This window comes from Dasypus novemcinctus, chromosome 24, assembly GCF_030445035.2.
Source record: "Dasypus novemcinctus isolate mDasNov1 chromosome 24, mDasNov1.1.hap2, whole genome shotgun sequence".
Taxonomy (NCBI): Eukaryota; Metazoa; Chordata; class Mammalia; order Cingulata; family Dasypodidae; genus Dasypus; species Dasypus novemcinctus.
Window position 1 is genome coordinate 9,535,384 of NC_080696.1, and position 72,089 is coordinate 9,607,472.

Consider the following 72,089-nt stretch of genomic DNA (forward strand, 5'->3'; position numbering starts at 1 on the left):
GACAAATGCCTACTTGATCCCTCTTCTCAGATGCCTTATAACATATCAAGCTTAGTGTGCCCTCACTAACCATCTCCTCAACTTTAAGACTCAGCTAAATGTGACCTCCTCAGAGAGACCTTCTCAGGACACCCTAGCTAGCATGGCCTTCTCTAGTTTCTATTTAATCATTCTGTTCACTGTCTTCTAGTACTTACTGTAAGTTGCCCTTTATGTATTCATTTATTATACTTGTTGTCTAACAGATTCCACTCACCTGTGAGCTCCTGATGTGAACTGATCTCATGTATCTTATTCTTTGCTGTCCCCTCAGTCTCTAGCATAAATCCTGGCATTTAGTGGTAGTCAATAAATACTTATGAAAAAAATGAATGAATGTCAGAATGAATGAATGAAGCAGGCACTGTGTTCTGGGGGATTGGCAGTTGCAGTTCAACTAAGGTTTCCCAGGAGATACAGTGTGATTTTGGAATAAATTCTCAGAATACAGGCTGAGAACCTTATTAGAGGAAACAGTTGGAGGGAGAGGTGAGGCATCATGGCAGTAGGAAAAGGATTGTTGGAAAATCCTTGTTACTCTTGATGCTTCATTTTAAAGAATTGAGATTCATATAATCTCAGCTAGAAAAGAGAAGAATTGTACCTAGTGTGACTCATACCTTGAGTGATCATGTAGTTTACTGTCCAAACTGAGAACTTTTTGAGAGTGAAAGGGGTATGATTAATTATGAGAGCAAGGCAGCAGGCGTTTCTCAAGGATTGTCCATGTCCTGTGGGACACAGTCTCTTGATCACTTAGCTCTCTGTGCTTGTTTGGAGACACAAATGATACTGTGCAAAAGAAAAATGCAGAACAAATGAAGAATGGAGAATATGTATTTCTCCTTTGCCCCATTTCCTATGCTATCTGCTTCACTCTTTGACTCAATGAAGAAAAGCATGCTTGAAATATATATCTCCATTTCTGCATAAAAGTTTGATATACAGTGAAGGTATTTATATATTTCAACACTCTTGTGAAAAATGTTAAAAACAATCCCCAAATTTAGAAACTCTAGTTCTTGGCAGAAAAATAATTCATCTTAATTTTGAGGAAGGTTCTTTTTTAAAAATATATTTTTATTAGAGGAGATGTGAACTTACAAAACAAATCATGCATGTGTGTGGAATTCCCATACAACACCCTTTCACCAACACACTACACTGTTGTGGAACATTTGTTACAGATTATGAGATAGTATCATCAGACTATTACCGCTAACTATGGTCTATAGCATACATTTGGTATATATTTTTCCATACCCCCCTATTATTAACACAGTATGTTTTTGGCATTGATGCAAGAATATTACAGTATTGCTGCTAACTATAATCCATAGGGTAAATTAATTGTAATTTTCCCATGCTTCTCTACATTTTTACCACCTTGCAATAGTGATGTACATTTGTCCTAGTTCATAGAAAGACATTTTTGTATTGGTACTATTAACTGCAATTCTCATCCACCTCAGGGTTCACTATGTTATTCAGTCCCTAGATTATTCTCTAACTTTCTTTCTATTGACATTTACATTCCTAGATTATCCTTTACAACCACAATTCCATTTATAAACCAGCTGCATTAGTTCTACTCACTATAATGTGTTACCATCAACTTATCCATTTCCAAACTTTTACAGTCAGTTAATTAAAACTTCTACCTACATTAAAAATCAATACCCCTTCTTGAGGAAGTTTCTTGAAAAGACAATACTACTGAATATCATTGTTAAATATAAGTCTAAGGAAAAGTATGGGAAAGTATGTGGCAGGAATGAGCAGGGCATTCAAGGAGGACTGAAATTAGTTAATGAGCACCAAAACACTCATTTTTAATGCTTGTTATTCATACTTAATTTTAAATCTAAAATTTTATTTCATGTACAATTTGGCCTAGATGCTTCCTGCAGAATTAGTTGGGTAGATAAAGTGTTTCCTTGCATAGGGAAAGGCGTAAGATTTTACTAGAGACTAAAATAAATGACCATACCATAAATGAATGACTGGATGGATGGATGGATGAATAAATAAATAAATCCATCATTCCCAGTTCTTTTCCATCAAGTCTCTTTGTCTACTTTGATTTTTAAAAACTTCTCTGCAACTACACACTGCTTCCCTTTTTTTCATTAAAAAAATACTTTATGTCCTACCTTCTCCCTTGTGGTGGGCCTTCGCTGCTGTTTTCCTTTCCAGAATCTCTTCTGGCAAAAGCATTCCTATGTTATTGGAAGACTTCTCTTCCTCCCCAATCAGGCTATGTGGTATGGGTAGCGATCACTCCAGCCCTGCACCCCAGGGTGTTCTTGTGTCCCACCCAGGCTAATCAGGGATGGGCATGGTCCACATCTATCCAATCACAGCTAACCCAGGGCTTTTTGCTGAAGCAGCCTGGAAGAAGGTGAAGGATCTGCTGACTTGGCTTAGTGGGTAAGAAACAGGTTGGGAGCTCTGCAGAACCTCCTTGGTATCTTGGGCTATGGTAGTGGGGTCTGTTATTGAAAGAAGTCAACCTAGAAAGGCCATGATTCCAAGCTGTTCTGAGGAGATTATTTAAGTTTCTAGATTTACTAGTTTCCGAAACCAGTTATTGGCTATTGAGTCAATAAATCTTTTTTTCTTATATCAGTTGAACTGGGTTTGCTGTCAATTTTACAAAGGGTTTGGACTAATAAATCTCCCCCAGCAACCCCGCCAGTGTTTTTATTTGAGAGAAGGGTGTAAACTGGAATCACAGCAGCATTTCCTACTCTAGCTTTCTTTGCTCCTACTATTACTACTAATTTTCTTGGTATTTTCCTTGGTATTTTCATGCCAAGAAAATGTCTGATGAATCTCCCAATGTGATCTTGTCCACATTCTGAGCCTAGAAGAGCGTGCCAGTTAGAGCTGAGGTTATTAGGTAGCAATTGTTAGGGCTATGGGTTAAATTGCGTCAGTGAAGTTGCTCCTCATGACCGTACATTGCTGAATTCTGTCTCCAGGGAGAGGAAATGTTTCCGTCACTCTCCCTCTTCCTGAGGAAGCGTGTCTCCAGCCTTGCAAAGTCATCATGCCTGAAAAAAATCACCACCAGGCTGTGATAACAGAACGGACCCCTCCCATGTTGCTAATTATGCCGCCCCGCTTCAAGCCGCTCACCTCTGCGGCCTCCTCGGCCCCCGGCTTACATGAGTGATGGGCTTTTCCTGGAACAAACAGTGTGTGCTATAAATGCAGACAATCATAAAACCTCATAAAAAAGGGGAAGAGAAAAGAGAGGTTTTCTTTTTACGTTCTATTATTTATAACATGCTAGCTTGTATTATTTTTATGTTTTGTCTTTTTGGTCTGACTCACTTTCAGGAAGTGAGATAGCATGGAAATCTAAATTAAGACTACCTGGAGTTGAGTCCTGGTTTATCTATATATGATTTTGGGCAAGTAACTTAAGCATGTTCTGCTCTGCTCCCTTATTTGTTAAATATATATTATATATATATATATATATATATTCATTAACTATATATATATTAGTAGTACATATCTCATGGTATTGTCAATTAAATTATGCAACATGAAATATTTAGGACAGTGCCTTGCATGCAGTAAGGACTCAATTAATGGCAGCTGCTGTTTAGTGGCTGGGCAGTTTCTCTCTGTCCTCCTCCTTTCCCACCTCCTAGGCCAGACTGGTCATCTTTGCTAACTAGAATAGGCAACTCCTTACAAAGTGTGATTTGAGGTGCCTGAGAAAGGTGTTCCCTGTACTAACATATTGACCCCATTGTCTATAATCTCACCTAGGAAGGTGGAAGGTGACTGGGGTTTAATGTTGAAGGCCCCTACTGGAAATAAGAGCTCCAGTACTTAGACAAATAATTTTGAATTATTTCCCAATTCCTAACAGAGATCAGATTCGGGGGTGGGAGGTGTGTGTGGGGGTGAGGCATAGCATGAGGCCATGGAAGTACAAAGGCCAGGGCCTTTCCATGCTGGTTCTCTCTCTAGGTTCAGAGCCTTGGGAGAGAAGAGTGTGGGATGATAAGAGATGGAGAGGACCACTTGGCCCACCAGGCCACCAGAAACCACAGGTGAGTAGCAGATGCCAGTGGGGCTCCAAGGCTGAGGCACAAGCTGGAAGGCAGGAAGTCACACTGGATGTTCTGGGAGTCAGTTAGAGGAGCAGAGATGGACCTAATGAAGGAATTGAATACAGGGGACTGGACACACAATGGATGGTAGGATTGAGATGCTAAGCAGAGGCTGGTGAAGAAATGCAAGATTAAGAACAGCAGGGAGTCACTTCTACCCCTTGGGCTTCCAGCCCACTTCCAGAAGGAGGTGGGGTCCCTGAGGCTGAGAGCTCAGGCCTTCTAGCAAAAGCTGAAACCAGAGTGGAGCTGTGGGGAAGGCACAGTTGCTGCCTGAGACACTGCCTGTGACTGAGAAGGAGAAGGGGAAATAGCCTCACCTCTCCCTCACTCCCATCCTCTGACCTCCTGCCAGGGTCTCCCATGGGTGCACCTGACTAGAATCCAGCTGGCAAGGGAGCCTGGGAAGCAGAGCCTGGGGAGCTGGTCTCCACTGACACAGAACAGTTCAGGAGATGGAGCTGAGAGTGAACAGAGAACACGTATGATGGGCCCAGGACTGAGAGGACAAAGGAAGATCTCTGTCCTCTGGTTGAATAAGATGACTGGGGAATATAAGCCATCAGTAAGTGTTCTTTAGGTTTGTTATCCTTACAAGGGATTTTAGTTTGGTTTTTAGGTCTGGGCTTAGAGGTATAATATTATATCCCTCTGTTTTTCTCAAAGGGCAGCCTGTGGATTCTTTACCTTAGAAACCACTGTAACAGTACTAGTTCAACAGGCTGATTCTGAATCTCATCCCAGACCTCTTGAATCCATTTCCCTTCTAGTGAGGCTGGCCGGTTCACCTTATTCTCTCTGCATTCTTACCGAGGCTTGTGTTTATAAAGACTTTTGAATTTAAAATGAAGACAATCACTCCTTGAACAAGTTTCCCTTTGCCTTTTTTCCCCTTCCTGGATGATGAGTGATGTTCTCCTTAGGAAGTTCTTGTCTACCGGCCTGTTCAATATCTGCCTGAAGGTTCTGTCCAGAACTTGGACTGCTGATGAGAAACGTCTCTTGTCCAAAGATTGATGGTTTAACTCAAGAGAAGGGCAACACATTCTCAAGCATCTTAACAAATCTCCCATCCCAGGAACAGGGTTGCATAATTTAAGAAGTTAGAAATAGAAACCAGTGGAATTCCTTGGTGCAAGAGGTCAGTAAGATAGACGCTCCAGCTGGGCTGCCGAGCGCACTGCTCCCGGCCTCAGAAAGCTTTTTCAGACATTTGAAGCTAATTGCTCTATATTTCCTGCAGTTTTGTTGGAAGTGGTGTGGTTTCCAAAGCTCTACCTGGTGGTGTGTTGATGCATGGATAATGAGCCCAGGCTTGAGGCATAGATACTTGCATTAAGCATTCCTTTGAGCATGAGCCAAGACCTATGTCTTCTTGGACCCTACCTTCCATCTTTAAAATTGGAATAACCACGGTGCTTCCCTTATAGAGTAGTTGGAAGAATCACCTATATTCATTCAGCAGGAATTTACTGAAGTCCTTCCCATATACTAGGTGTCACGTTAGAAATCCAAAGACAGCATTCCTGCCTTTGAAGTGATTGCAGTTTCTAAAAGGAAAATCTGCATGTGAAAGCAGCGTGTGCACATTGCAATTCACTGTGAGTTGAAAGTTATTATTTCAAATGCTAGGTGCAATCTGTGAGCTTTCTCGAGTGGTCATACCTGCAGTTGAGGTAAGTAAGTGATGCTTATGGACGCTGACAGATTGGAAGTATCAGCTTCTTAAACCCAGGACCCCCAGAGGGGAGTAAACCATGCCTGGGCTGCTATTGTCAGGTCTAAATCCTCACTGAGGGGAGGAAGAAGATTAAGGAAGTGAGAGGAGGAAGGTTACAAGAAAGGAAAATGAAAAAGATTGGACTGAATTGCAGAGAAAAGCAGAATACAATTCTAACATCTGATGCCTCAATTCTCAAGGTACCTCCCTACCAAATTATTCCTTCCCTCCGAAACACTTTATGGAGTATTTACAACCAAGAAAAATGTTATAAATGTGAACAAAAAATCTATTTTCAAGGAAAAGACCTGTTGCATGTTTTGGGATTTATTTTCTCTTCCTTAAAAATAATTGATGACGTTTTTGCTTCCTTTATTTTGTTGTGTTTTTCTTCTGAAGTTAATAATGGTAATCTTTCTTTTATTCTAACTTGGGTTGACATGTTGTATGACCTTTAAACAATTCTAACACTTTACCTAATGCTTGCTTTATTTTGACGCAGTAATTTTCACACTATAGCTGTATTAGAATCACCTGGAGGGCTTGGTGAACCTACATGAACCCTGCTCCCAGGGCTTCTGATTCAGTAGGCCTATGGGGTAGGGCCGACAGCTCCCAGCTTTAACAAGCTCCCGCATGGGGCTAACCTCCGCATGATGTCAGTTTCACCTCTATAGAGAGGACATGGAACACCATGGAGCAGGAGTTCTTAACCTTTTTGTTCCACGGACCCCTTTGCCAGTCAGGTGAAACCATGGACCCCTTACTAATCCACGTTCTACTGTGTATTACTTAATAACTATATCACACTTGCACCAGCATGTCCCCACAAGAATAATGTTTTGAATTTCAGTTCAAGCTCATGGGACCCCTTGTTAAGTAACCCTGCCATAGAGTAACTCCCAGGCCTGCTTGATCAGGGTTAAGATGGCATTTTGTCGTACGGGAAATATTCTAGGATTGTAATTGCACCATACCACATGATTCTTTTTCAGGGAAGAGTCAACCTGAGAACTCTGCTCTTCCCACTAAGACCAGAGGGTATAAATCTCTACAACTGCCAAATAGAGAATGTGGACATACATTTGAGAGAGAGAGAGTGAAAGCTGCAGAGGCCATAGAAGAATGCTATTGCTGTGTCTGTGATGACAGTCCTGATACTTCATGCTAGTGGCTGGCAATTTGCTGCAGATCCAGACAAAAAAAAACTTTAAATTGTAGCATCGATTGCATATAAAATAGTAGTAGTGAGAGTTATGGATATTCAGTTAATGATTGTGTGTGTGTGTGTGTGTATGTATGTAAAGCATGAATTTGAAAGGTGTGGGTAGATATTTCTCTGCAATCAGTATGAAAAAATGGGATACAAGGAACTGATCATTCTAGTGGGAAGATGTGGGATATATGAAATAAATGAATCAAAAGGCAATAAGTAAAGAAAAGAGTATCCAAACTATCTCAGAACAGAGACATTTGTCTTAGGTATGACTGACTTTAGATTTCAGGACATTGAGATATTGGATAGTAACATTCAATTGTGATTAATGTTATTTTACCACTTTATATTACAATTAATTTCCAATTTCCTCAAGCCTTACTTGTCTGTGGGTAGGAATGTGATAACAACTAAATTTCACTCTTATTGTGTCAGTTATCTATGGCCACACTAATGCTGTTTAACAATCAAAAATAAACATTTGGTTAGCTTAGGAGTTTGTGGGGTTCAGCTGGTCTGGGTTGGGCTAGGCAGCTACTGGCTGGGCTTGTTCATGTGTCAGTGGTCATGTTTGGGTTGGCACGGTTACTCTGCTGATCTTGACTGGGTTTGCTCACGTGTCTGGGACTTGGTTCATTTACGATGGTCCTGGCTGAGTTAATTAGAGTAACTTGGCTCTAACCTCAAAACTCAGTGGCTTACAACAATGAGCATTTATTTAATTCACAGAGCTGTGCATCAGTTGGGTAGATCTTCTGCTCTTGACTGATGTATTAGTTATCTATTGCGTAACAAATGATTCAAGCTTAGCAGCTAAAAACAAATTGCTTTTATTATTTCACAGTCTTTGTGGGTCAGGAATCTGGGTTCAGCTTAGTGGGTTTCCACTTCAGTGTCCCACCAGATTATAGTCATAGTTTCACTTGAGCTGCCTTCTCATCTGGAGGTTTGAGTGAGGAATGATCCACTTCTAGTTTATTCAGGCTGTAGGCAGAGTTCAGTTCCTTGCTGCTGTAGAATTGAGTCCCTTGGTTTCTATCCCACAGTTTTGGTTGGTTTATTTTTGCCTTTATTTTCTTTTGTTTTTGCTACATAGTCCTCTCCACAGGCCTCTGCACATTCTACAACTTGGCTGCTTGTTTCTTCATAGCTAGCAAGACAGGAGTGACTAGCAAGATGGAGGAGTATCATATAATACAATCACTGAGTAACACATAATCACTGAGTGACATGCCATTACCTTTGCCATGTTCTTTTCTTCATGTTAGACAGATAATGTGCCTATGTCATAACAAGGTTTGAGGGAGGCACATCTCACACAAATGTGTGAACACCCATTCATGATGCTTATGAACCACAAAAGGATCAGCCATGTTCTGGTTAGAAGTAGTCCCACACTCAAGGGGAAGTACTTATACAAAGCTACGAACACCAGGAAGTGGGAATCATGGAAGGTCGCTTTAGGATCTGTCTGCCTCAGCTGGGCTCCCTCACATGTCTTGAGATCAGTTGACTGTCAACAGATCTAAAATGGTTTGGTCTGGGATAATTAGGCAACTTGACTCCTCTCCACATGTTTCTCTCTGGAAAGCTAACCCTGGCATGTTACATGGCAAAAGCAGAGATGAAAGATTGGGAATGAAAATGCATGGCTGCACCCTATTGGCTAACATTCTATTGACCAAGCTAACTCACATGCCCAGGCCAGGGTTCAGAGTGGGAAGGCGCTATGAGGGTACATGGGGAAGTCTGTGGATGGAGGTGGAGGAGGGATGAAGAACTGGGTCCATGAGCACCACACTTACCCTAATATGCATAAGTCAAGGATTCAGCCCTGTGCAAATCATGGTCTTCCTCTGGCCCACATTTTGGAGAAACCAAGGGTCCAAGTTGGTGTCTTGCAAATGTTCGCCTGGTGGCACCCTCTTCTCAGGCACCTCCTCTAAGCTGCCTGTTGTCTGCAAACCAGGCGGATGGACCTCTTGCCATCACCCTTCATGAAAACATAATTATCTGAGCAGATGTGTTGTCTTCAGGGCTCCCAAAGCTAAAGAACCTTCTGTTTTCTACCAGAAGGGGGGAGAATACTGTTCTTGTTCACCGATTGTCTTATCCTTGTGTTACAGAATCATAGATAAAATCAGTTTCTGCTCTCAGCCCCTCCCTTATCAGGGGCTGGGCGAAAGTCAGTGTCCTCTCCACCCACCCCTCTACATATTCAGACAGCTCTGGAACTAACCACCCCTTTGTTCTCTCCTGATGTAAGGAATGCTCCAGGACTTGTTACAAGTCAGTGCCTCTCAACATTGGCTGCACATTAGAACCACCTGGATTGCTTTGAAAAATTCTGATGCTCAGACTACCTAAGTACAATCTCTGGGAGTTCCTTCCAGACGCTGGCATTTTTAAAGCCCTACAGATGACTCTGGTGCATTGTCAAGATTGAGAGCCTCTATTACAGATGGACATGTTGACCAACGCGTCCCAAGGGACAACAGCACTTAAGATTCTGGAGCTCAGAATGGACAGAAAAGTTTATTTACATTTGAATGTGGTAAAAAGCCTTGTCTCCTTTAAAGGATTTTTCATTGAAAAGTTTCACTCTGTCTCTATATGCAGCGGGGGCACATTTGCTTTGAAATATCCTCTCGTCTAGCACCCTGGGACCACTGATGAGAAAAACAAAAGCCCAGAGACATTCTTCACTTGCCCAAGATCATACGACGAGTTAGAGCAAAGCAAGGACAGGGCCCCAAATCTTCTGTCTCTTCTCCTCATCTATATCAACATATTTTCAAAATATGGGAGGAACATTTAAAAAAAAACAAAAAACTATCCACACTTTCTGTTGCTGACCACACTTAGAAGAAGGTCCTTTAGAAGTTCATGGAAAATTCCAGAAGAATCAATTAAGTGGAGTTTTCTAGAGTGAAACTCCAAAGAGGTTGCTTTCTGTACTTGGCCACAAAACAGATCATTCTGAAGATTAAGCACCAAGTTTTAAAGATTACACTGAAGTGCCTCAGTGTGCTATTTATTATGGAAAACTTTGGTTGTTTTATTCTAATTTAGACACACAGATGTCTTTGAGGCATAAGGCAATAAATCGGTGGTATTTAAAATCTTCATGTTTATTGAATGTTTTTAAAAGTAGTTTCTTCAAATGATCTACAAATAAACATTTAATAATTATGTTTAAAATTTCTATGTCTTGAAGAATGAAAAATTTGGGTGTGTGCTTTATACTCCTTGCTCCTTGTGCTATGTGGAACATAGGAGAGTAAATCATGAAACTGTGGTTCTTAAACTGTAATGTGCATCAGAGTCATCTAGAGGGCTTGTGAAAATAAAGACTCCTGGCCCATCCTTCAAGGACTCTAAATCAATGGATCTAGAGAATGAAATATAAGAATTTGCATTTCTTGACCTTGGGAAATTCACTTGACATCTCTAATTCTCAGTTTCTCCTTCGGTAACTTGGCAATAACAATTATATCTACCTTGTAGGATTAATGTTAGGTAAATGCAAAGAAAGTGATTAGTACAACCCATAGCACATAGATTTCAAAATGCAAGCTATTGTTATTGAAAGATTTTGGGAATAAGCCACAAGGTTATAATCAATTTCATCGTCTTGCCATTTACATAATATAAGTTCATGCCTGGAGTTTTGAATTGAGAACAATGGTATACATTCAGTAGACTCACTCTTAAAATAAGATTCCGCTACATTTGTTGTTCCACAAAGCTGAAAACCAGAATCCTCAAGATTCTCCCCAAGAATTTTGTCTAAGTGATAAAACTGTGACCGATGTGATTTTATCCCAGGGTTTTATGTCAGACAAAAGCTGTTGTTTTCCAGGAAATGTTTTATTTTCCGTCCTTCTGTTGGCAAGGCCAGTGATGCCCTGAATAGTGTAGTTTCTCCAAATGTGGTTGTGCGGTCAGAGCTGTGGTGTGCAAAAATGGCACCTTCCAACCCATGTCTGCTGGGTACCTCACTTCTGAGTCATGCATTTACTGTCAAAGCCCCGCTGACACTTGTGACCACTTGAGGTAGTCGATCAGGCAGAGGGGACATCTCCATTTCATCCATGTCCACCACCAACATAAGCGAACAAATATGCTCTGCTTGTCTTTCCATGTATGAGGAATAAATCAGCAGGAATCGACATTTAAATTCCCAGATGTCCAGCTGTGTTGAGATCAAATAAAAATTCTTGTGCATCTATGGATCATCTTTCACAATAAAACATAAGACACATTGATTTTTATATAATCTAAAGCTTTCTTTTTTTAAAAAAAGAAAATTGGCAGGGTACAACATCAATAGACAAAAATCCCAAGCAATGAGCAATCTGAGGAAGAAATCAAAATAACCAGGAATAAATTTTTTAGTATGGAACTTGTGAATTTACAAAATAATCATGACTAGAACACAGGATCCATGTACACTAGTGCACCATCAACACCTTGCCTTGGTGTGAAACATGTGTTACTATTGTAACCATTGTGCTATTTTTTTTTAACAGTAGTTATCTTGGTTATAATTGACGAAAAATTAAAAAAATAATTCTTTCATCAAAAAAATATGACACATTGCTTTGCTCTCTGAACAAAAATCACTGACAATTGGCTTCAGAAAAAAGATGATACATCTGAATGAGAAAGAAAGTGAAGAAAAACATTTTAATATATTTGATTGAGTACGCTGAAGAAGCAGTGATTGGATAGCTGCATGGGCTGAGATTTCTACATTTGATGGGGCTTAAGAACATGGATGTAACTGATGTTTCCCAAAGTTAAGGCAGTGGTTTTGCTGTTGTTGTTTTAAAATGTGGCTAATGACATACTTGTTGTTTACAACCAGTGCTTAAAAAAAAAACAAAACTAAATAGAACAGAAAATAGATTCATCACATGTGGTGAGGGTAATTATTTATATGTATTTGTATGTACATGTATATACTGAATACATATATGTGAATAGATATAGATTTGGACATAAAGACACAGACATAGATATATAGTGGATTGAAAAATAAACCCATTTCTTCAATGGGTCATGGTCAAAAAATGTTTGGAAAAAACTGCTTTAGTTATTTTCTGAGAGATGTAATGGGGGTAATGATTCAGAGCTAAATAACTTTGAATCCGATGGTGAGATTCCTTTTTGATCCTTTTTCTAACTCTTTCAGTCCTCTGCTTAGGCCGAGAATCTCCATTTGGTGCTAACATATCTTTACCCCTCTAACTTGCGAGTCTTCCTCTTAATGGCAGAGAAGAAGCCATGCCTTCGGCATAAAAGTTTCAGTTTCTGGCACGTGCTGCTGATCTGTTGTTCTATTCTACTGGAGCTTCTCATGTAGGTTGTTTCCACTTTCCTACTTCCACTTTGTTCCAGAAGGATCCATAGTTTCCTTTTAAGTGATTTTATTTAAGTAAAAAAATGACATGAACAGAATATGGAACGGTACAGAGATGGCCAACAACGTGCAGGGGGTACAGGGACAGCTGGGGAGGTAGTGGGGGCGCATTCAGCCCTGGCCTTCTGTGTGGTCTGCCTGATGTCCCGTTCCCAGCACGATGGGAGCCCTTGCCATGGAGCAGATCAGACTGATAGCCCTCCACAAAGGTGTGCTTCCTCACAAAGGTGCAGCACACGCAGGCAGGCCTGTCTCGGCAAGTCCCCTGTGCCACCTCGCACTGTGATGCCTTGTCAATGTGCCGACATTCTCACAATCCATTGTCTTAGACTGCCACACCATCCTGATTATACTGCTTTTTTTCAGCAGGAAGAAACCACCAACTGGCTGGGAAAACCGAACGGGATGCTCACGCCACTCCCAGCGGGGCTGGAGAGCTGAGCTCGCGTGCCCAGGCCCGGCAGCCCCGGGAAGCGATGGTTGAATCGCCCGGCCAGGCCTCTATGGAAAATTGTTTGGGGCCTTTGTGGGCAGGGAAACTTGAGAAAACCCAGTGTGATCTGAGGACCAGAGTATAACTGGCCTGCTCTCATTTCTCCGGTGGAAGAGCCTGGAAATGAAACAGAGGCAGCAAATGTTAAAGCGGGCATCAGGTCTCTTTCCTGGTGCGATAATGCTCCTTCGATTGCAAGGGTAAGTAGGCCAGAAGGGTAAGTTGAGAGTTGCCTTTGTCCTCTACTAGAATTTTCTGTATCAACACAATTTTTTCTTTCCTTCAATTGTCTTGAAATAGTCCCTCTTGGCCAGGTGTGGGAACCAGAAGAGGGGCGAGGGCCATCTGCATCCTTGGGGAACACACCACTTGGCCTGGGACCCAGAGGTGACCCTGCCCCTTTTCCAGCTGACAGGAGTTGTTCTCTTGGCTGCATGGGACAGTGTCGGCCCCTCGGGAGCCAGGACTCAACCTCCACCCAAACCGGGATGAGTTTTCCTTCCCCTTCCTGCCGGGATCCCTCCCACTTGGGAGGGGATGTGCTGACCCAGGTGGAAGACAGCTCTGAGAAAGGAGCTGGCAGACGTTGAGGCAAAGGCCCGACCGGCAGCCCCATGCCTCCATCCCAACCCTACCCCGCGTGGCAGCTTTGGCTCCTCTTGTTGCCAATTTCAGAGCAGATGAACGGGCGGCAGAATGCACTGCCCAGGCAATGTGTGCCTTTGGCAAGTTGCTCCAGGGCTGGGGGTGGGGTGGAGGGTGCAAGGGGCTCCTGAGCTGCAATTTAAAAATAGCCAGACCAGGCCTCCTCTGCTCCCTGACCCTGCCCATCTCCTCACGGGGGTGGGGGGCAGCTTTTGAGCCAGAACCCTCTCCCCTGGCCCCGTACGCCTGGCCTCCATCCTCCCTCTTCTACCCCATGTGTGATGCCAGTTCATTGGAGTGGGAAGAATTTTCTGAGCTGGGCTAAGCGAAATGCAGGAAATCACTCTTGAAAAACTTCTTTATGCTCGGTGCCATTATTACCTTACTATGAGGGACAACCAAGGGGTATGGCGATAGAAGTAGAAGCCTGGGCCAGCAAGGATGTCCAAGGGCCCAGAGGGGACAGAGACAGCCCCGGTCATCCATGGAGGTCAATGGCCCAGCAGAGTGGAGAACCTCACTTCTTTGGCTCACGTTGGTGGGATGTTAGATCACACCCTGTGATGAGGGTTTTGTCATGTCCCAATGACGGTCATGGTGGGGAGAGGGCCAACCAAACTACTCCCTCCCACCCCCCAAATCTTTATGCTCTGTGTACCTACATGACCAGGATTATGTGGTGACCAAATGAGCTTCCTTAGATTGAAATTTGGGCAAGTTGTTTCCTAATTTTGTGCTGATCACACTCTGCTATAGCTGAACTCAAACGAAGGGTAATTCCGTTCACACCGAAGATATCTACATTCAGTTTTGGTTTCCAGAATGGGTAGGTGGAGCCTCTTTCTTATCTGCCTGCCTGTCAAAACGTTTACCTGGCTTGAGGCTACATAGAACAGAATGGAGTAATTATAATTTTCTATCACTCAAGCCTCTATGCTACATACATTTAGGTCAGGGGTTCTCCAAGTGCAGTCCCTAGACCAGCAGTATCTGTGCCATTGAGAAACTTGTGAGAAATGCCCTTTGCAGGGCTCCAATTGGGAACGTTTGAACCAGAAACACTGGGGCTGCAGACCAGGACCTGTGGGTGAGCAAGTCCTCCAGGTGATTCTACTGCAGGTTCACATAAAAAGCCTCTAATTTAGGTAATTCAGAAAGTCCAACTCCCCTTCCTTATTTTGGACTTGATGATAAAACTACTGAGATCCTCTGATCAGGTGGCATGGGTAATTTTTCTGAAGCTCCCAACTTATGGGATGTCCTTAATATAGAAATTAGGATTAAAGAGATGTATGGTCAACCTTATGGAATTATGCCTATTCTTGAAGAATTACCTTAAAATAAATGGTTGTTGAATTACATTCCCCTCACTAATGTTCATTATAAAATTGGAGAATTATTTCTCGCTGGGGAAAAGAACTGATCCCAGGATATCAGAAATTTACAATTTAGAATTCAGAAAAATTTCTTTAAAATCTCTCTAAGAGGAAAAGGGATTATTTTCTGGCAACAGCATTGCAGAAACTCTTGATATAAGTGGAATGTAGATGCAAATCATTTCATGTTTCTTTATTTTTAAGATTTATTTATTTATTTCTCATCCCCCTTCTCTCCCTCCCTCCAGTTGTCGGCTCTCTGTGTCCACTTGCTGAGCATTCTTCTGTGTCTGCTTGTCTTCTCTTTAGGTGGCACTGAGAAACGATCCTGGGACCTTCTGGAGTGGGAGAGAGGTGCTTAATCTCTTGTGCCACCTCAGTTCCCTGGTCTGCTGCATCTCTTATCATCTCTCCTCTGTGTCTTTTTTTGTTGTGTATCTTGCTGCTCCAGCTCTCTGCTTGGGCCAGCTTGCTGAGTGGGTCAGTAGGTCCTGTAGAGGCCAGTACTCCTGCACGGGCCTGCACTCCATGTGGGCCATCACTCCATGTTGGCCAGCTCTCCACTCAGGCTAGCTTGCTGTGTGGGCCAGCTCGCCTTCACCAGGAGGCCCTGGGAATGGAACCTTGGACCTCCCATATGGTAGATGGGAGCCAAATCACTTGAGCCACATCTGCTTCCCATTTCATGTTTCTTGATATAAGTCAAGTACAGATGCAAATCATTTCACTGGTTATAAATGACAACTAAGATTATAGAGCACATTGGTATGAGTAAAATTCTCTTTGCTCTTTTTCAAGGTTTCTCCCAGAAATAGCATGATTTTTCTCTTTGCTCAGGAACCACTCCTCACTATTTCATAGCTATCTCTTAGAAATGAATAGGTAGATTTGAATTTAAAAAGGACAAGATTGGGTAGCATTATCAACTAGATTTTTAAAAGAATTTGCATAAAATCTACCAGTACTTGTCCCAGTGGAAGTTACAGAGGTTCTGCATGGTTGTAGGTGGTGTGTGGCTAACTTTTAATTTCAAATGAAATGTTCAGGAGTGGAAGAAATCTGGAAGACAAGAAGTTGAAGAAAGCAAGACCCAAGAATAAAATGCACTATAGCTTTGTAGACCAAATGAGATATCCTTCTGAAATCAGTTGTGCCCTTGCTAACCTCCCTGGAGGAGAACATGAGAAAATGAAGTTTGGGTAGTCTTGAAACTCCAATTTTCCTCTCTCAACCCTCCCACTTTAAAAAGTTTACTTTCATTAGGAGTAAATGCTTCCATACAGTTTAGTTTTTTTATAAAAATCCCCTTTTAACTACATTCAAATATATAACTCAGTGCTGTTAATTATGTTTACAATGTTGTGTTTTGTGAAAAAAATTTAAAAAAATTTTTTTAAAGAACTTTCTTGATGCATAAAGTTCATGTACATCTACCTTTTCTACATTAAGAAAAGAAATGACCAAAATAAGCGAGTTGCTTTTAAAAAATGGTCCCTTAATAGAATAAGGCCCATGGATAAGACCTCTTGGAACCTTTTGATTTTCCTCATTGTTTCATTTGCCAATTGGACTTTAGGAACTGAGATTGCTGCACTTGGGTTTCCTGTGTTGGGAGTCCAAAAAGGGCTTAATAAATTTGCTGTCTCCTGATGTGCCAATTCATGAATAGAACTTGATGCTTTTTTTTTTTTTTTTTAAATCTCCTGTGTTACCATAGGAGATTTGCCAGTTATCTGGAATTTGTACTTTCAGGCCTGAAAGAAGCCTTAGCTCTCAAATTGTGCAACCCTGCGATTTTACAGATGAGGATACTAAAGCCTAGAGATGATAATCAAAAGTTACACAGGACACATGGAAAAAAGTCCAGGAGTAGAAAATTGGATCCCAAATCTCCATCTGGGTCTGTTCCCATATGGCCACTGCTATATTCGGTAGTTGACTACCAAATACCAAATAAAGCAATGTGCCATTTTCAGTTTCTGGTCTATTTACTTAAACTTCTCTGTTCAAATCATGGAATGCTGCTCTTAAGAACCAAGCACTTGAACGCATGAATTTCTCATTTTCTGAGTGTGTAGCTTATTCATTTGACAGTGACTGGCTGTGAGCAAACCCCTAGCTGAGAAGACATTTTTATATTACTGAAGAAATAACTTTTCCTTTGGTCTAGAATTATTTACTTTTCCTTTATTATATTAAAATGTTATTATGTCTATTTTCAAACACACTCTTAAAAGAAGAGAATATTCTATTGGCTACCTGTTACCTACCCCGAACTGGACAATTACTGAGGCTTTGCCCCACCTCTTTCACCTAGGTTCTTCTCCTCTATTTTACTCTAAATTATTTTGAAGCTGATTACAGACATCCCTAAAGAGTTATGGATGTTCTGCCACACAAACCTAATGCTATTATCACACCTAATAATTATAAGGTCACAAAATATGCAATCAGTATTATAATTTCCCTTATTGACTCAAATTATTTTTAGAGCTGCCTTTATCCATTATTTCCTAATTATGCGTGGCTGTAGGTTCGGGATCCTAGCAAACATTGCAAACTTCATATACTTCCATAGAGGAAAGAAGAAGTAGTAAACTTACTTAGCAAGAAGGGTTTTCCCAAATTCTCACAGCTCTAATCTGGATAGCATTCAGTGTGACAGGCTTCTCACTGGGTTCCCACAGCTGGTTAGTGTTTTGAATTCCAGCCCCATGAACTCATATCAGGCTGCATGGGCTAATGCTCAGTGCCCAGCCTAGAGCTGATATCTCTGATGACAGAGTAATGGAGCAAACGCGGACATTGTCTGCCTCTTTCTAAATGCACTGTCATCTGTGTTATTCTCCATCTCTCTAGGGAATGAGTGACTCTGTGACTCTAATGTCTCTTGGAAGCGTTTAAGTCATCATGGAAGCAAAAATAATGCCAGTCAAGCATATTTTGTTGAAAGACCAATAAAATAACCTGTTACATTTTGGACAAGCCTCTGGACCCTCGGAGTCAACCAAGGCTTGTTTAGTTGCCACATCTCTTCAGATTCAAGTTTCTGTCTCGAAGATGAGCTATAAGAAAGATATATGAAGATAAAATAGAGAGGGATAGAAAATACAAAGATGTATATCACAACTTGAGATATAGTTTGTGTAGGGGCTGAGCTTTGATTATGGCATGCCTATTCAGCTCGTAACTGATGACTTTTCTTAGAGAAAAATGCTGTCTTCTTCTTTAGGTAAAAGGTGAATTTCTTCAATAAGAAGCTTGTAGAAGAATCCAGTCTCCTCGATGTGGAAAACATTACAAACCCTTTCCAATAGAGGAGCTTGGGTATTATTTTAGGCCCAAGGGTATTATTTTGCGGGCCCTGATCGTTCCCCTACTCCAGTTGTCTACAAGATGACAGTCACATTTGAAAGATGTCTGAAATTCGAATAGTTTTCCTTGTTTTCCTTAATCTAAATGTTTTGTCTCCTGCCCATTCACATTGATTTGTAAGTTAGGGTTAATGAGAATAGGTTTTGGAAAGGGATGGGGTGAGAGGGTGTGGATACTGGACTGCTTTTATTTAGAAGTGGCGGTTATATTGGGAGAGCAATCAGGTGTTTGTTCTATTGGAGCTTTACATTCTATTGGGGGGAGATAACCATAAACCGATGAACATATAGACAAAGTAATCTCAAATCTTGGAAAGCTGCTACCAGTACAATACCCACAGTGCCTGTTGGCAGCTACTTAAAGGAGTGTAGGGGTGGTGGTGCTACTTTATACAAGGTGTGACATTGGAACAGGAAGCTGAATGGCTAAAGAGCCAGGCAGAAGAGGGGCCCAGGCAGAGGGGACAGAGGGCAAAGTGCTCACAGAGGAACTAAGCCGGGCTGTCCAGCCTTTGTGGCCTGAGCATGTGGACTGGGGCCAAAGGGCCTTGGAGATGATGGCAGAGTTGGGGCTTTGTGCCTGGATGGTATTTCAACAGCAGATGTGACGGCCTTTACGGGTGGGGTTCTCAGACTTTTGTGGCACCAGAATCCCCTGAAGGGTTTGTTACAGCTCAGACGGCTTGGTCCACCCCAGCGGTTTCTGATTCAGCAGGTCTGGGGTGGGGCCTGAAATTCTGCATTTCCATCGATTTCCCAGATGTCTATACCACTGGGTCAGGGAGAGCACCTGAGAACCAACGCAGTAAAGAGCAGCTCTAGGCCTGTGTGTGGTCCTTGGCAGTTGCCCCAGAGAAGAGATTTCCAAGTGGAGCAGTTAAGATGGCAGGTGTTTTGAAGTGATGATGAATTATTTATCTTTCCCAGAATGCTCTGCTTTTCCTCATCTTTAGAAGGAGCCTGAGCATTGTTTAATATCCACCCCTCCAAGGTGCCCAGGACCAGTCAAGAGAATTTCCAAATGCTACACTTTCACCTTAACAAGTTGCTCCTTCCAGGTTCCCAGATGCCCTGTTCTTGTGGGGGCAGTGGGCTGTGGCAGCCTCAGTGAAGGTCACAGTCAGGAACTGCTTTTCAAATTTCCCAGCTGAAAGGGGTCCTACCTTCCCCTGCACCCCATCCTCCTCTCAATCTGGGGCTCCCTGAAAATGCACTTCATTTTCCCAGACATTTATACCAGAGTAATCAAGTCAGGAGACCAGCGCCACCTCTGATCTCCAGTGAGGAAGCTTTCAGACCTTTAGGAAACACGGGCGAGCAAATGTTTACTGACCATGTAATTAATACGATGCCTTGCCCTGTCTGTCGGCCCTTAGCACCATATTTCCTGTTCAGGCAGTGGAAAGCAAAAATATTAGTTGTTGTTTGACCAAAGGAACAAGTGTCTTCCAAATGAACACATGATCTACTAGCAGCCCTGCTGAGTCTTCCCATGGGAACAGGCATTTTACTTTGTTTTACAGCTAATTTCTTTCTTACAGCAGGTTCCCAGACACATCACATGCCTTGCATTGGAGGCTGAAGTCAAGATTTATAGTCCAGGCCCATGTAATTCAATGTCAAACAACTCTGATAACATAAGGGCTGGAAGTCAACAATTTTCTCATGGGTTCTCATAAAAAAGTCATTTTAGCCAAATTGAGTTTGAATAGCGGTGTGTCTCTGTGATTTGATGGATGCTCCCTACCCGTGAACCCCCAGGAAGAAGCTGGCTCCTTTCCTTTGCTACTGTAGCAACATATATGAAAATGGACTAAGTGATTCCTGGTTGGTATTATTGTCGGATGACGTGTTGGTGGATCTTGTTGCTTTATTCTCTGTGGACTTCAGGGGGAGAAAAAGAAGCCCAAACACCTTCTTTTTCTGATGGTGCAATAGACCTACCTTCTCTGCCTTCTCAACTTTTCCCCCTGACCTATGATTTGCTCAGCATCTCTTTGTGACCCAGCCATCATGAAGGTCTGTTTCCCTAAAGCAAAACTACCAGTTGTGCCAAGAGTAAGTTGGAAAGGAGTGTGTTGTTTTTGGTTCTTGTGTGTTGGCTCATGTGTTCACAGGGTCTTGGAGATGGAAGAACCTTGGGGATCATTTAAAACAAGCTCCTGCTTTACAATGGATGAGGAAGGAAAGTGAAGTGACCTCTGCAAGAGTGCGATGGCCAGCTAAGAGCAAGATCAAGGGCCTAGTGATCTTCTTGCACACTCAATACCTTCAAGTTTTCACTACCTGTAGGGATGAAGTCAGCAGCAGGGCCTTGCTTCCAGCAGACCAATGCTTTCTAGGTTGTGATATAATTGACTACTTGATAGAAGGCAGGTGGTTTCCACAAAGCTGGTGGTCTACCAAGAACTCCTGAAATTCTTGGGGAAAGATCTGTATTGTGCTGGGGCTAGTTATTTGTGGAGGAAAACAGCTTTGGGCTTTCTGGAGAGAAAGGAAAAACAAGGAAGGAACTGGGGTTTGTATCATGACATCCAGGAGCTCTTTACTTGCATAGTGAGTTGATTCTCTTCTCAAGATATCCAGGTTAGGAAAAAAGCAATGCAAAATTAATAAACCACAAAGCAATTCTAAGACATGCCTTTAAGTCCTAGAGATCTGGATTAAAAAAAACAAACCAACCTGGGGTATAAAGCAAACCAAAATGTAATAGACATACTCATTCTGTGGAGAAATTAAATCCTAGAGGCCTTGGGATTCAGAACAGAGCAAAGGGCAGGCAGTGCTCAGGTCCGGGAAGCAATGCATTGATAACCTCATTGTGACAGACAGAATAGGTGACGGTGGCACTAATGATGATAAACGAGGGCCCTGATGGTCAAAACAGGGCCTGGGGTAGGGCTGAGGGAACCAGCTGGCCTCTCAAAAAGTCATGCAAACCTAACCTGGGCAAGGATGGAAGACTTATTCTCAGGTGGGCATCCCTTTCATGTGGGGTATCTTGGCGTGTGGCAGCACTACGAGTGTGGTCCAAGGAGGACAGCATCACCTGAACCTAACTAGAAATGCAAATTCAGACCTATTGAGCCTGAATCTCTTGGGGGTACAGCCCAGAAACCTGCTTACCAAGCCCTCTGTGTGATTTCTACTTCTAACGTTTGAGAAGCACAGTACGAAGAATTGTGTGATGAAGACACGAGCACAGCCTTGCATTTTTAGGGGTATAAAGAGAACTTGTTGCTTGAGTGTTAAAGTCTATTTTTTTCCTTAGATACTTGGTTATTGGGGTAAACTGAGTTATAGACCCCAGAAAAAAAATATTCTTAGTCTTAATCCATATTCTGTGGGTATAAACCTTTTGAAATAGGACTTTTTGAAGAGGTTAACTTTTGTTAAGGTGTGGCCCATCTGAATGAGGGTAGGCCTTGAGCTGAATAACTGGGGTCTTTTATAAGCAGAAGAAATTCTGGCAGAGTCAGAGAAAACCCCGGGAGGAGCAAGAGCCTGAAGTCACCGGAAGCCGGGAATGAAAGCAGAGCACACCACCACAGGACGTGAGGCTGAGATGCCAGCTAGAGACGCAAGCAGCGGAGCTTCAACAATCACCGGCCACCAACACCGGAGTGTTACAGACTTCAAGCAGAAAACACGGTTTTGTCAATGCCACGATTTCAGACTTCTCTTAGCCTCCAAACCGTGAGCCAGTAAGTTCCCATCTTTTAAGTCAGCCTGTTGTGTGGTATTTGTCATAGCAACCTGGCAGAGTAAAGCAGTTCTGGAGATAAGCGGGACTTAAAAAGCCATGTTTCTTTGGTCTAGCCTGCTATCTTCTTTCAGCTTTCGTTACTTCTGTAAAAGTAGAAGAATAACAGCTACCTCAGAGAGCTCCTGTGAGGATTCACAGGGTCAAATGGCCTGGGATAAACAAAATACCTAGAACCTATTGTAGTCCACGGCAAATTTTCACTGAATGGGGCATCATGATTATGGTAATAATGGCTATGATAATAGTAATATTGATTCTGTTACACAAACCTGAACCAGGTCAGAGGGCACTGGTCTTTTCTTTGGTTACCTTTACTTAGAGGTTTTTTTTTCTTCCCCCGTTACCTTTTCTTTTTCTTTTTGTCTTTATTTTTTTAATGTTACATTCAAAAAATGTGAAGTCCCCATACCCCCCACCCCCCTCCCCCCACTCCTCCCCCCATAACAACAACCTCCTCCATCATCATGAGACATTCATTGCACTTGGTGAATACATCTCTGAGCACTGCTGCACCTCATGGTCAATGGTCCACACCATAGCCCACACTCTCCCCCAGTCCACCCAGTGGGCCATGGGAGGACATACAATGTCCAGTAACTGTCCCTGCAGCACCACCCAGGACAACTCCAAGTCCCAAAAACGCCCCCACATCACATCTCTCCCTCCCACTCCCTACCCCCAGCAGCCACCATGGCCACTTTCTCCACACCAATGCCACATTTTCTTCGATTACTAATCACAATAGTCTTAGAGGTTTCAATGTTAATATTATTGAAGTGTAATGTACATTCAACAGAGGATAGAAATCATAAATGTTTACCACCCAGAATTTCACAAAGCAGACACAAAGCAGCATTCAAATCAAGAAATAGAACCTGGTCAGCCCCTGAAGCCACCTCTGCCCTCTTCCAGTCATCATCTCCCCAAGGCTAACCACTGTATTGACGAGTTTTTCCTAGTTTTAGAAACTTTATATAAACGAATCATAGTATATGTGCTCATCTGTGTTTGTCTTTTGCTCAAGATTTTGTTTGTTTCATCTGTGTTGTAGCAATGATGCAGGTTATTCATTCTCATTATTAAGTAGTATTTTATGGTCCGAATATACCATCATTCTATTCCTGTAGCTACTTGGATAGCTTTCAGTTTTCACTATTATGATTAGCACTCTTTGGAATTTTTTGACCATGCCTTTGGTGAACAAATGTACATATTTCTGCCGGAAATATATTTAGGAATGGAATTGCTGGTCATGGGATATGCATGTGTTCAATATTAATAAACACTTCCAAATAGTTTTCCAACATGGTTGTCCAGATTTACACTGTCCCGAGCAGAGTATGAGGGTTCAACTACTCCAACCTCACACAACACTTAGCTTTGTCTGTCTGTCCTGGTGGTATGCACAGACTCTCCATAGGCTTTTGATTTGCAATTCCCTAAAGAAGAGTGAGAATGAGCCTCTTTCGACAAGGCCATTTAGATCCCAGTCTTTTGCCCATTTAAAAAAATGTCTTATTTTTCCTTACTGATTTGAAGGCATTCTTTATATATTCTGGATATGAGTCTATAGTGGGGTGAATAGTGGGCCCCAAATTCATGCTTACCTGGAAACTCAGCATGTGACCTCATTTGGAATATGCAAATGACGGTCTTTGCAGATGTAATTAGAGTAAGTATCTTAAGATGAGATCACCCTGGAATGGTGGGCCCAAAATCCAATGAGGAGTAATCTTCTAAAAGAGAGAAAAGAAGACAGAGACACAGGGAGGGAGGTAATGTGAAGATGGAGACTGAGATGGGAATGGCACATCTACAAGTCCAGGAATGCCAAGGATTGCTGACAATCACCAGAAACGAGGAGGGAAGCTGAATGGACTCTGCCTCAGAGCCTCCAGAAAGAACCAACCCTGTGAACACCTTGATTTTGGCCTGCTGGCCTCCCAAACTAAAAGAGAAGAAATTTCTGTTATTTTAAGCCACTGTGTTTGAGGTAATTTGTTATGGCAACCCTAGTTAACTAAGACTGAGTCCTTTGACAGACATTTATTTCAAAACCCTTCCTCTGTGACTTGCCTGTTTATATCCTGGGTAAAATTTTGCATGGTTTTTAATTCTCTGGAGTATTGCCAGAAAAAATATAGGACTGCCAGTTAAATTTGAATTTCAGATAAACAACAAATATTTTTTTAGTATAAGTGTGCCCCCAAATATTGCATGGGACATTCTTACATGAAAAATTATTCGGTGTTTATCTGAAATTCAAATTTAACGGGAGATCCTGTATTTTTATTTGTTAAATCTGGCAACCCTAGATTTAGGGTTTTCTCTCTGGGGACTCCAGTGTTTTCACGAGCGGCAACACACAGTCCTGTGGGAGGAAGGGCCCGCTAGCTTAACCTGATGGTTAGTTTTGGTTCTCCATCCAACATACATCATTCTTTTTGTATGTTGGAATCATTCTTCTAAAAAAAAAAAACTTATACTTTCTGCCTCTTCCCAATAAACAGTACCCCAACAGATATTATTGAACACATGACCGGCTGTTATAAGTATGACTCTGCTCAATTTTGGCTTTGTCTCCCTTTGATCCTGAACCACACATTTCAGGGTTCAGTTGCCAGTTTTAGTGCAGGTGGAAATGGAAAGTGATTTAATGCCTCAGCTCTTGCCTTTGTTTACTTTCCTCCGACTTCTTAACTGCCTTTGTCAATATCAGGTTATTTTTCCCTCCCTTTCCACTCATCACTTCATGTTCACTGAGGGAGTGATGAGCTTGGAGGTAAAATAAAGGACAAATAGCTGTTACTGTGACTGGTGCAAAAAGAGAAAGTCTATCCGGAGGAAAAGATAGGAAGCAACTGGGAGATGGATGATAGAATCAGAGATGGTAGAGCTGGCTCTGAGAAGACCATGATGACCTGGAATCAGAAGGACCAAAGGAGGCCAAAACGGGGGAACTTATGAGAGAGAGCAGAACTAGGAGAAGAAGGTTTGACTCAATAAATATTATTTGAGCAACATGCTCCAAGATTCTAAAAAATCAGAGGGTAAAATGAAATTTAATTTCAAAGTAGATTAAAGGGACAGAATTTCCAGGCAGAAATGGAAAGGAATGCTTCAGGTCATGTGGGGAAGAAGAAAATCATGGAAAAGGAGAAAAAGACTTGGAATCCAGTTGGACATAGGATCACACATTGGAAGGGCTCTGGAAAGGAAAACTCAGAGACCGGGGAGTCTGGTTTTGGTTTCTAAATGGTGTTAACTGCAAAATGAAGATATTGCTCCTGGCTACTCAGAGTGTGGTGCCTGGACCAGTGGCATCTTCGTCATCTGGGAGCTTGTTAGAAATGCAGTGTCTTGGGCTCCTCCCCACACCCACCGAGTTAGAATCCCTGGGAGTAGGGCCCATTAATTGATGGTTTAGAAAGCCTTTCAGGTGATCCTGGAGCATTCTGATGTTTGGAAACATTGGCCTATGTTAGAGCCAATTCTGATTCTTCAGGTCTGGGGTAGGTCTAGAAAGCACTCAGGTGAGGCTGATACTACTGATTGGCAGGTGGCACATAGAGCAGCGAGGGTCTAGGGGGATCTCCAACCCCACTTTGAACTCAAAAACTAAAAGAGGAAAAATATTTATTGAAGAGAAAAAGAATAAAAATTAGTTTCTATCAGTAAACACATTCATGTAGACAAAAGTGCTGATAAGGTGTTTTTTCATAGTTGTGGTTGTGTTGTTCTAAAGAGGAGAAAAAGATAAATGTTGTTTCTGCCTACAGCTCTATTAGAGGTTGTGTTTTTGGTTTGAAAGGAAGGCTATTCTGGAAGCATCTATATTGGGACTGACTTCTTGATTATCACTGCTCTCCATACAAGAATGTGTGGAGTACATCTTCCCCCAAATCATGAACTTTTGTGAGTTTGTGCATGTGCAAGACCCACTTACCCTTAATATGCGCACAGACACACACTCACACACACAGTTCCTGAGCGGCAGCAAAGTAGACGCGATCCCTGAGCCAGTGGAGGCCACAAATGTCTTGGCCTCAGCACTGCTCCCAGCCCTGAGGGATCCCAGCCTGTACCACATTTTAACCAGGCAAACCCCACGCTCTTAGAATTCGGCCTACGGGAAGTGGCAGGAAGCCCCTGGCAGGCAGCCCTGTGCCCTGAAGATTGACTTGGGAGTGTAAGTGCACAGAAATGTCTGCCTAGAAAGTTGCCAAGGTAGGAGAAGGCTGGCCTGTCTCCCGCTGGTTTGGGAAGGGACAGGGAAAGAGAAAGGAGTCAACTGGGTGCTGGGTGAGAAAGACCTGTGTTCTGGGCTTGATGCATCTACCAAGGGCCTTGTAATAGTGGGAGAGATGTGAATGAGGAAAAAGGATGGGCCAGATGTTTATTTTTCCAATAGTGATGATATATTTCAGCGCTTTTAATACCAGCCACTTTTCTCAAAGCTTCAGGCATTTCCTTTAGTCCTTACAATGATCCCATGAGGTGGTCTCTATTATTAACCCACTTTACAGGTGAAGAAACAGAGGTGACAGACCACTTAAGTAATTTGCCCAGTCATACAGTGGTTTTCTTGATGCCACAAAATATGGACTAGAGTTTGTAGAACTTAGTGTGAGGAAGTAGAAAGGGTCTGGAAATTCAAAATAGGAAAAGTTGTTGCTAACATTACCACTGATTAGATGGGTATACAAAAATGATTGATTGTAAACATGGTTCCAAGTCATCGTCTCTTTACTTGGGATGCAACTTTGCAGCAAGTCTCCTCAAGAGGTGGAGCCCATTTCCCTGCCCCTGAAATCTGGGCTGCCTCGTGACTTGCTGTGGCCAATAGAATGTCACAAAAGTAAAGGTGTATCAGTTCTGAGCCTGGGCCTCAAAGGGCTTCTTCTCACACTCTTGGAACACCACTACCTTGGAACACCACTACCTCCATTAGAACTGGTCAAGACTAACTTGCTGGAGGACGAGAGGTGCATGGCCTAGTCATCTCCATTGCCACAGTATGCACAGTGCCATCCAGACATCGAAAAAAGCCATTCTAATCAGCCAGCTCCTGACTGACTCACTTCGAATGAGCCTCACCAAGAAGACTGCCCAGATGCCCCATAGACTTGTGAGTAATAGTTGGCTGTTTCAGGGCATTAAGTTTAGGTTGGTCTGTTATGCAGCAATAGAGAACTGAAACATTGCATGATCCAGAGGAAGCCATTTAGATCCTACAGAATTCTGATGGAAGAACATAGGGGAGACCACCCTACAGTCTCCCCCCATCCTCATCTTTGTAGGGTGTGATACCTCATTCAAGTTTGTTCAGAACTTGGAAGACCACCTTCTTCTCCTTGCTGCAGATGTCTGTTCAGTGGATACAAAGACTAATTCCCATGGCCCTCCGTAACCTGGGGCCCACAATGTGAACACGTTGATAGCCCACCATGATGCATCTAGTCTCTACCCCCTCACACCTTGGCCTTCCATTCTTGGTGGGGCTTCCTCCCCCTCCTCCTGTCTTCTAAGAGATGCTCATTGACCCACTAGTGCCCATATGTGGTTTGCCTCTTTGAAGCTTTAACTGGTGGTGTCTTGAATCTTGAGTGATTCAGGAGTGATGGGTGAGCATGATGTCCCAAAAGTGGGTACTCAGAGGGTAAGAAAAATACTCATTTATTATCCTCAAACAAAGCAGAGGTCTTCATGTAAACATCCAGGAAGATAGTGCTTGTGTGTGTGTGTATTTTCTTTTTTTTTTTTAAACTCACCATCACTTCAGTAGATAGATGGGCAGAGAGGGGTGGGTGGCTCACTTTCTATTGAGGATGGACTTTCTCCAGCTCTTAATGTTAATTTAAATTCCATTTGGAAGACAATCTAATTGGGTAACTATGATGTAGGTTCCTTTAACTGTTGTGCAAAGGGATAGGGTTTGCTCTGTCTCCTAGAAAGGGAAGAAAAAGGATCCCGGCTGTGCTGCTAACAGCCTCACCAGCTCTCTGAGTGTGCCACATGTGTGTGGTTTAGCTGGCGACCGTGGTGTCTGTTCGTATGTGGTCATAGATTTGTTATAACCTTGTGTCTGCCAAGGCTAGACCACCAGTTCCATTTTAATTCTAAGTTAACCTCAGGCTGGAGCCAATCCATGCTGCTTAAACATAAACGCTGACACTCAATCCACTCATCCTCCTGGCCCTACAATTTGTTGTTTTTCTTTTTTCTTTTTTTTTTTTCCAAGGGATTTTGAACATATTTTAGTAATCCAAAACCAACACTTCGTATACAGGACATAGTGATTACATAATCCTTTATAGGTTCTTATACGTTTACTGGCTTGCAAAGTTTGCGGCAGTTTTATAAAATGTTTCAAATTGGACAACAATTTCTAAATGCCATCTTTGGAGCTAGGACCTGAAGTTTTACTGTGATGATAAATGCAATTCTTTTAGGAAATACAGAATCAAAACATAAGTGGAGGGCTCTCATTTTAGAGAATAACTTCACAGTGTCTTTTGAAATGGGAAAGATGAAGATTTTGGTATACTGTACTTGGATATTTCCACAGCCTGGAGGGGCAATAAAGGTGATAAGACAATAATTACACAAGAAAAAATATCTTTTTGTTTTCACATTGTGGTTTCTAATCAAAGGAAAAAGAAGAAAATGAGTCTGCTAGAAATGGAAAGTAAGCTGGTACCATACCCATGGATAGCACAGGATTTTCATCCTTAATTCCTAAATCTGAGTTTAAATCTCCTAATTCTTAGGCAATCCGAGCAATTTTGAACTTGACAAAGAGTTGGACAATTTTTTCCCTAATAATACTTTGTGGCAAACTTACATGGTGGCCTATGTTCATTGTTTCAATTATGAAAGTTATTTGATTTAAATATATTTCTATATTTGGAGCTATACTTGTCCTCTGAGACTGTCTGCTCCTCTTTCCAGAAACCTCACTCAGTGACTTGTTTGAAGAAGTAACCAAAAAGACAAGTCTGTAAAATTGCTGAGGGCTCCTCTCTAATCAGATTTCACAACCACCACAGTATCATGAGCTGATAATAATTACTATAGGACTGATTGGAGAAGAATGCCTTGGTTGACTGGTAAAAGCATGAGGAGGATTATGGGTGATACTAAGAAGACAGCCAATTACATCCAAATTCCTACTTCTTGAGAGCTAAATTCAGTCCATGCAGGATTCCTCTGGGATGGAAAGTGAGATGTCAAAAGCAGAATAGAAGAAATCCTAGCTTTGAAATCATCAGATGATCTGGGTAAGAGCTCCAGCTCCATCCACACACTTTTAGTGCACCAGTGGTCAGGCATAATATTCAATACTATTCAAGCCTCAGTTTTTCATCTGTGAAATGGGGATAATAAGTTCCTTAATAGGACTGTGGACTTGATAGGGCCTCCTTGTTTGCCTATCTGCTTTTCCATCATGCTCCTTCCTTCTCATCCTCCATGGCAAAATACAGGTCCATCTTCCTAAACACATAGAAATCTTTGCAATTTGCTGATAAGAGGACACCTAGAATTCCAAGCCAACTCCTCCTTTAACACATGAGGAAAATAAAGACACAGAGATTGAAAGGCTTGACAAGGTTGACATAACTTGGTAAAACACAGAATGATAGATCCACATTGACTGAGGCCAGCCCCAGTGGCTTTCCAGAAGAGCAGTAGAATTGGCCAGAAACAGTGGATCTAAGCTGGGATATCTGCTGTTTTTGTGGAATCAGCATCTATTTCCCTTTAGGGAGCCATATTACTATCAACGCTCAGTCCTTCTGGTCCAGTAAAGAGAGATCCCTCCCCAGCCCTCAGGGTGGGACAGGACAGATGGAACAGCGTGTTCTGTCCCCTTGGCTGAAGAGATGGGTTTGTGACAGGCGTGTGGTTCAGCTTGGCTCAGTGAAACTCAATTCCGGAAATTTTGCTTGAACTGAGGAGAAGATGACTGAAGAACTGCTCGTCAAGAAGATGGTGTTAATCAAGATCTGTTGGGGGTTACCATGTGGAGCGACTTCATTGAGAGCGAGAGGCCAACAGAAAGAGAGGAGAGCTCAGGAGGGATGAAAATGGAGGGAGAGAGGGAGGGGGATAGGGAGAGGATGAGGGAGGGGGAGGGGGAGAGGGAGGGGGAGAGGAAAGGTAGAAAGAGAAATCCAGAATGAATATAGCACTTCAGCCTGTGGATCTAGCTGCACTTGAAGCTGGGTACCCTAGAACTGATAGACACATGAGCTTGTAATCCTTTCCTTTTCTTATGCCAATTTGATTTGGGTTTCCTATTGCCTGTGACTAAAAGGATCCTGGATTATACATCATCACTCTCTTCCTGGTTGCTTACTTCTAGAGAGATTCTTAATACATCAGTTCTAGAATTTTCTGGCTTTGTCACTTAAATATCACTTTACCCCTCTGAGCCTGAGTTTCTTCACATTTTAAGTGGAACAATAACATGTACTTAATTTTTGGAAAGATTACCTAATACACACTTGCAAGTCCCCAGTATAGACTCGATGGTCAAGTACTGCTATTTTTTGTATGATTCTTAATCTGATGTATTGTTCTTTGAGATCTGGGTGCCATGGTGATTCTTAGTTTGTGAGGGTGATTTATTTGTAATTATTCAAATGTAGAATTATAATTTTGAAGTCAGGTTTCTGTGGTCCTGTCAAGATGCCTCAATGAAAAGCATAATATCTTAATATTTTTAAGTTAGGTAGCTCCTCTTTCCTGTCAAGCACTCTTATAAACATTAACTCATTTAAATTGTATAACAAATTTGTGAAGTAAATTTGGGCCTTATCTCTATTTTATACATGGAGAAACAGAGGCATTTAGGAGATGAAATATCTTTCCTATTGTTATTCAGTTAATAGGTAGCAGAGCCTAGGTTTGAACCAGGCAGCCTGTGTGTTAGAGGCATTACTTTTTGTCACTGTGCTATACTGCCTCTTTCTAAAAATATAAATATGTATTTTTATTAGAGAAGTTGTGACCATATAAAAAAATCATGCAAAACGTGCAGCATTCCCATACATCAACCCCCCCCCCCACCAAGACCGTTCATTGTTGTGGAACATTTGCCACAGATTATGAAAGCACATCCTCAGACTATTACCACTCACTATGGCCCATAGCTTCCATGGGGTGTATTTTTTCCACACACCCCCATTATTAATACCATCTATTAGTATTGTACATTTGTTATAGTTCATGAGAGAACGTTCTTGATTTGTACTGTTAACCACAGTCTATCTTCCACCACATGGTTTGCTGTGTTACACGCCCCAGGCCTCTGCTAAGTGTACCCTCAGGGGCTCTCACTCTCATCACAGGGCTGAGCAGTCATCGCCTCAGTAAACTATGCTGCCTCTTGACGAAGCCAGTGGGCTCAGCAGGTTCAGCATCAACTGGGAATGTGTTAGAAATGCAAATTTTCGGGTGCCTTCCCCGAGGAAATTGCATGGGTCAGGCCCAATAAGCTGTGTGATAACAAGCTCTCCAAGAGTTTCTGAGTTGGACTAAAGTCTGAGCACAGTTGTCTTCAATCATTACCCTTTACCTTATAATTGGATACTTATAGGCTTATAGTGTATTAGAGCAATGCTTACAAGTAATTTTTGGCCTACTATGTGCTGGCTACCTTTGTTCTTGCGGGTATTACTGTGCTGAGCATAAATGAAAGTTTTCCCTTGGAAACCGACAGCCAAATAAAGACACAAATACACATGAGATCCCAGTTGTTGGCTCTGAGAATTCCCAGGAAGGAAAGGGGAAAAGCAATACTAGGAAACAGGAGAAGGTGTGGATTTGAGGGTGGAAGAAGGTGGTGTTGTAATACAAAGCCTTTCCTAAGTAACTGAAGTGTGAGCATCTGCTAAAACAGTGGTTATGACCCCTGGCTGTGCATGGATTCACCTGGGAAGTCTCACAAAATCCAATCCCCAGGCCACACCCCAGACCAATCAAAAAAGAAAGTGAGGGGAGGGACCCAGGCAGCACTAGTTTTTAAAGCTCCCCAGGTGATTCCAACATGTAGCCTCAACATCTCACTGTGCTAAAGGAGGTACTTAGGTAGTGTTTTAGTTTGCCAAGGGGCTGCCAATGCACAGTACCAGAAATGGGTTGGCTTTTATAAAGGGGATTTATTTGTACATTGGAGGCCGTGAAATGTCCAAATCAAGGCACCATCAGAGATGTCTTCTCACCAAAGCCAGCTACTGTTAATTCTGTTGTCTGGCCACATGGTGAAGCAAGGTGGCTGCTGATGTCTGCGGAAGTCTCTTGCTTTCCCTCTAGAATCTACCATTTCCTGGAGCTCAGCTATGGGCAACCAGGCACAGGGCTTGTCTCTATCTGGGCCTGCTTGCTCAGTCTGGGCTGCTCCACTTTCTTCCCAAGTGCAACTATGATCTACCAGGCACAAGGCTCACCTCTCCCAGGGCCTCGGCTCCTGGAGCCTCCCAGGGCTTCTGTTTCCCTGCAGTTCTTTCTCTCACATGGCAGATCAATATGACATGGCGGTTCCCTTTTCCTTTGTGCCTCTATTTTTATCAGAACCAGCAAGAAGGCAGAGATTCAACCTGAGTCACACCTCACGGACATGGTCCAGTCAAAAGCGTTGTATACCCACAGGGATAGATTAAGAGCATAATTGTTCTGGGAGTCAAAAAAGAATTTCAAACCATCATAGGCATGATGGAAGGATGGAGACCAAAGTGTTGAGCAAAAGACACAAAAAGCACAAGATTTACTTATTCATAATGCACTCATAGGTATTTAATACAATGATAAAACCTATTATATTCTAATTTTAAGCTACTTATACATACATTTAGAGTAGAAGACTGTCATGTGAAAAGTATAAAGTGGGAATTAGAATATGAAGAAATAAATGAGATTATGTAGAGGACTCTGCCCCTCATTTCACAAAAAATGTCAACAAATATTTACTGAGCAGTTACTGAGTAATCTCTACTAGATGCTTTAAATCAGGGGTTCTTAACAAGGCTTCCATGAGCTTGAATTGAAATTCAAACAAACCCATTATTCTTGTGGGGATGTATTGGTGCAGGAGTGATGTATTTATTATATAAAACACAGTACAGTGTAGACTTAGTAAGGGGTCCATGGTTTTCATCTGACTGGCAAAGGGGTCCCTGCTTTAAATACAAATTTGAATTTGCCCAGCATTCCCACCCCCAACAGCTTCAGGGTCTGTTGGGCAGACCTTTAGAAAAACAGAGGTTAACACTTCTAAGAAACATCTTTTTTTTTTCAGCATAAATGTATAATATGATTATGGTTATGAACCAGCTCAGCTAGAAAAAATTGAAAATCACATGAACTGTGGTTCTGCTGGACATCTTCTTTTCAAGTCCATTTAAGAAATTGCATAGAGTTACTTGAAGAAAGCATATTCTCTGAGTCTGAAAGTGTGAAAGATTGATTGCATTTTTTGGCCCCAGTCAATTAGACCCCTTGTACTCACACTCTTTACAATATGACTTTGCAGTGTTTCCTATCAAAAGGTGGAGTCTATTTCCTACCCCTTGACTCTGGATTGGCCTTGGGATTTGTTTTGATCAACAGAATATGGAGGAATTAGTGGTATGCCATTTCCAAGTCCTAGGCTTCAAGAAGTTTTGCAAGATTCTGCTCTCTCTTTTCAGCTTGTCTGCTGGAAAATGAGAGAGTCCAGCCAATTCCCAGTCTCAGAGCCCCCAAATGCACCCCAGGTACACAGGCACACGATGGAATCCAGCCAAGATAAGGAGAACCATCCAGCTGAATCCAGCCTAAATTGCTGACCTGCATATTTGCAAGCGAAATAAATGGTTATTGTTTTAAGCCACTAAGCTTTGGGGTGGTTTGTTAAATTGCAATAGCTAAATGATAAAATAAGCTTTAAGAAACTTAATTTCATGTAATACATGAAATGAGTCAGGAGATTCCTCCTGAACAGTAAGCCTTGTGAGAATAATACTAACTAAAAACACAATCTATGAATGCTCATTCTAGTTTCTTTATTGTAGTAGTTGCCTCTGGTCTCTTACTGTAATATAATTATCAAATTAACTTGGTTCAAACCCAAGACAGGGAGGTTTCTAAGTACCAATAATTTTTCTGCCTTGATAGAAATGAGATCATTAAAGGAACCTGTTGGGTTTGTTACTGTGTCATACTGTTTATCAGTGAGTGTGATTTTTAGGCAAGAGCTTCCAATATGGATTTTCATTCTATTAAAAAAATTAACCACAGAATCCAGCTGCCCCCATCCAAGGTCACAAGCAATTTATTTAAAATATATGAAATCGAACCCATGAACAAATCACTCTCTGCTTCCCCACCCCAAAACTTGTGCATGTGTGTCACTGCATTTGCATTATCATCAGTCTTGATAACATCTGGGGGAGAAAGCCATGGTTAAGCCACTTGATCTTGTTATGAAATGTCTCCAACACATCTTCCAGAGTGTGGGACCTTTCTTCAGACCCCATACCTAAGTGTCATTTGCCGATGGGCCATTTCCCAAGAGTAAGGAAGCTGGGTCACTTGTTGAAGACTGTGCCAGGAAAAAACAAGAGGACACAAGAATCGCACCACCCCTGCAGTTAGCTGGGGACCTTTGCATGATTGTACACTCTGGGCTCTGCCATTTCAATGTTGTCTGCATATGTTTCCTAACTTTGAAGAAACTTGTATTTTTATACAACATCAGAATCCCATCTGGGAAACGGAAGTGAAAAAAAATTAAACTGTTTTGATTTTTTAAAAAACCAGTTATTTGCTAAGTTCCTGAAAGCACCCACTTGTGGTCATTGAAGAGGTCTGGGTTTCTGAGAAGTGCACTGGTTTGTTGGCTGAGGATGTAGTGAGTCTCCCACTGTCAATTTTCCTCTAGCATCTTTCTCCATTTTCCCTAGAGTGGAGCCTGAGGGGGCTGGCCACCTGCCGTGGACCGTTTGCTCACATAACTAGATGAGAGGCTTATGGGAAAGACAGGGTCCTAAGCAGAGCTGAGGCTGATTTGGAGCTAGGAGACTCAGTTCTAATTCTCACCCTGCCACTCTTACTGAGGGATCTTTAAATAAGTCATTCAGTCACCTCCTAGTTCTCATTTCTTCATCTAAAAAACAGGACTGTAGGAGCTGAGAATCTCCTAAGTTTCCTTATAGCTCTAAAATTGTCTGTTTGTTATGATAGTAACTGGGCAACGTTGGGAGACTAAGATGGCCACCATAAGTATGATTTTTTTTTTTTGGATTCATCTTAAGAGCTAAAATAGTAGATCAAAGGACTGCATGGTGTTTTCTTCTCCCCGCCGTGCTTCTGCCCTGGCTGTCTTTATGCTTGGAACTCCTTCATGCCTTAGGGTCCATATCAAGGTAATATTAGCAACTGAACATTGATTATGAAATGACTTGGAAGTATTTCCATTTAACATGATTAAAGTGAAAATGTTAATGCTTAAAAGTGTATTCTTAATTATTTGGAGATTTTTCTCATATAGACCTGGAAGAATGTTTGCAATTCAGTGGTTCTGGAACTCTTTATCAGAGGGTCAGCAGATGAAGAAACAGCCCTCTTCCCGCCCCTTGGAAGCTGCTCCTCTCACTATCTTCCCACCATTGTGTTCCCCGACTGAGTTCAACCACGCCCCTGACTTTTAACAGCTCACTTCAGTTTGGCTAATTTCGTCTTTATATAAAATGACTCATGCAGTATATATTCCTCAGTGTCTGCTTTCTTTTGCTGAACAGTATGCTTTTGAGATTAATCCATATTGTTGTGGGCGGTTGTTGCCCATTGTCATTGCTACATAGGAATTGTCAGCAGTGTACACTATTTATCCATTTCACTGCTGATGGGAATTTGGGCAGCCTCCGCTTTGGACTCTAGTATGAATAGGCCACTATGAACATTCTAATACATGTCTTCTGGTGAACGCATGTCCACATTTCTCTTGGGAATATGTTTAGGTGTGCTGGACCACGGGTATACATTTTTAAAGTGTAACATTTGAGTTGGGTATGTAGAATTGATGAAATATGAAACAAAAAAACTATTTTTTTGAAACATGGCATGCTTTTTGGAGAAAAAAGAAAAATGTGAAGGAGCCAAACATTCTCTCTCCTGGGAGTCAGTTGCATGTCTTCCCAACTAGCAATGCCAAATCCTGTGTCTGGATGGCAGGACTTGAACCTGTGCTGACATGGGCACTCTCTGCTGGGCTGCTCCCAGGCCCGGGTTCTTACCACACAAATTCTCCTACCCTAAACCTTGAAAGCATTCCAGGAAGTGGCATCAGTTCTTTTATGCTCTTTTCCGGCACCAGGTTGCTCATTTCTCCCTGTTCCCATTTGAGGTAATGCTCTGACAGTTGGCAAGATGAATCATGTCTCTTTCTCAGACACAGGGGGAGACCAAGTTTGTGACTAATAGACACATCCTCTGGACATGGACTGAGCCACCAAGAGCCACCCAAGGCCGGGCAAGTTCAGGCCTGGGCTGCACAACTCTGTCAGCTGCCCGGGAAAGCAGGCATGGGAGAACAGTTCTGTTTATTTGCTTCTTTGAGTTTGGAGACATGTAGCATTCTCCTCTCCCTCCATTTCCTCCAAAATAATTGTCTGTGCTTCTTTATGGCCCTAAATGTTTGCCTGCCAGTCTCTGCATGTGCTCAGATTCCAGGGAGCCTGGCAGTGAAGGGGAGCCTCAAGGCAGACATGGGCTCAGGACCAATCCCAGCTGGTCATCAAGATTTACCTTCTTCTGGCCCACCTTTCACTCTCTTCTGACTCTCCCCACCTCCTTGCACAGCTGTGATTGGACTAAAATGAAGGAGGACTTGAAAGCATTAAACAGTAATGAGATACAAGCAAGGAAAACTGCATAGATGTTTCAGGTCTCCTTAGGTATTCTTGGAAGCCATCTTCCCAGTTGCCCCTAGTAGGTGTCCTCAGACATACCTGAGTTTTTGTGCATGTGTGAGTAGCACCAGGGTTTTCCTTTGCAATCACCTATGTGTTGCTGATTCTGTAGCATCTCTGTGGAACCAGCCCTCACAATCAAAAAAAAAAAAAAATCAGATATTGTTCAGCTACAAGTATTTCCTTATGCTTGAACTGGGTGGCATTCTGAGTCTCTTGGAATTGGCCTCAGGTTGCAACATACTTCTGCCTCAGTGCCTCTCAGAGAAAGCCAAGGACTCTCTTGCTTGAAGGGCAGAAGAGGCGGGGGTTTAAATTAGTTTCAAGGGACTGGACAATTTCATTCTCACCTGCTGAAAGCACCATGTTTGTTGAAGAGAAACTTTCAGAGTTGGCTCAATTAAGCCCAGACAGTTTGATTTAACTTACTTTTAATTGTAAGGGCTTATTTTTTCTGGCATGGAGCCACCCAGAATTTCATCTGTGAGTTCCCCAGATGATTTCCATCCACTTTCATAATTTTCTCAGCGTTGTTCAGAATTCCACCGCAGTGGGACCTTTCAAATTCTTTTGTATGGTTTACATCATTTGAGGGTGTGGAGATTGGCAGGTGTTCTCTTCACTGATCTACAACCAATTTCCAGAGGCCAAGGTTGTTTCCTATGAAACCAGAGAGACCCAATAATAATGGGCTCCATGCCTGTTTTCAGTAATGCATTTTCTGTCTCTAACTTCAGGCTGCTACTGTCTAATAATTTTTAGGAAGGAGGGATATTTTCATCTCCAATAGGAAAAGAGTAAGAGTATGGGTAGAGGTAGGGATGGTGGAAATTGGTGTTAGGGAAACAGATGTCATTAATCTCTACCACGATGGTATTCAACCGGCGACCCCTGGACGAGGAGCACCGGCATCGCCTGGGAACTTGTTAGAAATGCAAACCTCCTGAATCAGAAAACCTAGGGCTGCCCAAGGAGTCTGTGTTTTAACAAGCCATCCAGGTATGTCTGAAGCAAGCTAAAGTTCGGGATCAATGGCTTTAGTAAGATTGCCTTTTGCAGTCATAAATATCAGACATAGTAAACCTTGGGAAAAGATTCTCTGCTCTTTTTCTTTTTTCCATTTGCTTTTAGTTTTCATTGGTTGTAATTTGTATTGTGAATAAGATGACAGATATAAAATAAACACATGTAAAAGATTAGCTGCAATTTCCTTGCACTTGGGCTTCCTTGTCTCTAGGGGAAGGCTGATTGGAGGGCTACTGTGAAGTTAATGAATATTTATCCTTTCACCATATATAAGTATGAAAAAAATGATTAAGTTGCTCATCTTATGTTTCAGCCTGAATGACTACTTCTAGACCACACTCTCCCTCTTAGTTTTTTGAATAAAGTTTCTAGTTGCATTTTTGATAGTTTTATTTTCACAGTTGTTTCAAACCAGTGTTTGGGTTTTCTCTTTTTTTTTTTAATTCTATTTCTTTTTTTGGGAAATTTCTTCCAGAGCATCCTTAATTATTGGCCTGTCTTGAGTCAATATGACAACACAAAACTCTGGGTTACAAGTGAAAAGCATAGTTTTCAGAAAAAGGCTGTCTCCCCACTCCTGTGTCAAGAAGTTGTGATAGCTGTTTCACAGCTTGTCTATTGTAAGGTACATAAAAGCTAGGAGGGCTCCCTTTCCCAAACTCCAAATCGTTATGTAACAGTGTGATTGGGGAAGAGAAATCCTGGAGTAACAAATCATCCTGTGTTAATTTCCATGCCAAATTTATGGAAAGCTTTGGCTACTGCCCAATTAATTATTTGATGATCCACTCCCTATGTCAGTCCAGGTTCTGGATAGTGCACCATAGTTTAACTCTACCTGAAGTAGGTGCAAGGTTTTTTGAAATGTGTAGGTAATATTATTGGCTGGCAACTTGCAGACCTTCCTTTCCCCTCAAAGCAAGCATAAAATAGAAAAATAAATAAATAAAAGAACGTTCGATGAAAAAAATAGCCGATCCCTTTGGAGAACTAGAAGTTAGGAAAATACCCAAAGTAGGATCAAATTAATTGAAACTAAGAATCCAAAGAGCTTTTTAAAGTGATAGGGCTGACTATAGAGCCTCTAATGGGATATAAAATAATTTCTTGAGTATTTCAGAATGAGGGTATTTAATTATATCTGAAATAGCCAAACTACCTGGCAATAACACATGTGAACATCCAAACTTCCAAACTTATGTCTCAGGCTACCATTTTCTTTGAAAGAGGAAAACATGAGAGACCTTGACAATGCTTCAGGAAAAGAAGGTGATACAAGTATATATTGGTGAGCAAGCCTTGGCTCTGCATTAACATTGGCTCTTTGGAAAGGCTCTCTCTGTTGTGCCGTCTTCAAAGGCATTCCACACAGTGGAGCCTGGTGTGATGACAGCCGGATGGCTGGGGCTGGCTGAGGAGCTGGGCTGAGCCTCAGCGCCCTGTCCTCCTTGCTTACCCTCCACATCCAGCTGTTTCCCCGGGTCAATCCTTTTTAGACCAGCAGTGCCCAGGGACACTGAAATGTTTTGCCACATTTGCTTATTTATTCTCTCCCTGCCAGGCACATCAAGCTTTTCATTGGGATGATGGATAAGGATCCTTGTATCAAATCCAACTGGCGGGACCTGACAGCTCTGTTTTCAAATTCTTTTGATTCATATTAGTGTGGACTTTTTCCGATGGTACTTATATATTTTTTTAAAATCACTTTACTGAATATGATTTAATGTAGTAGAATGCCAGGTATTAAGTGTAGAGTTTGATGATTTAAGCTAATGTACACAACTGCCTTCCCAATTCAGATATAAAACATTTCCATCAGTCTAGAAAGTTCACTGTTGTGTCTTTGCCATCACCCGCTGACCCTACCGTAGGCAACCACTGATCTGATTTCTATCACCATAAATTAACATTTCCTGTCTTAGAACTTAATACAAATTGAATCATACAGTATGTACTGTTTTATGCCTGGTTTGTTTCACTTACATCCAAACTTCTGCCTCAGCCTAACATTTTCTTTGAAAGAGGAAAAGATGGAAGACCTTGAAAATCCCTCAGGAAAAGAAGGAATGTTGTCTCTTTTGTTGCATATATCAGTACTTCACGCTTTTAAAGTACTGCCTAGTTCTAGCATATAAGCATAACCAGTCCTCTGTTGATGGAGATTTGGTTTTTGTCATTTATAGATAAAACTTCTATGAATATGTATGTGCAAGTCTCTTTCTGGACGTGTGTTTTAATTTCTCTTGAGTCAGTGACTGGGGGTGGAATTGCTCGGTCATGCTTAATGTAAGCATCTGGCAAATTGTTTTCCAGGGTGGTTTCCTGGGTGAACCAGGAGGTTTTCAGTCTCTCCACATTCTTTCCAACACTTGGTATCGTCAGTCTTTTGAATTTCAGCCATTCTGATAGGTTTAAGTGAAACTTTACAGTCACTTCCTCCGAGTTCGTTATTATTTTTCTTCCTAGAATCAGCAAAAAATGCCTAGAGAAAAACACAAAAATCTGCAGAAATAAAAGTAACTCTAAAACTCTGTGGTGCTGATAGCATAATAGAAATACTGGTGAGTTGGGAGGCTGGTGGTTTGTTCTCCTTTATGAGGTAGCTGGCTGAATGGAATATCTCTTACCTCAGACTACCCTCGCCTGAAATGGCAAAGGTTTGAATTTTGTTCAGTTGGATATATTTAAAGCAGTTAAGACGAACCAGGTTCAAAGGTGGTTGTTTCATCCATTTAAAGCTTCCAACATAAATTATTACTTTGCATAGTACACTTAAAGTCGGGTCTGTTTTGTATCAATGCTAAATGGAAATGGAAAAATAAAGCTGAGAAGATGCTGAAGTTCCTGGAAGTAGGAAAAAAAGTGAAAAGGCAAGCAAAATGATGTACCACTTTCCACAAGGCTACTAGTTCTGTCTTTGATGTTGAGCTTCTTCAATTACCCCAACAAGTGAAAGATGTTCCATGATCATTAAATTGTCGATTTCCCCCATCCTGAATATTGTAGTACATTTTCTGTCTTAGTGAAAGAAAAGGTTCCAGAGTCTTCATGAAAGGTCACTCTTCATTTCATGTAATCTTGACTTTTTTTTCTTTCTAATCTTAAAAACCTTCACCTATTGACACAGCCCTATCTTAGAAAGGAATCCAATTCTTTCTCGTACTTTTTTCACTTTTTTTCTCTTCTGAGGCAACATATTCTCTTTAGTATAAAAGCAGTTATGTTACATTTAAGCTAATGGGGCCCATTCAGCATGTGTATTTTGTTTGAGATATATTAGTTGCACTGGCATTCTAATAGAAAGTAACACAAAACTCTGAAGACATATTTAAAAACACCCACTTTGTGTATGATAGCTGGTCAGCAGAAAGAGAAATGGATTTGGTGAGTGCAGGTGTGTCAGATTCTACTTGCCTGTTCAACAAGGACAAATCTGAGGACAATTAGCCTTGCTCATAATCCTAGCCATGCCTACCTGCTAAATATAGGCAGACAAAACTCAACAAGAGGACCTGGTGAGAAGACCAAGCTCTTTGGTTTAAGTGTCAAATTCTGGTTACGTGTTCCATCTGGTTTTGTTAACCTCTCAAAGTTTTCATTATTTGATTACAAAACAATCAGGATCAAATGTATTCATGGTTATTTACCACCAGTATGGTGAATGTTGTTACCTGCTTGATTCCCTGGTTGGATTTTGGCTTCCTCTTTGCAGAGTCTTCTGCAAAACATTTGCAGGTTAAATTCCACTTGAGCCAGAACCAATCTTGTTTGTAGGGATTTAGTACGCTAAAGAATGTGGTAATTTTGCACCCAGATTACCCAGTTCTAGAAAGAAGGTTTTTCTATTGTTTTGGAGACTCAGTTTAAATCTTTATCCCATTTGTTATTCTGTGTCTCTCTTTCAATGTCCCTTGTACTTGAATCCATGTTTGTTTGTTTTTTGTCTTAAAAAAATTTTTGTTTTTAGTTTGTTGAATTCATGTTTTAATAACTGCCTAGAACCAATGTTTTGTGTGCCTAGTTCCTACTCGAGTTACAGTCTGGGCCTGATTTCCCCCTCTTAGGCTGTACAGCTGTTAATAAGAATAGTAATTATAGGCCTGGAAAACAGAGAATTGTGGCGAGAGGTCCACCTGGATAGAAGCTGTGACTGTGGGCCAAGGGATGCAGCCATCTAAAGGCAGCCCCTCCTGGAGAGAAAGGGGTGAATAAATATATCACCCTCTCTCTCCTCCTGCCCTCAGGCCTACTTCCGAAGGGCTCTTCATTGGCCAAACCCACTTATGAAAGAACAAGTTGGACTTTAATTGATATGATACTAAGAGAGATGATATGTTGGGGAGCAAGAAGTTCACAGAAGAAACAAGTTTTCAACCAAATGGGTCTTGTGATAACCTACATTTTCTCTCTGGCTCCAGTCCTACTGGACAACCCAGTCCTGTTGTCCTACAATGATTGTATCTGTGCAGCCCAATCAGAGCACTGTCAGCTTGAACAGTCAACATTCTCTCCTTTCTGTGACCAAAGAGAGAACTACACTTGTTGGAGATCTAATCCCTTAAGAGAGGCTAAAGAGGGTTTTATTATTTATTTTATCAGCAAATTAGAGTGACTTTTCAGTTTCTCCCTCTTTTGATTCCACACTAAGCCTTTCCTTTGACCCTCCTTCCTGTCCCCCTTCTTCCTGCTACTAATATCTTCTATCAAACAGTCTGCATCTCCACTGCCTCACCATGCCCTTAATTGTTAAATACCTAATGTACATTGTTCCAGCAAGTCTAACTTCATTGGTCAATGTACTTTCTATCTCCCTAATGTGTCTCAATCAGTTTGGTCTTCCTCTTTATCTTTTCACTCACTATCAAGAAAAATAAACCAGAGTTATCAGCAAGTTTTACTCACCTGGGTGCACACTCTTCTTCTCCTTTCCCTTCCCCTCCCCCTTCTCCCTTTTTACATTTTATTCTAGTTATATACATACAACCCAAGAGTTCCTATTTTAACCATTTTCAAGTTTACAATTCAGGAGTATTAAGTAAATTCAAAATATTGTCCTACCATCCTCAATATCCATTACCCCAACATTTTTATCACTTCAAAAAGAAACTCAGCAACCATTAAGCAATAACTCCCTCTTCTCATCCCTCCCTTCCCCCCACCCCTTGTAACTGATAACCTACTACCTGTCTCTATGAAATTTGCTTCTTCTAGCTACTTCATCTAAGTAAGATCATACAATATTTGTATTTTTGTTTGTGGCTTATTTCACTCAACATGTTATCTTCAAGGTTCATCCATGTTATACTGTGCATGTGAATTTCATTCCCTTTTATGGCTGAATAATATTCAATTGTATGTCTATATCACATTTTTGTTTATCCATTCATCTGTTTATGGACATTTGGTTTGCTTCCACCTTTTGGCTATTGTGAATAATGCTGCTATATACATTGGTGTACAAATATCTGTTTGAGTCCCTGCTTTCAATTATTTTATTTTATTTTTTTGGTATATATCAAGAAGTACAATTGCTGAGTCATATAGTAAGACTTTTCAACTTTCTGGGGATCCAATAAACTGGTTTCTGCAGTGACTGCACCATTTTACAATGACACCAGCAATATATAAGCATTCCAATTTCTCTGTATCATTATTTTCTACTTTTTAAATAATAGCCATCCTAGTGGGTGTGAAGTACCATTTCATTGTGGTTTGGGTTTGTATTTTCCTAATTGTCAATGATATTGATCATCTTTTCATGTGCTTACTAGTCATTTGTATATCTTCTTTGGTTAGCAATTATTTTTTCCTATTCTGTAGGTTTTCTTTCCATTTTCTTGATAGTATGCTTTGATGTACAAAAGTTTTAATTTTGATGAAGTCTATTTTATCTGTTGTATCTTTTGTCATTCGTGCTTTTGGTATTATAGCTAAGAAATTACTTTCAAAACCAAGGTTATGAAGGTTCCGTCCCATGTCTTCTAGGAGTTTTATGGTCCTTGATCCATATAGAGTTAATTTTTGAATATGGTGTGAGGGAGGGGCCCAACTTTATTTTTTTGATAGTGGACATCTGATTTCCCAGCACCATTTGTTGAAGAACCTGTTCTTTCCCCAATTAATGTACTTAATGTCCTTGCCAAAAATTAGTTGGCCATAGATGTATAGGTCTTTTTATGAAGTCTCATATATCTATCTTTATGCAAGTACCACACTGTTTTGAAAACTGTGGGTTTGTAGTAAATTTTGAGAGTAAGAAATGTTTCCATTTTCTTTTTAAAACATGATTCGAACCAAGATTAAACTCAGTGCCTTGTGCCACTGTCAACCACTTTCCAAAATAATGTTGAAAATGTGATTTTCATTCTGAAAACTGGATAAGAATTCTCACTGGCAAAGGTGATCCTAAGTAAAGTAAACGTATGGTCAGAATTTTGATCTCACAGAAACCTCCTTCTCTTTAAATGCCAATCATGACCTTTTATTCATGAGATAATTAATGAGATTATGTCAATAGTGCTATGTTAGAAGATGCAGAAGAAGAGATGAGCAAATAATGATCATGTCCTCAAGAAGGTGCAATGTTTAATTAGTGACCAAATTGCCTCTTTTCTTTAAGGGTTATTTTGCTCTCCTCACAATGGATCTCATTTAGAAAAAAATATAGATTATTAATAATAATGTTGACCACAGAAAATCCTGTTTATATATCTGCTTGCAGTGGAAGTAGTAGATATTAATAGATGCTCATTTGCATTAACCATACAAGGAGGAGGTTGTGCCTCAAAAGCATGGAAGCTTAGCTAAGTAGGGCAGATATGTGGTGGTAAAGATGAAAATATGTTCATACTTTTCCAGGATTTCCAGTCCAATTTTATTTCATATTAGACTGAGTTCCTTGGCCCTAAAAATGTTATAGTTTTACATATTTTTGATGAACTTTAATACACTTAAAGGAGAAATAATTTCCCTATTGGGGTACAGTGTCTGATGATAGTAAGTATTTAGTAGATAAACCCAATCAAATTCTGTTTCTCTTGTCTTCAAGTCTGTGTTGTGCAATGTTATCCTCAGTTCAACCCTAAATCTATTTTCCCAGAATCAGTGAGCGGTTTTCTACAAGTATGCTATTTCTGGGATCTTGTTTGGCTCCACTGTTTTTTTTCTTTAAAAAGCCTTAATTTTCTAGATTTGAGTAGCAGATGCTTTTTTGAATGATATACAGGACTGCACATGCTTCTTTCCCCCCTTTTTCTTTCCTCAAGACTAGAGGGATTGACATCAAGGATTTTGATAAATGGTGTTTGAATATTTCCCCCAACCTCCTCCCTAGTTTGTATTATGAGCATCTTTCTTTAGAAATTCCATCTTAATCTATTGTTTTTAACATTGAGAATCTACTTAGCAAGTGCTTCTCCCATATCCTTGTGTTATTTCTTGTTATTTTATCATTTAATATGATTCCCTTCTCTTCCACACATCATATTGATCGTTATTTATTTCCTTATTTATGAAAGGAAATTAAATGTATTGCTAATCTACTAATATCAAAGTGTTCTGGGCCTTTCTATATATTACCTTTATTAATTCAAACAGTTTTATGAGGTGAGTAACATTATTTCAATTTTTCAAGTGGGAAGGCAGGGATGTGGTGGTATCATCAACTACAGATTTGCAGATTTACCCATCATAGCTGGGCTATCATCCAAATTCTGTGTTGCTTCCAAATATGTTTCAGAGGTATAAAAAGCATGCAATGTCTTCTTTGCCATTTTGGTGACAGTATTGCCATTGTTTCCATTCACTTATTTGGGAAGCAGGTAAGCAGGAAGGTGAAATTGGAAATTCTAAAGTAGGAGGGAGAAAATGAAAGGAGGACTTGAAAACCAGATTTCTCATTTTTCTTCAAACTCATCAAGGCCCTTGAGATCACTCTGGATATTAAGATTCTCTCTCAATTTCCTACAAGTAAATTCTAAAATAGTCCTCCTCCCTTCAAATCCTCTACCTACCCCAGTTCTTCTGACTCCCAGGAAGGGACCTCAACTTTCATATTCCACATCAAAATAGAGATATATTAGGTATTTCCCTAACTCTCAGCCAAAGAACATGTGCGTATTTCCTCTGTGCTGGTAAAACAAAGCCTTCCATTGATTTGGTCATATTATTCTCTTTTCCATTCCAGGTAAGCTTTTCACTAAAGTGTCTAAATCACTGCTTCTTTACCTTGTGGGCCTCCCTCATCAACCCCCACCCTGACTTGACTTTGCCTCTCTAGTGCCATTGAACCTGCCAAAATCAAGTTTATTACCAGCCTCTGTGGCCCTTGACATCTTTGGTTTCTCCATCTTTGTAACTCCTCAATATTATAAGTTCTCTACATTTGTGCCTTCTGGTTCTTCTCTCAGGCTTATCATCTGCTGCCCAAATCTTAACAGTTGGTGCTCCCCCAAATATTGGTCTTGGTCCTCTTTTCTTCTCATTCCTAGTGGAACTCATGCTGATGGTACAACCACCACCACCAAATTGTAATTGACTACTCTCTGAGTTTCAGATTTCAAGATGTTAATAACTGTTAACCATTTTCTCTTGAATGTTCAACAGATCCTTCAACTTTTCTGCTTCTCCCATTCCCTTAGACCTTCTATTCCTTCTATAATTTCTCTCTCTTTGTTAAAAGGACCACTGTCCATAAGCTGAAAACCAAGGAGCTACCCATACATTTCCTTCCCCTTTCCTTGTCCCATCAAGTCAATCAATCCCCTAGTCCTGACTATTCTATCTTCGCATATCACTTGATATCCATTCCTTCTATTGTTTCCACACAATTTCTTACCAATAGCATAGAAAAAGCCATAAAATAGATTCCCTTGCTTCCACTTCTTCTTCCTGCTACATCCATCATTGCCAGCATGAAGTTTGTAAAAAGTAAAAGTGGGCATGGCTCTCTCTTGTTTATCATTCTTTCATAGCTCCATTTCATAGACACATAACATAAGCAGCACACCATGAAAAGGCTCCCCTGCACTGACTGCTAACTACCTCTTTAGGCATATCTACTGCCCACCATCTGAAGCCCTCTCTCCTATACCATCCCCACACTTAGTTTTGAGCCATTGTTTCCTTGGGATTTACTTTACCTCCCTTTCTTTGGGACACCTGCGTAAGTCATCCCTGTATTTCGAGAGTTTGCTCAGGTTTAATTTCTCCCATGAAGTCTGCCTGAAATCCCCAATCAAAGCTAGGAATGTCTATCCCAATACCTGGAACAGAGCAGGGGCTCAATAAATGCTTGCTGAATTCTCCTCAAGCTTCTAACTACCCTCACATCTCTTTCTTTTCTCTGACTGAATTGAGTTCACATCTTAATTTATAGGAAGTATAGAACTATTAGAAAAGAAGTAATAATATCATCATTTAACCAATGATGCTGTAAGTTCATGGAGAAAGAGGGAAATGATTACTTCAAGTAAAGAGGAACCAAATAAGAGCGGCTGTAACAGTGGAAGCTCCAACAATAACCACATAAATATCAAAAATTAAGAGGGGGGGATAGGAGATACTGAAAATGAACCAAATGATAATGACATATACTAGGACTTAATAGAAGGCATAAAGAAACAGTGACATGGCATGTTTTTTAGACAGTTTAGGAAATCTCTAGAAGTGTCAGAATTGGAAATGATCAAGAAATTGCCTTTGGGGAGTAGTCGTTGGAGTGAGAAAGGGGAGTTGGATAATTTTATGGCCATTTATTTTGTTTCCATTGTATACATTACTTTGATTATGTAATCGAGGATAGGCAACTTAAAAAAATAAGAGCATTAGTACTTACCTCTCAGGGATGTTATAGCTCAGTGAGGTAATAAATATGAAGGTGCTTAGTAATTTGTAGAGTATAGTAAAACTATCTTGTTACTTTATTTTAAAAAATTATGGGTTAGCCCCATGAAAATTAACACTGTGATTTATTTTCCTGGCAACTATCAGTTCCAGAACCAGCTTCTCCTAATGTTTGTTAATATCTGCACTGACAGTACAAATTGGTATACCTTAAGCCATGCAATATGGCATTAAACAGGTAAAATCTACTAAAAGTGTCATCAATTTCATTCACAGTGGGTGCAGAAAAGAGAGTTTATTGAAATGTTATTTGGTAGACTTTTTGCAAGGGACCTATTCTTCATAAAGGATTATGGAAGTCATGAGAAATGCTGAAATGATCAAGAGCTTCTACCCTCGAGGGACTTGAAAAGCATTTGAAATGAACCCAAGAAACAATTGCTAAGTTTTAGAACCTAACTATTTCTTTATAGATTGTTGCCTGCTTGTTGAGTCAGAAGGTACTGTTGTGAACAGTTTTGAGTGTTGCAGGATTTATAAAAACTTGATTTTTACATGCATTGCTTGGTGTCTCTAGAAAAGAAAATGCATTACATTTAGTCCCTAAACAGTTTAGCTCATGTTATTCTAAGAAGGTTTCTCTTTCTTTTGACATATAATCAAGGTTTATAAGAATTTCTCAAAAACATCAGGTAAGTAGGTGTCGTTTCTGAATTGCAGGTCTTCCTTCTTTCTCTCCACTATGGAGGACTACTTTGTGATAGTTTTAATGAACCACTTCCTTATTTGGTAATGGATGCATCCCCATCATAAAAGTTAAATTACATGTATTTTTTAGCATATCTCTTTTTTTTTTTTTTAAAGATTTATTTATTTATTTAATTTCCCCCCCTCCCCTGGTTGTCTGTTCTTGGTGTCTATTTGCTGCGTCTTGTTTCTTTGTCCGCTTCTGTTGTCATCAGCGGCACGGGAAGTGTGGGCGGCGCCATTCCTGGGCAGGCTGCTCTTTCTTTTCACGCTGGGCGGCTCTCCTCACCGGCGCACTCCTTGCGCGTGGGGCTCCCCCACGCGGGGAACACCCTTGCGTGGCACGGCACTCCTTGCGCGCATCAGCACTGCGCATGGCCAGCTCCACACGGGTCAAGGAGGCCTGGGGTTTGAACCGCGGACCTCCCATATGGTAGACGGTCGCCCTAACCACTGGGCCAAAGTCCGTTTCCCTTTTTTAGCATATCTCTTAACGTTTGATGACCCAGTCTTGCTTCGTGGAGCTCTAGCTTTCATATCTGTTATATATAGCACTTTACCAGTACCCTCTCTTTCTGTTTCTAGAAGTATGACAAATTCTGCACCAGTAATATAGTTTAATCTTCTAACAAAATAAACAAATTATAGGAAAGTACTTTGGCTCTTTGCTTCTTAATTACTTTAATTTGGGCCCCAGCTGGGGCCCATCTCTGACAATCTTCACTCCATCAGATAAAGGGGAATTGTTTAAAACTGTTCTGGGTTTGTTATAAGCAATGGACCAACTTCTAAAAGGTTTGTCTCCAAGTTGATATCTGATAAAAGCAAAGTATTAAGGCTGAATCAAAATGAAAGATGTTTTGAGACTTCTCCCTACTTAAACAGTCTCAAAGTCATTATCATGATGAACCTGAAGACATATTTTATTTAATAGCTTCATTTAGTTGTTATGAAAACTTTTAAAAACATTTTTTTTTTCAGTTATCTTTTATATTGAAGATTTACTGAGTGCCTAACATCAGGAATTTCTGAAACAGCATAGGAGATAGGGTTAAAGAGTTCATTTCATTAAAATGATGAGCCAGAGGGAGGTGAAGACTGATGAAGATACAGACAATGAAGAAGAAAAGAATAATAATGGCGACAGGGCAAGTATGGGGCATTAGCAAAGGTACAGCAGCGGGTTGTACGTCAAGGACCCTTCCCTTGTCTCTTCCCACACTGTGACACGTAAATATTCTGCCAGAAAATGTGGTTCAGAGAAGAGACCAGAGTAGCAAGGACTCATTGAGGAGACACACACAGATGCATGCACAAGCACACAGACACAAACACTCAAACGAAAAGTAGTGACTGCTTATCACAGAAAATTTAGAAAATTCAGACAGTAGAAAGAAGGAAAATAACCAAAGAGGGGCCCAATACCTCCACTCCCTCCAAGCAGAGACACTGTTGACATTTTTTTATGTATGCATATGGGAACTTCTTTCCATCTAGTTTTTGCAAACTTTTTCATTCTATATTATTTATTATTTTAAATGTTAAAGAGCATAACACGTTTTAAGCCATATTAAAGTAACTTAAATATTTAAAATAATTATTTTATCACAGTATAACGTACATATATACATACATACATAATATGCATACAGTGATGTGAATGTTCATTAGGTCAACTACTTTGCAACCATGTACTATTTTTATTTTTATTTTTTTAAGAAGCAGATGCTACCTCCTACTAGACCCTATTCTTAGCATGACAAAATAGAGGTAATTTTGCCCTCCATCATGGCAGAATTAGCCAGACTCATGAACAGGGCCTGAGGATGAGAAGAGGGGTCTCAGTGACAGAAGCAACCTGGCCTCACCACCCTGGCCCCTGGCCTGGTCTGCAGGCATGGAGGAGACAGCTGAAGAAATGAAGTGATGAACCCATTTAAGGAGTGCTTAGAGAAGGAATAGCAGTGAGAAGGGCAAGGTGCCCCCAAAAGGACAGTGGCGATGGTGGCCCCAAGGCACGCAGCAGTGCAGGGGGGCTTGGGACAACAGTCCAGGGCAGCAGCCGGCAACGCCTTTGTGAGGAGGGGGCTCTGCGTGGAGGCTGGCTACGGGGGCAGCCGGGGACGCGTGGTGCATGAGTATAACAGAAGAAGCCCGCAGAAGCCTTTGCTGGGGCAGGAGGAGTGAATAAGTGACACTCCTTGGAATGCACTGAGGTGCTAGAGGTGGGAGGGACTCTCAGTAGGAAAACCAGGGACATTAAAGTGAAAAGAGGACTTGAACAAAACAAAGTAAATATCAAATACTGGGAAGAGAATGGGGGGTATAAGAGGTATTATAAATCAAATTTTCCTTACCTGTGTCAGAGTGTCAATTGATGGAGTCTAAAGCTGACACATAAAGAAATAGAAATGATACAGAACACAAATAGAAATACAGACTAGAAATAGGAATATAGAAGAGAAATAAATGATAGACTAGAAATGGATGTACAGAATAGAAAATGGATATGCAAAGAAAGAAAAATTAGAAATAACAGAATAGGAATAGAAATATGGACTAGAAATAGAAATAGGCAATAGAAAATAATATAGAAATTAAATAGAAATAAATAAAAATAGAGGTAGTGGGAAATACTTAGAAGGGATAGAATAATAAATAAATAATTAAAAGTACCATTTTAGCCACATTTTATAATTTTCTTGTGATTCTCTTTAAATATGCACAATTTCAGTTTTGATGCCCTCCTTAATACAAAAATTAGACTATTCATTTTTTCAATGTGTAAAAAACAAGAATTTTTATTTAAACTGTGAAATGTAGCTAAAGTAATAATTTTTTATTTTTATTAGAGAAGTTATAAGTTTACAGAAAGGTCATGTATAAAATACAGAGTTCCCAGATACACACTTCCATTTTTCACATTTTGCATTAATGTGGTGTATTTGTTCCAATTGATGAGAGAATATTATCATAATTGTAATGTATTAATTATAGTACATAGTTTATTTTAGGGGTCATTGAGTTGTACAGTCCTATGGTTTTTTCTCTTTTAACATTTTTATTGTAGCAACATTTATTATACCACCTAAAATTTCTCCTTTTAACCACATTCAGATATAAAATTCAGTGGTGTTAATTACAGTCATAATGTTGTCTTACCATCACATTATTTATTACCAAAACTTTTTCATCACCCCTTACAGAAACTGCACCAATTAGGAATTAACTCCCCATTCCCTGCTGCTACCCCAGCTCCTGGTAAACTGTATTCTTTTTTATACTTGAATGTTCTTGTTCTAATTATTTCATGTCGGTGAGCCTTTACAAAATTTGAACTTTTGTGTCTGGCTTATTTCACTCAACATGCTACCTTCAAGGTTCCTCCATGTTGTTGTGTATATTAGAACTCCATTCCTTTTTGTGACTGAATAATATTCCATTGCATGTACGTATCACATTTAGTTTATCCATTCATTTATTGAGGGTCGCTTGGGTTGCTTCTGTCTTTTGGAAATTGTGGCTAATGCTGCTCTGAACAATGGTGTGAAAATATCTGTTCAAGTCCCTGCTTTTAGTCTTTTGGGCATATACCTAAGAATGGAATTCACTGATCATATAGAAATTCTATACTTAACTTTCTGTGGTACCACCAACTGTTTTCCATAGCAGCTGCACCATTTTATTCCCACCAACATTAAACAGTGCTCCCATTTCTCCATATCCTTTCTAACACTAATTATATTTAATAGTAACTATTCTATCAGTGGGAAATGGCATCTCATTGTAGTTTTGATTTACATTTCCCTGATGGATAACGATGTTGAGAATCTATTCATGTGCTTTTTGGTCATTTGTATGTTGTCTTTGGAGAAATATTAATATCTATTTGCCTTTTGCTCATTATTCATTGGATTGTCTGTCTCTCTGTTGTTGAGTTGCAGGATTTCTTTATAAAATCTGAATAATCATACCCTTATCATATATCCTTATCAAATAGTGATTTCCAAATATTTTTTCCCATTCTGTAAGTTGACTTTTTCTTTCATAATGAAGTCCTTTGTTGCTCATAATTTAAAAATTTTGATGAAGTCCCACCGACATGTTTTTTTCATTTGTCGCTTATGCTTTTAGTATAAGGTCTAAGAAACCATTGCCTAACACAAGGTCCTAAAGATGCTTCCCTACATTTTAGTTTAGGAGTTTTGTAGTCCTGGTTCTTATATTAGGTCTTTGATCCATTTTGAGTTAAATTTTTTATATGACATAAAAAAGGGGTTCACTTTCATTCTTTTACTTATGGATATCTAGTTTTCCCAGCACCATTTGTTGAAGAGATGATTCTTTCCCAATTTAATGGGCTTGGCACCCTTGTCAAAAATAATTTACCAAAGATATATATGTTTCTGAATTTTCAATTCATTTCTGTTGGTCTAGATATCTGTCCTTGTGTCAGTATCATGCTGTTTTGACCACTGCCTTTGTAGTAAGTTTTAAAATGGGGAAGTTTGAGTCCTCTAATTTTTTTCTTTTTAAAGATGTTTTTGGCTCTTCAAGGCCCATTACTCTTATATATAAATTTGATGATTGCCTTTTCCATTTCTACAAAGAAGGCTCTTGGAATTGATTATGATTGTGTTGAATCTGTAAATCATTTGTGTAGAACTGTCATCTTGACAATATTAAATCTTCCAATTTATGAGCATGATATGTCTTTCCATTTATTTAGGTCTTTGATTTCTTTATTAGTTTTATAATTTTCTGTGTATAAGTCCTTTATATCCTTAATTAAATTTTTTCTAGGTATTTGACTCTTTTAGTTGCTATTGTAAATGGAATGTTTTCCTTATTTTCCTCTTCAGATTGTTCATTACTAATGTATAGACATCCTACTACTCTTTTGCATGTTAATTTTGTACTTTGGTACATTGCTGAATTTATAAGCTCTAATAGCTTTGTGGTAGATTTTTCAGGATTTTCTGTATATAGAATGATGCCATGTGCAAAAAGGAAACACTTTACTTCTTCCTTTCCAACTTGGATGCTTTCATTTCTTTTCCTTGCCTAATTGCTCTGGCCAGAACTTCCAGTACAATGCTGAATAACTGGTGATAGTGGCATCCTTGTCTTGTTTACAATCTTTGAAGGAAAGCTTTCAGTCTTTCACCATTGAATATGATATTAGCTATGGGTTTTTGATATATGTTCTTGATCATATTGATGAAATTTACTTCTATTCCTAGTTTTCTAAGTTGTTTTTTAATCACCAAGTTAGCTAGATTTTTTTCAAGTGCCTATTCTAGAGCAATTGAAATGATTGTGGGTTTTTTCCCCCTTCATTCTATTAATATGGTGCATTACATTACTTATTTTCTTATATTGGACCATCCTTGCTAGCCTGAGATAAATCGTATTTGATCAAGGTGTGTAATTCTTTTAATGTGCTGTTAGAATAGGTTGCTACTATTTTGTTGAGGATTTTTAAATTTATATTCATAAGAGATATTGGTCTGTAGTATTCTTTTGGTATTTTTATCTAACTTTGGTATTAGGGTGATGTTGGCCTCTTATAATGACTTGGGAGTGCTCCCTCTCCTTCAATTTGTTGGAAGAGTTTGAGTAGTATTGGTGTTAAGTCTTCTTGGAACGCTTGGTGAAGTTCACCAGTGAAGTCACCTAGTCCTAGACTTTTCTTCTTTGGGAGGTTTTTGATTACTGATTCAATTTCTTTACTTGAAATTGTTCTTTGGAGATCTTATATTTCTTCTTGAGTCAGCATAGATAATTTCTGTATTTCTAGGACTTTGTTCATTTCATCAAGATTAGGTAATTTGTTGTACAGTTGTTCATAGTAACCTTTTATAATCCTTTTTGTTTCTGTGAGGTTGGTAGTAATGTTCCTTCTTTCATTTCTGATTTTATTTATTTTCATCCTATTTCTTTTTTCTTTCTTAGACTAAGCTATACGTTTATTGATTTTATTTATATTTTTGAAGAGCCAAGTTTTCTTTTCACTGATTCTCTCTTGCTTTTTTATTCCCTAGTTCACTTATCTCTGCTCTAATTTTTGTTGTATCTTTCCTTCTTCTTGCTTTGGGTTTAGTTTGTTCTTTCCTACATCTCTAGCTGTAAGCTTAGTTTTCTGATTTGTGACCTTTCTTTCTTTTTAATGTTAAGTATTTAGAGTTATACATTTCTCTCTCAGTACTACCTTTGCTGCATCCCATAAGTTTTGGTATGTTGTGTTTCGATTTGATTCATATCAAGATATTTCCTAGTTTCCTGGATGATTTCTTCTTTGAACAATTTGTTGTATAAGAGTGTATTTGCTTAATTTCCACATATTTGTGAATTTTCCATTTCTCCCTCTTATTGAATTCTAGCTCATTCCATTGTTTTCTGAGAAGATGCATTGTATGATTTCAATATTTTTTAATTTATTGAGACTAGTTTTTTGACCAAAAATATGGCCTATCCTGGAGAATGACCCGTGTGCACTAGAGAAGAATAAGTATTCTGCTGCTATTGGGTGAAGTGGTCTATACTTTTACGTTAAATGGGTTTATATTGTTGCTCAAATCTTCTATTTCCTTAGTTATCTTTTGTCTGGATGTTCGATTCATTATTAAAAGTGTTATATTGAAGCCTTTTACTATTAATGTAGAACTGTCTATTTCTCCCTTCAAATCTGTCAATATTTGCTTCAGATATTTTGGGGCTCTGCCATTAAGTGCGCATATATTTATAATTGTCATGTCTTTTTATAGAATTGACCCCTTTAACAGTATATAATGACTTCTTTTGGTAAATATTTTTGTCTTAAAAATTTTTTTTTTTTTTAAAGATTTATTTATTTATTTTAATTTCCCTCCCTCCCCTGGTTGTCTGTTCTTGGTGTCTATTTGCTGCGTCTTGTTTCTTTGTCCGCTTCTGTTGTCGTCAGCGGAACGGGAAGTGTGGGCGGCGCCATTCCTGGGCAGGCTGCTCTTTCTTTTCATGCTGGGCGGCTTTCCTCACGGGTGCACTCCTTGCACGTGGGGCTCCCCCACGCGGGGGACACCCTTGCGTGGCACGGCACTCCTTGCGCGCATCAGCACTGCGCGTGGCCAGCTCCACACGGGTCAAGGAGGCCCGGGGTTTGAACCGCGGACCTCCCATATGGTAGACGGACGCCCTAACCACTGGGCCAAAGTCCGTTTCCCTGTCTTAAAATTTATTTTATGTGATATTAGTGCAGCTATCTCAGTTCTCCTTTTGTTACAATGTGCTTGGTATATATTTTTTTCCATAGTTTTACTTTCAGTCACCTGTGACTTTGAATTTAAGGTGAGTCTGACATAAGCAGCAAAGAGTTGGGTCATGTTTTGTTTTTTTTTTTAAATATTACATTAAAAAAATATGAGGTCCCATTCAACCCCACCGCCCCACCCCCCACTCCCCCCACAGCAACACTCTCTCCCATCATCATGACACATCCATTGCACCTGGTAAATACATCTCTGAGCATTGCTGCACCCCATAGTCAATGGTCCACATCATAGCCCACACTCTCCCACGTTCCATCCAGTGGGCCCTGGGGGGATCTACAATGTCCCGTAGTTGTCCGTGAAGCACCACCCAGGACAACGCCACATCCCGAAAACGCCTCCCCATCTCATCTCTTCCTCCCATTCCCCACACCCAGCAGCCACCATGGCCACCCTTCCCACACCAATGTCACATTTTCTCTGTGGACATTGGATTGGTTGTGTCCATTGCACATCTATGTCAAGTGGGGGCTTAGATTCCACATGGAACTGGATGCACTCCTCCTGCTTTCAGTTGTAGGCTCTCTAGGCTCCATGGTGTGGTGGTTGACCTTCTTCAACTCCATGTTAGCTGAGTGGGGTAAGTCCAATAAATCAGAGTGTAGGAGCTGAAGTCTGTTGAGTCTTAGGGCCTGGCTATCATATTGTCAGTCCAGCGATTCAAATCCCCTAGATATATCTTAAACCCCAGCACCAACTACAATTCCAGTAAAGTAGCATGAAAGGCTTGTGAAAAGAGATCCCATCTGAGTCCAGTTCCATCACACAGAAACACCAGCTCCAAAGAAGGGCCATCTGACATGGCAGTGAACCCCATCTGCCATGACCATAGAACCCGTGGTTCTCTTTATCCCTCAATAGAACCAATACCTGGGGTTGTATCTACTTTATCTGTCTCTTAGACTCTGCTCAGTTGTGCATAAGGGCATTCCTTCTGACAACCTCCAGACTCTTTTTTAAAGACTCGTAGCCATATAAACTCATTTCTCCTTTCCATTTCCCCCTTACATTAGGTCAAACAGCATTTTGAATCATGTTATTATATGTAGACAGGGATATTCTGCTGATCCACATTGAACCTTTAATTCAAGGTCATTTTCTAGTTGCATCTTCAGCTGGTATTTGGTAGTGATCCCTTGGTGCCAGGGAGGCTCATCCCCAGGTGTCATGTCCCACGCTGGGGAGAATGCACTGCATCTACATACTGAGTTTGGCTTCGAGAGTGGCCACATTTGAGTAACATGAAGGCTGTCAGGAGGAAACTCCCAGGCACAATGCTACTCTAGGCCTTGTTCTTATTGCAGGTGTATAGGCTCACAAGCATAGCCATTAGTATCAGGAGCCCACTGTTGGACCCTCATTCCTTCCTGGTTCTTACCGTTGCACCTGGGGGACTGCCACTGCTCCCCCAGGGACCACAACAGAGCCCTCCCGGCCAGGAACCTAGTACCCCCCCAGCTGTTGTTTTTAATTGATTCCACTATGAGTATATCTAAACATTACCATGGGTCATGTTTTTTAATCCATTCTTCTAATCTCTCACTTTTCATGGCAGAGTTCAATGCCTTTACATTTAAAGTAACTATTGAAACTATAAGAAGTAAAGAGTGGACTTACATAACAAAAATACAATATAATACTGTTGGCATTTATAGTTACCCATAGGTTTAGCTTTACCAGAAGTTTTTTTTTTTTTCTGTCTCATTTCCTTTCCTTTTAGTCTGAAGAACTCCTATTAGCATTGCCTATAGTAGATATAGAGGTGACAAACTCCCTCAGCTTTTATTGACCTGGGACTGTCTTAATCTCTGCCTTATTTTTGAAAACAGTCTCACCATTTATAAAATTTTTGGTTGGAAATTGATTTCTCTTAGCAGTTTAAGTATTTTTTCCTATTGTTTTCTTGCCTCCATGGTTTCTGATGAGAAATCAGCACTTAAACTTATTGGGACTCCGTTGTATATAACATGTTGCTTTTCTCTTGCAGCTTTCAGAACTTTCTCTTTGTCCTTTCCATTCTTTGACTACTATTTGTATGGACATATTTCTCCTCAAGTTTATCCTGTTTGGTGTTTATTGTGTTTCTTGGATGAGCATATTCACCTCTTCTGCTATGTTTGGGAAGTTTTCATCATGATTTCTTTGGCTATTCCTTTTGCCCTTGTCTTTCTTTTTCTTCTGGGACTCCTATAGGGCTAATATTGGTATGCTTGGTGGTGCCCCACTGATCTCTTAGGATCTTTTTATTTTTTCTAAATCTTTTATCTTTTTGCTTTCCAGGCTGACTTATATTAACTGTCTAGTCTTCAAGTTCACTGCTTCTTTCTCTTGCCAGCTCCAATCAGCTGGTGAAACCCTATAGGGGTATTTTCACTCTGTTATTATGGTCTTCAACTCCAGTAGTTCTGTTTGATTCTTTTAAAAAATTTTATTTCTTTACTAAAATTTCATATTCTTTAATTGTCTTTTCTTGTACATTAGTTCTTTCTGTGTATTTTCCTTCATCTCTTCAAGCATATTGAAGAATAATTTTTGTTTTGTTTTTTTTTTTGCATATCCTCAGTCTAGTCATCTTCATTGGTGTTTTCTGGGTATTTTAATACTCTTCTTTTGGATGGGCCATCCTTTCTTGTTTCTTTGTCTTGTAAACTTTTGTTGCACACAATGCATTTTAATATTTTAAAGTGTTAACATTTTCATTGATGTCACTTCTCTTCTGTATATCTTAACTCTTCTTTTGTATTTCCCATGGCTTCATCTGCTTATGCTTCATTTTTGGTGAATTCCTTAGAACACTTCTCCAATTCACCAATTCACTCTTCAACTATGTTGAAGAGTCTATTGTTATTCTGTCTCTTGCAATATGTGAAAATGTAAATAAATATGTCAATCTTTTCTAGTATTTGCAGTTTGTTCATTGTCATATTTAACATATCTTGACTCATATGTGACTCTAAAATTTTTGTACTCCAATTTTTTTTTTACAGATGCTGTTTCTCCCTTTACTCCTGTGAAGATCTGTGCATATTTTTTTATAGTGCTTTTCAGGGTTCTTTCTTATTTCCATAGGAGTTAAATCTTCTGTTTGTGTAACTTTGTGGGTATCTTTCATGAGGTTAAGAGTTGTAATGATCTGACATTTTATGCTCTGACATCTTAGTGTTCTGGATCGTGTTGAAAAGGAATTAGATAATTTTTATCCCTCCATACATACCCAACCCTCCACCTTGGGGAGCTCTGTATTTGTCTCCACCCTGGCCTCCAATTCAGAACTGGGCCACATATGGATGGCTTGGATATTTGTCCTATAGGGTTGAAAGTGCTGATCCCTGAGCCAGTTCAGCTTGTTCAGTTCCCAGTTTAGGGCTTTCTTTACTCTTTTTCTCCTTCTGAATCTTTTATTGGCTGCAGCCTCCAGTGGTGATGGTCAGCCAATATTCACTGACCAGGAAACTTGTGTCAGCCCTTTGCTTCACACAGTAATTCTGGCTCTGGTCTCTGGGTATGTATGGGTCACTTGGCCCTGCAGGAGCTGAACCCCATCACCAGCTCCCCTCTTCACCTTAGAGCTCAAAAGCCTACACTGTCAGCCCTTACTTTGCTCTCTCTGTTTTCACTTATTTTCTGGTTTGATGATATTTAAACCAGGCTTTGTTAGCTGATATTTGTTTTGGTTTATTCACAATTATCTATCTATCTCTGTAAATTTTTATGTATATACATGGGTAATGGTTGTTTTTTTGTGTGTGTTTCCTTTTTCATCTTTACCAGAAATATATAATTTTTATAAATTATCCATAGGTTCTGTATTGTCAAAATAATGCTGTGAAACCAACTACAAAACTCAGTTACATGTAACAATTGCCTACAGCCTGGGGATGGTTCCTTAGAAAGTTCTGCTGATTTTGGCTGGGCTTATTCAATGGTCTGGGAGTTGGCTGGTTATTGACAGATCTAGGCTTCTTCAGCTAGGATGACTGGGACTTTCCACCTCCAGCTGGACAGCTCAGGCATTTTCTCATGGTGATGGCAGGCAACACAAGGGAGCTGGCAGAATCAGTTTTCAAGCCTCTGCTTCTTCTAAGATCATCTTGGCCAAAATAAGTCACATGTCTGTGTTTAGAATCAAGGCATGAAGACTTTGTAGGAAAACCCTACAAAGCAATATGGAAAAGGGCAAGAATATTGGTATGTCTATGAAAAATTGGGACCTTATTTTACATTCTATCATAGAAGTTTTAAACGTGCGAATTCTATTACTCCAGAAAATTGTTAAGAGAAGAGAGAGAAGAAAGGAGAAGTAACTGGTGAGAAATAGAGAAAAGGAGAATGATATAATGTTAGTAACCATCAAAGCTGCTTAATGGGCGCAGTGACTTCACTATGTTTGGAAATGTTCATGATAAAAATTAAAATAATGTATATTCTATGTTGGTTAGCTGTAAAGGTCAGTATTGAGAACCATTCGTTATGCCATAGTTCTTTGTTTTTTTTTGTTTTTTTTTTTTTAATTTTTTAATTTTTTATTGACTTTGTAATAATATTACATTAAAAATATATATGTGAGGTCCCATTCAACCCCACCCCCCCACCCCCCCCTCTCCCCCCCCCCCAACAACACTCGTTCCCATCATCATGACACATCCATTGGATTTGGTAAGTACATCTTTGGGCACCTCTGCACCTCATATACATTGGTTCACATCATGGCCCATACTCTCCTCTATTCCATCCAGTGGGCCCTGTGAGGATTTACAATGTCCGGTGATTACCTCTGAAGCACCATCCAGGGCAGCTCCATGTCCCGAAGACGCCTCCACCTCTCATCTCTTCCTGCCTTTCCCCATACCCTTTGTCCATTATGTCCACTTTTCCCAATCCAATGCCACCTCTTCTATGTGGACACTGGATTGGTTGTGTCCATTGCACCTTTATGTCAAGAGGAGGCTCAGATTCCACCTGGATGCTGGATGCAATCCTCCCATTTTCAGTTGTAATCACTCTAGGCTCCATGGTGTGGTGGTTGTCCTTCTTCACCTCCATCTTAGCTGAGTGTGGTAAGTCCAATAAATCAGATTGTAGGTGCTGGAGTCTGTTGAATGCCATAGTTCTTTGTTGTCTTATTCAAATGTTATGTATCCCTGTTTATGTTTTCCTATTTGTTCTATTGGTTTTTGGATATAGTTGTACTAAACTCTCCCACTATAACTGTGGCCTCGTCACAGGCTTTCCCAAGGGAATATTTTAGAGCTGTTCAGGAAACCTAGAAGAGGTACTGTAGCACCCCCTTTCCCCAACCTTCTCAGAGGCATATCTTGGATATGTGCATGGATATTATGGGTGTATCTGGAAATTGGATACTATTCGCCTCGCTTTTGTTTTGAAATTTCCAAGACAAGAAGCTTGTTTAAGGATCCTTGCCAGCTGGGCACGAGGTCAGGGTAGGACAAGGAATGAGATACCCCATGTCTGTTTCCTTGGCTTTGGCTTATGGAAGAGGCTCCTACTGGTTCTCGCAACCTCTGGTATGTAGATGTTGGAGTTAGCCACTGGGCTGATTGGGCTGTAAATTGGCTAAATAATTAGACACATTCTTAGAAGGGTGTGGTTCATGGTTTATATGGGCCCTAGGGAAGTGATTGCCCTTTTGAGGGTCCTTTGTGCCAAGGAGCAGGAAGAGCTCTATCTGCATATTATACTCATGTGCTGGGTAAACATTTGTGTATTTATTTTTATTTATTCCCTATGTGTAGTTTTACCCAATTTTCATTTTTAATAATAATAATATATATGTACCAGACACTTTATAATAATTTTTTCTTTGACGCACTCCTGGCAACTTAGCAATTATCAGAGTATTTTGAAAATATCGTATTCATTACCATTATTGATAAATTAGAAATAATAATGTATCAGAGATAGACAATAATTATTTGTTCTTATGCTCGGAAACTCTCTGGCCATTCCGTCTCATTGTTGCCACCTTTCGATGTACTACTGAACAGGTTGATCTCTGGATCTTGAAGTGCCCTTTGTTTTCCTTCCGAATATCATGTTGGAATTTGAAAGAACAGTGGGCCTTTTGGTTCTCTGCATTCCACTGGGACCCTTCCAACTACAGCTCATTAGAAACACCCCCGAGTCTGAGTACTAACTATGATGTCATATGTCATAGCAATGAAGTAATTGTGGCCAGTCAAGGCAAAGAACAATTTAATTTTTGCTATTTTGAGAAATGTTTCATATTGTTTCAAATGTAACTCCCACCTTTCAAGAAAAAGTTATTACATGGAGATCCCCAGGGTCAAAAAAACAAGTGAAAACTTGTTGAATGGTGTCAACCTGGAAAGCATTGAGGAGATCTGTGAGTAGATGACCACTCTTTCTTGGTTTGACTCAATCTTTCTGTCCCTTTCAGATGTGTCTAATATTCAGCGTCTTATTATGGATGGGAGTGAGAAGGCTACAAGAAGTTCTGTGGGAGGTTCTATCTTTTTTAACTAGAAAGAGAGAAGTCATCGTTATCTTTTATACTAACTATAGGTCCCTTTTCACAGGCCATCTAGGAGAGAAATTTGCTGACCTGGAGTAGATATACTTCTCTAAGTTTATATCAAATAAAATGTTTCCATTAAATAATATTAGCCTGTATTCCCTTTTTGAAAAAAATAATGAAAGACATTTTTACTCTCAAATTGCTTTTATCCTCAGAATGAGGATAAAATGAAAAGAACTTATTTTAGGTGTAAATACTTTATATATCTTAACTCATTCTCCTAAACAGTGAAATAAGTCAGTGCTTCTCAAACGAATGGAATAAAACTTTTTACAGACCTATTCAGAATAAAGAAGGGTACCCACTCATCTCTGATCACAATCTAAGTACTTTAAACAAATGGCATAAAGTAAAGAAAGTTCCAGCATCTAATAGTGAGAGTATCATCAAAAGTCTTCTCGTTTATCTCCTTTTTGACTCTTCTCAGATTTAGGGTTTGTGAAAAGATGATTTGTGAAATGTTTGCTTTGCTTTTTTCTTAAAAATCATCCGTTTGGAAGAATGAGTTAAGATATATAAAGCATTTGCATCTAAAAATAAGTTCTTTTTAACATATTCACTAAAGTCTGTCTGAGGATAAAAGCAACTTGAGAGTATTTTCTTGAATTGCTTTTCTAAAAAATGGAATACATTTCCTCATATCCTTATCAGGGTATGTGACCCACAAAAAACAATAGTATTATTTGTTATTATAAATGGGTGAAAAATTTTTACTACTTTACATTGGGAATAGTGAAAATAAAGACAAAAAGTTTACCTAGAACATGAGAACATAATGGAAGTGACACTTCCATGCTTAGTCACCTACTTTCTAAATTTCAGAATAAACTTTGACTCTCTGTTTTGTTATACTAATACTTAACTGTTAATTCCTGCAGAGAAGCAGAGTATTAGTTATATTTTTGCTGCAATAATACCATGTAAAAAAAAAAAAAACAATAGCAGATTCCCAGTGACTTCCACTTAACAAATCTATTTCTTGCTCATAGATCTAGGATAGAATGGAGATAGAAACAACAAAGAAAAAGAAAACTGGTCTTTCACTCAAAACTTGAGAATGCTGAAGAAGAAATGCAAAATGATGGCATAAGGAAAACAAAAACAAAATCAGACCAGAATTCCTTGGTGTGCCATCCTAACCATAGTTGTTCTTGGAGTTGCTCTGTTTATCAATGGTTTTCATTAGCTTCATCCTCTTGTGTGTCAAATATTGAGCTTAAATCTGGGCATAGTTGTCGCATTTAAAATAAAACCCAGCATCTTTACCGTTGCCTACCTCTTTAACATCTCAATGCCTTCCAAATGTCATTCCCTTAATTTCACTAATTTGTGTGTTTTAACTAAAATTTAAAACCACCTTAAGCTCTTTCTTGTTTTTCAAGTCAGCTTTATTATCCTTCACACACAGTTCCCTCCCTCCTCCTTGTCCCCCTAATTTTAATGGCCACAATTCGCCCTCCCTTTCCCTGCCTAGTTCATTTCAGTTTAGGTCATTTTTATCTCTCTACTGAACTAATGCAATTGTTTCTTAACTGGGCCCTTTGTTTCCAGGCTTTCCTAATGTTTTGCGTGTTCTACCCATGATGCAATAGTTCCTATAGGATGAATAAAATTCTCAGATCTTTATACTGAGGTTCTTAAAACTTTGGCTCCAAGTTCAGAACCATTTAACGACTTCTTGATGCCACATTAAAAATGGTCTCTGTCATCCACTAGCTCACAATCTAAATGCAGAGACAGCCACATAAATAAAAAGAAACCAAAGTGCTTGTATGTTCTAATGGATATTCTGGCTAAGGATATGGATCAACAACTTTTTATTTTCATGTTTACATACTCATTTGAATAAATTCTTTAAAAATCTGTTCTAAAAAAGTGAGTAGCTTATCAAAGTCATGGTTTCTTAGATTGTCATTACATAGAAAGAAATGTAAGAAAGAAGCAATATTGGGAGTGAATCAATTTTTAAAATATTAAATTAATAATATTAAAGATAAACCAACATGCAAAAACTGGAAAGGTGATGGGAAAATGGTTGATGTTTGGCAAGTGATCTACTAAAGGCTATATAGGAGAAAGTATGGACAAATGGGAGATAAATCTTTAAAGACAAGTCAGGACACATTTTGGCTAAGGGAGGAGTACTTTGAATGTCAGACTGATTTTTAGTCTTTCTTCCCTCCACAATTGAGGGTCATCACAAGGCCATGATGAAAAGAGGTAAATGTATTAGTTAGTTTTGCTGATTAACAAACTGTCCAAAAAAATTAGTTGCTTAAAACAACCAATTATTTAGCTCCTGATTCTCAGGGTCAGCAGTTTGGGCTGGGCTCAGCTGGGTGGTTCTTTGGACTTGGCTGTGCACACTCGTGTCTTCAATCAGTTGGGGCACAGTTTAGGTCGAGGATGGCATCAGCTGGGAGAGCTTATTTCTGTTCTCTGCAGTCTCTTATCTTCGAGCAGGCCAGTGTGGGCTTTACTCAGAGATTACAGGATTCCAGAAGAGAGAGTAGAAGTAAGCAATGCTTCCTGATGCTCAGGCTTGAAGCTCACACTCAGTTTTGTCACATCCCTTTGGCCAAAGCAAGTTATAAATCCAGTACAGATTCAAAGGGTATGGAAACAGACTCTCCTCTTGATGATAAGAATGGCAAAATTACATTTTGAAAAGATGTGACTCTAGAGAGGAGTGAAGGATTACATTAAAAAATGATAAACTGTGGGAAAAGTGAGGGGTTTGGGGAAGGAGGCTTATGGGAACCTCCTATATTTTTTAATGTAACATTTTGTATGATCTATGTATCTTTTAAAAATAAAAAAAATATATATTAAAAAACAATACACAATTAGTTTTATGTTTTAAGATGATTCATTAATTGCAGATTTATTGCCAAGTCAATATAGAATTAAATGCAATTAAGTGAGATTGGAGGGAGGTTGACCATGGAGAAGGCTATTATAATAGGGTAGGGAAAAATAGTGTGAGTCTGAACTAGGGCATGGGTATAAAGGATGCTTGAGCTATTAGAAAGGAGAACCTCAGGGTTTGGCTAGTGACATACAGGGGATTATGGTGCAGTGAAGGGCAAGTGTGGAAGTTGTGGGATGGTGATGGCATTAGCCATTATCAGGGACACAATTACAGCAGGTGTGATTAGGGTTGGTGGTAGGTGGAAGTGTTGAGACGTCATCAGTTCATCTATATGGCTGTGGCCGTGTCCAGGAATAAGTGTGAAATTTGGGTCTGGCATTCAGTGGTAAAGAATAGAAATATAAATCTGAGAGTTATTCATATACTAGTATGCACTGGAAGCCATGGAATTGGACATGGTGCAACGATAGCATGCCCAGCCAAGCTGTCTTTGCACACAGTAGGTAACAAATAGATATTTGTCTAGTTGTAGCCAAATGAAGTACAGTCTACTCAACTCCTTCAATACCTGGGGTTAGGTCATTCTGGTTTCTTGAAGAGCTGATCACAATATAAAAAACTGTAATAAAAGTCAACAGGAACAGAGCCTAATATTGAAGAACTTCAACTGTATGTCCTGAACCATGCAGTCTCCCTCTATCTGACTGAATTCTAACAGTGGCCTTGTGAGTAGGATGGTCTTATCACACCTCATGGATGAAGAGGCTGAGGTTTAGAGGCTATCAGTGCTTCCAGAATTTTCCGGGTCATGGCACACATGGAACTTGATACTGTTTGTTCTGCACACATGGAAATGGAGAACGCAAATATTGGCTTGAAGCTCTGGGTCCCAAGACTGACTGATCTGTCCCTATGGCTGAGGACACCAATATCTTGGCATACCTATAACCAATATGTGGCATGACAGTGGGCCTTAGCCCACCTGTTGGGCAACTATATGTTAAATCATTTCCTCAAAATATCAAAGCTAGTAAGTAGCAAATTTGTGATAAAAATTCAGTTATACTGACTCCAGAGTTTATTCTTTCCTTCACTTCATGTTTTTACTCTGCCTGAGTTTTAAGATTAATAGAGTATTCAGATGATTTATCATGTGAAAGATATCAGCTAAGATATATGATGTCTTTTTTTTTAATTCCAAAAGTTAGTTCATATTTATAGGATAAGCAAACACTGGGTATATTTCTCTGTCTTCTAATTTTTACAGATATTCCTAAATGATATTAACTAAGATCATACAATATTGAGGGAATGAGACATTCATTTTCACTATCCAGTATATGGATTTCTAGATCTATATCTCAACAGTCAACACATAGGTTTTGATGTTTCATCTTGCTTTATTTCTGAATGTATTTTCATTTCAAAATGATCATTAGTTTGTGATAAGCAATAACAAATAATAAAAACTTCTCTGACTTTCATCTGTAAAATGGGAATAAAAGTTCCCATCTCATAGTATTTAGGTCAGAATTAAGGTAATGTCACAGAACAGTTAACTTAGTTCCTGTTCATAGTTACACTAATAACTAGCAACAGTGATGGTGGTGATGGAGGTGATTATGGTAGAGGTGGTGGCAGTTGTGGTGGAGGGCATAGGGAAATTGAGATGGTTCTGGTACTGATGAGTGGTTGAGTTAGTAGTGGTAGTGATGATAGTGGAGGTGGTGACAGTGGTGAAGGAGGTGGTGGAAGTGAAGGTGGAAGTAGTGGTGGCAGAGGTGATGGAAATGATAACGGAGGAGTTGGTGGATGAGGCAGTGGTGGAGGTGGTGGTAATGGGAGTAAAAGTAGAGGTGGATATGGACATGGAGGTGGTACTGGAGTTGTTGTAGGTTATCTGAAGATAATGGGGAGGTGGTGAAGTGGTGGGAAATGATGGTAGAAGTGGAGATGGAGGTATAGGAAATGGAGATGGAGGTAATGGTGGTGGTGGTGGTAGTAGAAGACATGATGGCACAGGAGGTGGTGGAGATGGGGATGATGGTAAAGGCAGTTTTAAAGAAGCTGGTGGGATTCACTTAATGGTACCTCTCCTCCATTCAATCCTGAAAACTGCTATCATCTGAAATTCCAGCCTAAATTCTATATGTTCTTTACTTCTCTGGCCTGTTGCCACCCTCACTTTTTAATTTTCCCTACTTCAAACCTACTGTGTCTTGGGTAATTTTGTGTGCGTTTGTGGACTTACGGTCAATGGTGAAAAATCCAACTTGCAGTCACTTGACTTCTTGACACAGAGGTTCCTGTGGTAACAAGATTGATCCACTGTGCACAGGCAGTCCTTCTCCTGACTTTACATCTTTACTACACGGTGGGAGTGTGGCCCTGGAAGGTGTCGGCTGCCCAGGGGGTCCTGCCGTTACCCACCCTGCATATAAACACACAGCAAACCCAGCCTTAGAACTGGAGTCTTTGCCTCCCGGTTTTGCTATTTAATTGCTCGATTTTCTTCTTGAAACTGCTGCTTCCCCAGCTGCCTGAGGCGCTGACTTCTAGGTCAGTGATAAATTCCACCCTGTTGAGCCACATGAATCATTTCCTCCACCACTTTCAAAACAGCCTTTCTTGGACTGCGTCTTCCAGCCATGGGCTACACCGGGGGCATCAGAATACCCCACTCCTTTCTGGGCCTCCACTTCCTTTGTCAGTTCAGAAGGCCATGGCCCTGCAGCCCAGCACCACAAACCTGCCTCCCTCCTGGGGACCTGTCAGGCTTCCCATCATTCCGTGCAAACCTGGTGTTGGCGCTTGCCTTCCATCCTTGAGAATCTACACCCTTGTTGAGCAATCTCGCATAGCCACAAGGCAGACCGAGCCCTGTGGTGGCTCTTCAATGTCTGAGTGACTCTGGCAAACATTTCTGATACCAAACTATTGGACATGTACACGGCCAGGATATAGGACCTTTTGGGAAGCGCCTTCTTTGTCCCAGTGAAAAGTGTTTTCTTGTTCAGAAACTGGCTACCGACCGAAGCTTTCCTTTCATCAGACCCACATGGTTCCCCATTATTACTGCATTCACTCACCTTTCTTCTCTGACAGGCTCCTGGCCAACAAAATCACAGCTTCAAACTATGGAAACAAAATGCATTTTACTCATTGCACCGCCCAAGAGGTTTTCAATAAAGCAGACAGATTCTGCCTCGCCAAGTTGGTGTCGTGACTTTCCAAAGGTTTTGGTTAGTCAGCAGCCTGCCAATGAAAACACAAGCTGTCCTCGAGTCCTCTTGCGGGCGTTTGCTACCTCAGTGGAACCTCCCCCGTTATCATGTTTGGACTTGAGAGGAGACAGACCCAAGTGCTTTGGACCAAGGCAAGCAGCTCTCTGGATTTTAATATGATTTGTTTCTTCCATGCTTTCACTATTTCTGTCCTTCCCTTGGTAATAATCATAGCAGTGAATATTTATTGAGCATTTACCATGTGCCAGGCACCAAACTAAATGCTTTCCCCAGATGATCCCCTTTTGCCTGCAGTCCACTGCACGGGGTAGGTACTGATCTTGTTATTCCTGTTTTATGGATGAGGAACAGAGGCACAGAGAAGTTAAGCGTTTTTTCCCCAAGGTTGCACAGCTGTTAAGGGATTCATTTGGGATTTGAATCCACTTAACCACTAGATCAAATTGTCTCTAGGGGATAGGTAGCTAAATAAGAGAGAACAGGTAAACAGAACCCTAACTAGCAGTGATAGTTTATTTAAATGGTGGAAAAGAAATCTCTTGGCCTTTCAGGCAAGGAAATGTATTTTTTTTACATTGAAAAAAAAAGGAGATTCCCTCTGCTTCCAAATTTGATCCTTTTCCAGCTGTAGCTATAGGCCTGTGGACAGCAGAGATGACTCTCCATTCTGAGGATGTCCCTCTTCTGTTGCCAAACTCTGCTGTGCTCATCCTCCTCTTGAAGATTTATAGTCTGTTCTAGGAGGCTTTTCCTCCCTTCTCTCTTTCATGTTTTGTATGTTTAGACTTGTCCAGTTTGAGGAAGCATCAGAGAAGTCAGTTTCTTGAATCACTATAAAGATGCCTGTTAGCAAGATCCATTTAGCAAGATCCAAGGGAAATGGGCTGTGGCTAAAATTCTCATCTCAGGATTTTATGAATTAATTTATTTATAGGCACAAATGGTTATTCAGTGTATTAGGCAGGTAATGGCAGGAAGTTACCTGTTACAGTCTCAACTAGGCAAAGGTAAGGCAATAAAAAGGTGGGGTGAAAAAGACAGGCAATCCGGCATCTCACTTCTTATTGGCTGGATTTGAAACCTATCCAGGGAATGTATCTGAAATGATTAGCATTTCTGGCACCACCTATAACAAACTGAGCAACTGCATTCTGTTCTGAGGCCCTTTAGATCTTGCAACAGGATACCTGGGAAGCATCTCAGAGAACACTGGGGCCTTTTAGAGATGTCACCCAGGCTGCCCGGGACGGCAAAATCGCCATCGGCATTCACGACCGAGAGTGCAGGATTGTCCCTGGTTCAGATCGTCTTACAGAAGAGTATTATTCCTCATTCCAGAGGCACCCCCAAGACTCTTACACACGGGGAACGTCACCATGTGAGCCATCAAGAGGAACTTTGAAGTCGGTGACCTCAAAAAGCTTGCGTGAGCCAGGAAAAGGTGGAGCTATTCTTCAGATAAGAAAAAACATCAAAAGTTTGTGAAAAATCAAGACACAAAGAAGTCAGCTGAGAACTAGGTTTTCCAATCATTAAAAAATAAAGTTAGTGTGTGCCTCTCTAGCTGGGAACTAGAGGGAATGTGCAGTTTGAAACTGCCTCAATCCTATTTCCAAAACACAAAAGAAAAAAAAAAAAGAAAAAATTGACCAAAAAAAAAAAAAAAGTGAAATCTCACAGAATAGCAGATTTTAGGCAGCCTGACCTGGATGAGAATATTTTGGGATTGTTAGCTCCAGCAAGAAGCCACAGTGGGGAGATCATAATTTAAGAGACATATGCTGCATTTGGACAGCCTCCAACCTCCTGATAGTGGTCATCATATCTTTTCCCCCTGGAGGGGTAGGAGGAGGAATGGGCATCCCGCAGGATGTTTTTCCAAGGCCCCAGGACATTCAGTCATCTCCCTCATTAGAGAAATGTGCTTCTCTGATTGACAAGGACCTCGGTGTGACTTGGCTGCACATCTTCTACCACAGAAATTGATGCCTATGTTTTGAACGAGAATGACCAAACAATCCATGTTGCAGGTCTGACAAAATGGCCTGGGATTCCAGAACTTGTCCCTGGGTAAGGAAGACAATTTTGTATATAGTGTTTTCCCTTAATGTGCACATCATATTGTTGCTTATTGACAACCTGAGGTCAATGCTATAGAAAACACTAGCTTTCTGCTTTACAATTCCCTGTGGTGTCTGATGTCTACTACTACTTTTCCCCTAGTAGGTACTCAGTTAATATTAATCTGTTTGACTTTAATTAGAGGACACAGTTTTTTGGTCATACTTTTAGGACAGTTTTGTGATGTTCTTGCCACCTATAAATTCAGAGCGTCCAGTAGACTGTGAGAAAATGTCCTGGGAAAGTAGATTTTCTTTTGGAGAAAATATATCTCTGAGAAAGTTCTTTTCAGGTGTTTGAACGACAAGAAAAGAACAATGGAGAAAAACTATATGATACTTAGATATGGTACCCCATGAAAATGCCCTGTGTGTCTATAGAAGATTTGATTGGAAGTGTTAATAGATAAAACTGTGGCCTCTGTCCAGACTTGCTACTAAGATGTCAGAAAGTGAAATTTAAATATATTTGATGAAACTCAAACTTGCTATGACATTCTATTCTGACAGGTAGTAATGAAGGGGATGGTGATTAGATTTGACAGTCGAAAGGCAAGGGGAACCTAATGAAGGCCTTCAGGATTATTTTTCCCTTCTCTGCATAGATTAGTGTCATTGGTGTGCATTCTTTTTGTATGGGAGACTGAGCAAATGACAAAAGTGCATGGAGGGTGCAGTCATAAAAGTGAGAGTGGAGTCACCCCATGGAGGCTGACCAGATATGCCTTGAGATGGTTTGACAAAAAGAAAGTGCTGCTTTAATTTACTATTTTTGTTTATTTTCAGAGCAGTCCATTCTCAGCAGTGACCCGTGAATTTAAGTGTTTATTTCCAGTGGTTTGCAAATAATTTTACAGTTTAAATAGAAACTTTAATTGTCAAAAAAGAGTTGAATACATTCTAAAGCCCCTGAAATTCTGAAGAAGTTTGAGTGGACTGAACACAAATTTTGTCAACTATTCCAATGAGAAACTAGAATGAATTCCAAATAAGTAACCATATGGAACAAAACGTTATCCTTCAGCAAACTCATTGTTAGAAATTTTTATTTAAGTCATGATTTCTAAATCTAATTAGCTGTCTCTAAACAGGGTTGTTTTAAGATAGTTTACTCAATTGCTTTAAGTAGAAATAAACATTTATTTCATAGAAGTATGATGATTATTCAACCTGTATTCCCGTGGCAGTTCCAAATTTAACTGTTGTGTCATAGTTTTCCCACCGACCATAAA

The 72,089-nt window shown here is 40.2% G+C and overlaps 1 non-coding gene across 1 annotated transcript; it reads right to left on the reverse strand.

Annotated features, from left to right (window-relative positions):
• Positions 1 to 8,370: 8,370 nt before the first annotated feature.
• On the reverse strand, positions 8,371 to 8,474 carry LOC111764940 (small nucleolar RNA U13). The gene has a single exon (XR_002797416.1). It is a non-coding gene; the product is annotated as a small nucleolar RNA U13 (small nucleolar RNA).
• Between the last annotated feature and the right edge of the window lie 63,615 nt (positions 8,475 to 72,089).